The sequence below is a fragment of the Amblyomma maculatum genome, chromosome 6 (genome assembly GCF_055883805.1).
Source record: "Amblyomma maculatum isolate TAMU_Amacu chromosome 6, ASM5588380v1, whole genome shotgun sequence".
NCBI classification, from domain to species: domain Eukaryota; kingdom Metazoa; phylum Arthropoda; class Arachnida; order Ixodida; family Ixodidae; genus Amblyomma; species Amblyomma maculatum.
The window spans coordinates 116,718,590-116,790,678 of record NC_139349.1 but is presented as its reverse complement, the minus strand read 5'-3'; the positions used below and the strand labels follow the sequence as shown (position 1 = coordinate 116,790,678).

At 45.1% G+C, this 72,089-nt stretch overlaps 1 protein-coding gene and 1 long non-coding RNA gene across 2 annotated transcripts; both read right to left on the bottom strand.

The window, feature by feature from the left end:
- Positions 1 to 33,327: 33,327 nt before the first annotated feature.
- LOC146186641 (uncharacterized) lies at positions 33,328 to 49,446 on the bottom strand. The gene is made up of 5 exons (XM_084605716.1): positions 49,428 to 49,446; positions 42,146 to 42,517; positions 38,169 to 38,513; positions 35,566 to 35,586; positions 33,328 to 33,416 (listed from the first exon to the last, which is right to left on the bottom strand). Exons 1-5 carry the CDS (start codon positions 49,444 to 49,446, stop codon positions 33,328 to 33,330), a joined length of 846 nt encoding a protein of 281 aa, XP_084461842.1.
- A 13,168-nt stretch (positions 49,447 to 62,614) lies between these two features.
- Positions 62,615 to 67,916, bottom strand: LOC146186640 (uncharacterized). The gene is made up of 4 exons (XR_014707867.1): positions 67,512 to 67,916; positions 66,765 to 66,849; positions 65,545 to 65,653; positions 62,615 to 62,726 (listed from the first exon to the last, which is right to left on the bottom strand). It is a non-coding gene; the product is annotated as an uncharacterized LOC146186640 (long non-coding RNA).
- Between the last annotated feature and the right edge of the window lie 4,173 nt (positions 67,917 to 72,089).

Here is a 72,089-nt window from a genome sequence, read left to right as displayed (position 1 = left end):
ACAGCTCAATGTGTGTTTGTCTTCCTATCTGTCCGTATTTTCTGCGCTGTTGTAACATAAAGCGATTAGGTACTCTCGCAAACGTCCAAGCCTGCACTGACGATGAAATCAGTTATTTAAATATACTCTCATTCGAAAGGATGGGGTCCTTAATTTCATATATGAATTAACCATGCCAATTATTGATTTCGAATAGTTAGGTGTTTAACGGCCAAGGCGATGAGCGCGTTTAATATTCACCGGGCCTATTGGTAAGCGTATGTTGGCGAGGCAATGCCTGGTTACTATTTCTTTGATGTTATTTCGACGAAAGCGATTTTGAGAGTCGTCGATCCGTCCCTCTGGAAGGCCGATCTGGATGGTCATTGCAGCTTTTAGAGATTTTCTAGTTTTCAGTAAACTCTGATGCCTTCACAAAGCATGTATATGACCCTTCATATCGGCTATGTGCTTAGGCCATCTATGGAATTGTCTATTGAACTTACCTGGTTCTTTAGGTTCTGTATTTCTGAAATTAGCTTAGCCGGACCGGGCCACGTTGAAACGTGAAGGCTAACAAACAGGGTTCCACTGCAGCAGAGGACACCACAGAGGGCTATGGAATGAAAAATGGTAGGGGTAACGTTAAGAGAAAGGAAGTGTGACGAGTGGTTCAGAGAAATAACTCAAGTTACTTATATTCTAGCGGAAATCAAGAATAAGAAATGGGCATGGGCAAGACATGTAGTGCGAAGAGAGGATAATCGATGGTCGCTTAGTGTAACGAAATGGTTTTCAAGAGAAGGAAAGCGTAGCAAGGGGCGGCCGAAAGTTAGGTGGGCGGATGAGGGTAAGAAGTTCGCACGGATCAAGTGGATGCAGCTAGCACAGGACCGGTTAATTGTATAGGTTTTTCTATTTCACCCAGCGCAGGTTCGGAGGTATTTGAACCTGGATTAGATTCAATGTTGCCTGCTAAATGGAGGAAGGTGAGCCAAACATTACTGAACTAAAGAACGAAGGAACGTCACACAGTGGAGTCGGCCACTTCATAAGCAAGTCACCAGATATTATTGTCAACAGAGAATGCTGTATGTATGTATGTATGTATGTATGTATGTATGTATGTATGTATGTATGTATGTATGTATGTATGTATGTATGTATGTATGTATGTATGTATGTATGTATGTATGTATGTATGTATGTATGTATGTATGCATGTATGTATGTATGTATGTATGTATGTATGTATGTATGTATGTATGTATGTATGCATGTATGCATGTATGTATGTATGTGTGTATGTATGTATGTATGTATGTATGTATGTATGTATGTATGTATGTATGTATGTATGTATGTATGTATGTATGTATGTATGTATGTATGTATGTATGTATGTATGTATGTATGTATGTATGTATGTATGTATGTATGTATGTATGTATGTATGTATGTATGTATGTATGGACGGACGGACGGACGGACGGACGGACGGACGAACGTGGACGTAGATGTGGATGGATGCGGATGGATGAAATAGAAGAGCGCCTTTTTTGAAATGGGGTGATCAGTCGGCACCATGGTCGACATTTTCTTCTTTCCCTTTAACTCTTGAACGAAATAATCAATCCGTCAACTACTCCTTCATTCCAGATAAAATTGTTAATTTAAACCTTTCTAACCTCAAGCCATACTTTTGCATTTCACCAACAATTTTGCAATTGCTTTTTAAGGCAAAAGCCTTTCTTGGGACAGGAAGGGCACCCCCAAGAGTCGTCCGTTCGCTCAGACAGATCCAAAGCCAATGCAACACCAGTCACATAACAAGCCAGACAAGAAACCAGTCTATAACGAAAACGTCCGCAATCGAATTCGTTAACTCACAACCCACTTCAGAAAAGAATATATTGCCAATCTAGTAGTCCACAGCCCAATGCAAAGCAAATCCAGTACATACATTAACCTATAATCGAAACTTTAGGAAAATATTGACGTTGACTGGGAATCGAACCCTTACATCTCCGATCACCCGCCGAGCGCCATTACCAAATACCGCACGCCCGGTATGTGAAAAGCACATCTTAATTCTCCTTCTGTAGCGTTCCTGCGGTCTCCACGGCAATGTAGTCAGCGCGCCGACAATGGCGTTACCCCGTTTCCAGGAGGGAGTATAGCCGGTAGCGTTAACAACACCACAGACCTGTTCGTAGCTTTGTAGAATAAGCGGTGCAACGAGAACGCGGCATCGCCTCCGAGTGAAAGAATACTGACCTCGAATCCGGCACTGAAAAGGGCGCTCTCCTTCTCTGTGTCATCGGTGAAGTTGTTTGAAACAAATACTATAGTAGAATTAGCCAAAAGGCTCTCGCCTTATTGCAATTAAGGGATCCTAAGTGCCTCCTAGAAGTTTTGCCAACTTACAATTCAGATTCATTCACCCGAACACTACTCACTATAAAGTCTAGGACCTCAGGAAAGGCGACTGTCTCTGCATTAACATTCGCATGGAGACCATAAAATTCGAGTATAAATTACAGCTCTGTACACATGTGTCATTTTCTCGGTAAATTTTTAGTGGCCTGTTATAATGCGTCGAGATCTAGCTACAAATAGGGGACTGCCTATTGATTTGTGAAATAAATATTCCTTCCTATCCTACCTTTGCAGTTTGTATTTAAATCTACACTCTGCATTTTTTTCACCGCACTTATCTATGTTTTGCCTTCTGTGCTTTGCGCCAGTTGTTTAATACTTGTTTTTTTTCTTCGTACTTGTGTACATACGTACTTATTTGTGTTACCTAGTTCTTTACCTCCATTTTGAGATACAGCTTTTCTGTTATAAGCATATGCATACTTTACCTTCCCACCTGTTGCTGTCCGTTTTGCACTGGCATTTTTCATATTTCCAATCTCATATTTGCAGCGCTTCGAACGCTGCCCAGGCCATATCACCCTGTACCGCTTTGTTCGCGGTTTTTCCGTGGGCGCCTAGTGCTAATCGTCCAAGAGATCTCCCATTTCTTCTTAATCTCCACTCTCTGCCCGAAAAAAAAAAAACCCTGGGCCCCCACTTGCATAATCAATGCTTATGCGTCAGTGACCACCGAGTCCACAGAACCCCGCAGAAGATTGATCTACTTTTGTACCTGCTAATTATGTTTGTCATGATAAGCTTTCTAGTTTTCGCCCGGGAAAAGATATTCTGGCAAGGCTGGTGTAGGACATGACATAGCGTCGGTTCCATGTAGATAACAGGATAAGGCGGCGACGGCAGCTCAAGGACAGTTACCGCACCTTTCCCTTCCTATAAATCAATCAATCCCTTCTGTCCGCACGGTGCAGCGAAGGTGGATCAGCTACAGAGCCAGTAGCAGGCACGTGCATTTTCGTTTCCTTCTTCCTACAGCCACAACAGCAACCCCCGCCGCAAGTGGCGTCGACCTACCGTCCCAGCCAAGTAAGGCCAGGAGCAGCCACCCTTCATCCCCTCCGCTCTCCCTCTTTTATTGCGAAAGCAATGCTACGCCAGGTTTCGAGTCTTCAGCGTAGCGTAGTCAGGTAGTTACGCCTTACACCACGTGACTACTGACGTCATACCAGCGCGAGAGCTGGGCTACCAAGTCGGCTCTTCAGCGTATCGTGGCTCGTAGCCACGCCGGGCGTTTCACGCTTCTCCCACCAGGTGCGCTGTAGTCTAACAGGTGTTGTGACGTCATAAGCGAGGCAAAGATGGGCTACCAAGTCGGCCCTTCAGCGTAGCGTGGTGATGGGCTGGTACAGGTGAGACTGGCCTGGCATTGAATTTTTGTCTTTTGTAGCCCGTCATTGCACCCGCCACCGCTGGTGGTGGACGACGGCTATTGTTGTGGCGCGCGTCTTTCTTTCCCGCTTCCTTTTCTTTCTCCTCTATTTTCTCTTCTGTCTGCACGAAGCAGCGGAGGTGGCTCCGCTACAGAGCCAGTAGCAGGCCCGTGCATTTTCTTTTCCTCCTTCCTACAGCCACAGCAACAACAACAGCGTAGCGTGGCTCGTAGCCACGCCAGGTGTTTCGCGCTTCTCCCACGAGGTGCGCTATGGTCTAACAGGTGGTAGAGTGCCTCAATGTGCGCGCCCCCTCTGCCTCTCCGGAGGGTGGGGACATTCTTTGAAAGGGTCAGTGCCGCCTCTACGCCTCCATATTTGAGCCCACGCAAGTGTGTCCCACTTTTGCGGCGGCTGTCGCGTGGTGTTCCTTGGCGCGAATTGCAGGTGGCAATAACGCTAAAGATGAGACTTCTGCAGGAAAAGCGCAGTATCCCAAACTTTCTCCGAGAAGTGTGCGTTTGGATGGTACGCCATCGCTCCTGTCGCGTGGCGTTCCTTGGCGCGTATTCGAGATTGGGATTGCAGATAACAGGAAAGCGCCTGAAGCGCTATGTTAAGAGTGAGCCAAAATATGGCGGAGTTGTCACCATTCAAGGGTGCGAGGGCGCGTGCATCGAGGCACCCTAACAGGTGTTGTCGTCTTCCATTGGAGACATCGCCTCTCTGGCTTTCACAATCTCCTAGGCTTAACTACGGCTAAGCCACTGTGAATTTTTTTTATCGACACATTGAAACAAGATGTGCTTCTAATGTACAGGCCTGGCCACTGCACGACTCTGCTCGACACACTGGGCAATCACGTGATGTATCAATATTCTCTTGGGAATTTATGTACCGATCAAGGGCTCAGATGCTGCGCCTTTCGTTTCATGCAATTAATTTGAAACCCCGCTGATGCCTGCTGCACTGAGTCTACTTCTATATGCTGCGTGGTGCGGCGTTCGAGGAAGCGCCAAATGAAAGACGCCGCACAGACGCCGCCAGAATCAAATGCAAGGCGGAGTCAGCTTTCTATAGACAGTTTTATCATGGGCGCTGCCATTTTGTGTATGTGGCGCCCTCTAGCGGGCGAGTTGTGAACAACTGCCATGCTGGTATGTGGGGTCGCATCCGCAGAACAGGCGACAAGTAGCGCGAATCGGCATTTTGGAGCTTTCGCGTGCAATGTTTTGCGTTCTGAAAGTACCTAGCTGAAAGAAAAAAAAAAACTTTCAGTAGCAGCGAAGCTATTCGGTAAGGAATGGCAAAAAATTATGCTCCTGATCAAGTTGGCTGAAGGCTACAAGCCTAATTCAATTAGTGTCTACCTTTGATGTGGCACAGAGAGGCGGCGGCGCACCACTGGCCGCGATGGCAGCTTTCGATCTACTTTTTATTCTTAAATGATTTCTAGAAACAGCTTACCGTAACAATTTGAGGAAAAATGCAAGATGTAGCCGTTTCATGTCACGTTTAGGAGCAATGCTAATCGCGCTACATTTGTTGGGCCAACCGATCATTCATATACTCTTTACTGCTGGAGCGGCCACTGCGGAAGTTTCCATACCTCCACTGGGGTTCTATTCTTAAGTATCCATTGTCAATTTCGGATCCATTTAATCTACCCTGGCTACTTTTGTTGGGTGACAATCAGGCAGGGTGTTCAAGCCTCCACTACCAGGCAATCGGATTTCAGCATTGCCTACATGACTCAACCACCTGTTGGCCGGTATGTGCGGGGAGTGACGATGACTTGTCAATGGTGGGAGCTGCTATCCTGAAATTTCTCTGACTGGGTGTTAGTTGCATTTGTCTGACGCTGCCGTCATGCTGACATCCAAATACAAGATAAAATGGACAATTGATACCTATGAAATAGTGACCTTAAATTATGTCTCATAAGGACCTCATCAAAAGTTGATTTTGTCAACAATTATATAGTCCATTTTTCTTCGCAAGGTTTGCTTACTGCAAGCAATCGCTGCTATTCCTATGATCATATTCCCCTTTATTATCGGCAGCAAAATCTTACGAGATGCGTGTTTAAAAAAAAAAAAAGATATGGTAGCGCTGTTTCACTAAATAAGTTGACAATCAATTTATTAGTATATCTTTGTCTTCAAGTGGGACAGGTTCTTTCATACTTGCATTAACCTCAGGTGACTGAATCGAAATAGTTCTTCTTTACCTGGCAGCATCTCATAAATATTTGCCGCAAGGAATATTATCCGCTTGTTGCCCAAAGACTGCTGTTGTTGCACGGGTATTCAGTTTTTCCTCTCCCTACTCGACAAACACAGTGTTCGGAACTCGCACGAAAGGCTGCCAAAGCTAAACATTTTCGGTTGGGGCTTGAAATTCAGAAGCTGCTCCTCTTAGCCCAATTGAGTTAGTTGCAAGTGGAACAGTGTAAAGCCACACACGCGCATATCACCGCTGTTAATCCTTTATCTTCTGTTAATCATCTCCTTTTCGTTGTTATTTTTTGTTAATGCAAGCAACTGAGTAAAAAAAGATTGTGCTAACCGCTGCAGCCCTTAGCAGCTAAACTGCGGCCGGCGGAAATGAAACGATCAGAAAAATGAAGGAAAGAAAGGGGCGAAAGAAGAACGAACTTAGGGAAAGAAAGCACATCGCTCACATCAGCTGATCGGCTTAGATACTTTGCGGCTATTCAAAACACTCTGCGTGCAAAAGACTGCAACGTGTGCCCTTTCTCCGTAGAATGCCCTGCCGCCCCCGCTGCTATCCCCGCGTCCCCACATACCAGACAGGAGGAGCCGCGCAGCGCGTTCCGGTTTGAGGCTATTTTCCTCCTCGCCGCGAAAACGGTCTGTATGCGTGAATCGGCTGGTGACTTCCCGACCGGACGTGATATTACGATGACGTCCCATATTCTTCGCACAACTGGAAAACTTCATTCTTAACAATACATTGCATATCTCCACGAACATGCAACATTGTCTGACACTATACGCCACACAGCCTTCCAGTTTTCCTACCTTTTCCCTCCACCACAACAGCTGCCCATCTGGCCCACGCGTGATGGGCAGCGGTGCTTGGTCTTCTTATGCTTGCTCTGATCTTTTGTTTCGTAGGCAACAATTTTGAATATTCATCATTTTCGATTCTTTTTAAGGCTTGAAATGTCTGTAAGCTATCTGTAACTTCGTTATCAACGACGATTCGGGGGCAGTGAAAATCTGTTGCTCTCTTTTTCGTATAAAACTCCGCAAATACACGGGACGAAGCAGAAGGAAAAGACACACACGGCTCTGAACCATTTATTGTATCCCTTAGTAATGTCACTGTCACCAAAAAAACCTACGCACTCAGAAACACATTTTGACCGTCAACACCTGGACCTGTCAAAACAAGCTGTTTTGTCTCCGCTCATCGCCGTGTGCGTTTGTCGGGCTGGCTGGGCCTCTTACTACCTCCGTAATGAAACATGCCCCACGGATCTACAAGCCTTCTGTGGAATGCTGCGACCGTCAGCGGGACATATGAGGAGAGTGTGCAAGGTTCTTCGGAGTGAATATTGGCGACAGGCGAGATTATTCAAGGACATGCTTAGGACAAGCTGCTGCAGCAGAAACCAACGCCGGAACCAACGCGTCTTTTGCGAGAGCACAAAACTACATACTGAAAAACGAAAAGTTCTACGGGGTACAGTGTCATCACATCACATAGACTCTCATACAGTGCACATCATTATCATAAAATATCTTTCATAATTTATGTCAATGTAAAAAAACTATGAGATGTCACGCAATTAAATGCTCATTGTATGTGATTTCTTACGTAAATTGTGTGAGTGTGTGAGAAAATGGTAGGTTATTGCCTCATACAATTTTGTCAGTACCTCACGGCATTCCTGTAGAATATTGTGTGCTTTTTACTTGCAAATGCAGCCAAGAGACAGCAACCTAAGGGAGACTTTTAGTGCTTGGAGACGTCACGGTGGAACCTCGTCATGAGAAAACCCTGCGCCTAGGACCAACGTTTTGCCCAGAAACCGGTATGAAGACTGTTGAAAAACTTGGTTATGCGCGCATTGTATCTTCTAAGGCAGCAGTATAGATGACCGGTCAAAATGTGTTTTTGAGTGCGTAGATGCTGTAGGTCACAGTGACATCACTAAGGGACAAAGTAAACGGTTCATAGGAGTGTGTGTCCTTTCCTTCTTCTTCGTTTTATATGAAAATGCATAACCAACATCACCCAAACTGCCGTTCCACTATTGTTCCACTCGTCAAGCGCTCACTTTTGTTCTTCCTTCCTCAACTCCCGTGTAGACTAGCCGATTAAACATAGGCTAGCTGCCAGCCTCCCCCCCCCCTCCCACCCCCGCCTTTCCGTCTTATTATTGTTTCTCTCTCTCTCTCTGTCTAGACAGGAAACACAGATTGCCACCTGCTGCTGGCCTTCGCCCGATTAACAACTGTTTGCTGCCGCATGCCCGGGAATGTTCATGTATGCACTGTTTTTTGAAAGAAAAATTAATGTTAATATTATCATTGCATAAGTAACCTCCCACTGACGAGCTCCAAAATTAAAAAGACAGCACTAAAGCATTACTGAAGCTTTCCTTTATTCTGTACTGCCTGCCTTATTTATCTCTCCTTGAATCTACCGTTTTGCCAAAAGTAACCAGGCTGCAGGGTTTGCTTCTAAAGCACGTTTAGAGTCCTTGATTTATCTCGAAAAGCAAAAAATGGGATTCACAGATAAATTGAGCGGTTCTGTTTACGTGCATATGATCAATAATTTTAAATGTTCCATAAACGCTGCTCTGCAAGGCTATGAAGCAAACCGTGCTGCCTGGTTACCTTTGCCAAAGACGGTACAGACACCCTCGCGCGGAATGACGGGCCTATTTTATTTCTTTTCCACTTAATGACAAACCGCTTAGGGTTACAGTTACTTTTGTACCTCACTTTCCGTTTTGCTTTCACACGTCACGTTTCCCTAACCATCCCTACTGTTTACCTTTATAGACGGGGTGCCCTGGAAATTGTATAATTTTGCGCCGGCCTTCAAAATGCATCAGAATCAGTTTTACACATTATTAATTTACTCCAAAACAATTGCAATCCCCGAACACTTGCTGTTAATTTAGAAATAAATCTGTGTTACTAAAGAAGTATGGTCATAGAAAAAATTCCAGACTATAGACTGCATCGTGTAAATTTTCAGTATTCTTATCGAAGCAAAATTCACTCCTCACTCCGGCACTTCGTGCTTTCTTTTGCAACAGTTTTACCTCTTGAGGATAACAGCGCGGAACACAGGACGGGAGCACAAGATTAGAGGACGACACAACGAGCGCTGACTTTCAACAACGTTTATTTTGGAACACCCTCAACTTCTTATACCCTAACGCCGCAGACGCGTACAAATGACTTGCACATATTAGCAAAGTTAAAAAAACCAAACAAAAACATAATATTAGGTAAATTTATCTAATTTATCTATCTATATTAATTTATCTATTAATTTATCTATATTTATCTAATATTATGTTTTTGTTTGGTTTTTTTAACTTTGCTAATATGTGCAAGTCATTTGTACGCGTCTGCGGCGTTAGGGTATAAGAAGTTGAGGGTGTTCCATAATAAACGTTGTTGAAAGTCTGCGCTCGTTGTGTCGTCCTCTAATCTTGTGCTCCCGTCCTGTGTTCCGCGCTGTTATCCTCAAGATGCATAACCAACATGCCCAAGCTGCTATTCTAGTTTTACCTCTGTATCGTTTTATTTTATCAGTTTACAATATGACGTTGTATTTTATTGTTTAGATCTCTATTGCACCAGTTTATACCAAGTCGCCGTACTTTGTCGATCGTGGCTTAAGCCTGCCACTCTACCGCAGTAATTTACAATATCTATCCTCGTTAAAAAGCTGTAGACGCCCCTTGGTGATGCCGATTGAAGGAAGTTTTGATTACCATCAAGCTAACCTTACTACATTGTGTCAACTGGGTACAGCATACCGTTGGATAAATTGCAGCTTACAACAAGACCACTTACAGCTCGGAATTTCCTGTTTCCTTGTAGAGAAACTCACCTTTGCAATTTTCTCCGCTTCAATTATGCAACCTTGTTCTGCTATCGATTGAATGAATTTTAGTACAGTTTCTTGGACAGTTCGTCCTTATGTACTGCGTGACTTTCAGACGCATATTTTGAATTAAAGAATTTCAAAGCATCCTGTCGATTAAAAATGTTAAGAAGAGGACATACATTTGCTCTTAACGGGCCTGTCACTTTATAATATTTCCACTTGAAGTAAGCAACAAGAATATCAAATAATTTTGGCGAGGATTGGTGATATGCTAGGATTTACAGCAAGCGTAATTACTACTTTGTTATACTGTCCACTTGTAGAGACAGGAACCAATTATCGCACAATGTTTTCTTTTTTCTGAAATCTGTAACGTGTAGAAAAATAATAACCTAAAATGGTCACACAAATCAGAACCTCTTCCAATCTGTAACTGAGTTTTCAACCAAACCCTGATAAAGGTGAGGAATCATTTTCAAAAGTAAGAGTTTTTTAAAATCAATCTTCATTCAACAGGCTCAGAAACAGACTGGCGGTAGCTTGGTATAAAATATGTACCCAGCAGACGACCAAAGATAGCTGCTCTAAAATTTTGACCTATGACGAATTAGTTTTTTGAAGGCCTTTTACTATTCGATCAACATTTATGGACTGGGTATATGTTTGAGGTCTGAAGTCGTAATTTATACGCATGAAGTATGATATAATAAATGCGTAGAAGAAAGAGAACGTCAAAGAAGGAGAACGTGCAAAACTCTTTTTCACAGCTTCAAAAGTCTCCAACAGTTCACTACAGTGGACAACAGGCGAGCGACATTGTGATGATGTATTGGGCTCCATGGAAACAGGTGGCACTGCGGTCGAAATTCTCCGTACGGTCACCAGTGGCTGGTCTTTCGGCCATGATGAGAGCACGGCGGTCACTCCTGCGTACACATCACACAAAAGAAAAAAAAGCGCGGCTCGTGATGCGCACAATACAGTCAGAGCACTAATAGATGGTGTGTGACTGCAAGGCTACGAATGAAATGTACGGGGTTTAATTTCGCCTGCATTTCAGTCTAATCTATTTTCAGGCGAGGAATGGACACTTTGGAGAGAGGGTCATTCAGAATAACCTCACATCGCAATCATTTGTTGAGTGCCATCGACAATCGGCCAAGAAATGTCAGGTAAGAGGAATTCTCAATAGCATCATCTTAAATCTTTACAAGGCCTCAAACATACAGCGGCTGCTGTCAGACTACAATAAACATGCTTCTCAGCTACTGAAACTGCTTTACAATCGGAGCAGGCACGGCAGAAGCAGATGGTTTGTTCGATGTTAACGCATACCCACCGGCGCCAGAAGTATCTGCAGCAGGATGACCAGGTAGAGTGCCCCGAGTCACCTGCAGTGCACTTATGAAGCTCATCCTTGAAGGAATAGCAGACCGCACTTCGGATGAGGGCACGATAACACTCGGAGCTCACTGATTCTGATTGTTGCACCTGTGGGTGGATCTCTAACATACCTTTTCGATGCAGTAGCCGCGTGGGTTTGAAATGGCCAACTGCTACACTTTAGTTTAGCCTATGTGCAGGCTACCAACACTTCACACGTTTCGCCGAAAGCTGCAGACAAGGTGCAGAAAAGTCATTTGCCACAGACAGCGTTCTTCAGAGCCTTATGGCTTGTCTTCGTCGCGGAGAGGGCACGAGAAGCTTGCGCTTAGGTGCCACATGTGATCAGTATCAGTGACACCTGGAGCACGACCACAGCACGACCTCCAGCTCTGCACAAAAGGCCATTTCACGTCATTCACAGATTCGTTAGGATAAAATGCCCACAAAAACAGTTGCAAAGATGAAACTTTGCTGATTTTACGAAAACAAAATACGGCTGTCATCTGGTACTCCTGCCAAAAAACTCCAAGATCGTCACGAATACCTCTCTATGGGGCACATTAGTGTATTAGTCACAAATAAGAGATATCGGCGGCACACTGAAGTAACCCTCCGGAAGTGTTTCGTCAACAGCTTTCGCGAAGTTTCCGGTTAAGGGAAAAAGGCTACAATAACGTAAGGAGCCGGTGTAGTTTCATTATTTACTTAAAATAGAATCCGTTAAACACGCTTTACAGCGCGAGAGCATGGGCGTGCCATATTTGGTCACGTGACCCTTCAGCCATTGCTGTCCTTCGAGCCTTCTGATTTCAAAGGCTGCCATCGCGCTGGCGGCCAAGGTTCTGCAAGGCAAGGTGCTACATACATGTTATCACTGTGGACAGCGAGCTGTAGACAACACAGAAACTTGACATGAATGCGCATAGTATGTGCAGGTGCAAAAAGACGTGTGATAAATTCACCTAACTCATTTACTGCGTCATCTAAATGCCTGCATTTGCTAGAGTGTGTCGAGAAACCAGTCCGCCCTGTCGAAGGTTTTTTTAATCAATTCTCTCCTTAGTGCATTTTGTTGATAACATGGTTTACCGTCATACTAAACAGAGTACAAGCCGACTATCACATGCAACCTTTATTTTCAATATTTTTGCACACACAGTGAAAACATCTCTGTACCGGGCTGGTTGAGACGTATTAATAATTTTCACCGTTCAGCATTGTGCACAATACTTACTATTGTATATGCAAGCGAATGTAATCGCCCGACAATTAGCCAGGTACTTTTTAACCTACCGTAAACGTCTCGGGTTCGAACGACTATTTCGCTGGTCAAAGACCCTGTCAGGCTCTGAATGACGTTCGCCTGCGCTCGGGTGAAAGTAAGACTGGAAACTGCACCTGTGTTCAGCACCCGCAGATGTAGCGAGCCCGAATAAGCGGCGATATAAAAATCTCATGATTCTAAAATTCACCATTGATCTGTGGTTTATTTATATAAAAACATCAATTAGATTACACGTATGATGCAAGTTCACAGGCATGCACACGGTGACCCTCCGTCTATGCACAATGAATTAATGTGAACGCGCACACATAATTAGCCACACCAACAAACATTTTATTATCCTATAAAAATGACGCGGCAGCAGCACCACGATGCAATTATGACTCCTGTGAAACCATCATGGTCATTCTCGCATTTTCACGGCTAGTGCCGGCGCTCAAACAGACTGGCGTGCGAGGTTTACGATAGTCATTTCCCTACAACTCACAGGCACTTTCGTCTCCTAGAAAAAAAAATCAACTCGCGATCACCACCAAAAAAAGAAAAAAAAAACGTCGGCTTAATTTATTTGCACCTTATGTAGAAAGTATCGTCTATTTTCCCGCTAATAAACCACATGGTCATTAGGCCTACTTCCCTGCAAATTGCGTCGACAAGGTAGAGGATACCCGCAACAAGTAAAGTGGCGGATAGAGGCGCTGTTTGAAAGCCAGTCGGCTTCCGTACACTTGCAAGCTACACAGCACCTCTCCGCACTGCCAACCGATGCCTTCCGAAGGCCAGAAATGACGGTGTTCCTAGTGGCGCCATCTGTTGCAGCCAGCTCTACTTTAAAGGGTATCTATAGACCGTGTAATAGACCAGATTCTGTAGCCGTTCTCAGCGCGGCCATTTTCTGCCGACAGGCGTGCCGCCACGCGGGGCGTTACCTTGGGACTGCGGGGCTGGCGATCTCCGCGGCCGCGCCTGCACGGTAGCCGCGATTAGGTAGCTTTCGGGCGCTAGATAATATTGTCACAGATATTTTCACTCCCTTTTTGTGCAGGAGCGAGCTTATTTGCGTTGTCGTGGGATTTTGTTTTATATTCATGTTTATTGTGTTGGTACTCGGTGCGCCGCCACACTAATGCAGCTGTTTCGGTACCCTACAGCCGAACGAAAAAAAAAAAAAAGAACCTTTTTTAAACAACTGCAAGCATTACTCGTATGTGCACGGCTCATATATAATTCTGGTAAGTTCCAAAGCGCTCTTCGTGCTTCTTGCCAGCCATAGTAAACCGCACCAATTAGGCTGTATTGTCGCCTTCGGGTGGTGCGCGAGTCACATAGAAAATTATCGCTTTGTGCTGATCTTTAGTGGCAAGCTAACATCGGGAAAGTTTTACTGCTCCTTATTTATAAGCACCACCTCATTGGGGTCGTTTTTTATGAGAGGAATATCTATATCGGGCCTATTAAACTGTTGCGTCTGCATGTCACGCATGATACGCCTTTTTAAAATCTGCACGTACATAGTAGTATAGATGCCAAAGAAGGAAGGAGCAAAAGAATTCTAGCTGGAACATAGGTCAGCTTGCATATGCTATGTAACTTTTAGCATCCAAAATGGCATCGTCGGTGGTGCACACCGTCCAGGAGTGCTCAAGAAATTTCGGCCAGCTGGGCTCTTTAACGCGCGCTGACATTTATTACACTTTACACGGGCTTCTTTCGGTTCACGTCTATCGAAGCACGGCGGTCGCTGCCGTGGTCGCACCTACGTCTTCGGGCTAAGTGATCAAGAGTCCTAACCACTGAGCCACCGCTGTGGGGCACAACACGTTTCCCTATTCGTAAATCTTAAATAAATACTAATATAGTAGAAAGATCTCGCGACCTCTCCAGCCAGAAGACGAGTAAATTTTATTTCGAAGCTATGGGCATGTGTGAAAGCAGCCGTTAATGTCAGCGTCACAGCTTGTAATGAAATCGTATCGATTTGTTGCGTTTCGGGTAGATACTAACGCCGCTCAACAGTTTTCCACGCCCCAAAACTCTCTGAAATCCGGAAATAACAATTTGTATTGCTGGTGATCGTGCTTCTATTCCCGTAAAGAAACGGTAAAGGGAGACCAAGGACGAACCACTAATGACCAAAAACGTACGCAACATTCAAATGGAAGTTCACCGATCTAGTTACAATTAAAAAGTGATAAAAAATACATTTATCACCATCCACAAAATCTAAAGGTGCAAAAAAAAAAAAACCTTTTGAATTTATCACGTGTGAAGGGCAGCCACAAAAAATAAAAAAAAGAAACGCCAGCGCACTACTGCTATAGACTGTTATTTCCAGTTCGTAACCTGCACTGTAGACTACCCTCGGATATTGCGTAAACGAAGGAACAGTCCGCTTCAAATTGCTGCAGTACTCCCTAGAAAAGGGAAAACGATGTGCAGCACGCTGATATGTACATGTATAGATGGTAGAGCGCGCTAACGACCTATTTGAAAAACGCTTGCTCACGAACACGTATTATACGGCAGGCGCCAGCGCGGCCTCCCGTCCCCGGACCGTCCACATCCGTCAGACGGACCTCGTGGAGAGAGTAGGAGCGTGCTATCAGCCTACGTGCGAGGGTAAAAGAATCTGGTCTATACTCTCTACGTCCGGGATGTAAACCATACAGCAGTAACAAGCTTCCCAGATTATAGCGATTAAATGCTGCTAGAAAAAAAGCCATTAATTTGGCAATTGTTTTCATGAATAGGTTACTCCGAGTAAACTGTTATTCGCAAGTTAATCATCATCTATACATGTTTAAAATTTGTTGCACCCATGTGCGATAGTAAAGCGCGTTACTTGTTCAATATTAGTTGAAATATTGACACAATGTTTTTTTTGTACACGCGGTATTTGACTAAACATTTCCTGCCGCATTCGCATGTCGCCACTCACGCACACTATGTATTATATACAGATATATATACATATACATTTAGAAAAACACCTGCTATTTGGACACTGACAACATTTTTGCCGGTATAGCGACAGCTATTGAATCGAACCTCTGGCTGAAATTTCGCAGTACATGCTTTACTGGCTATCTGGAACATATATATATATATATATATATATATATATATATATATATATATATATATATATATATATATATATATCCATATACCATATACCATCCATATATCCATATACCATATATCATACCATATACCATATACCATATACATATACCATATACCATATATATCCATATACCATCCATATATATATATTGATATATATATATATATATATATATATATATATATATATATATATATATATATATATATATATATATATATATATATATATATATATATATATATATATATATATATATATATATATATACCGGTACACGCTTTCCTCGCGGTCTGGAATATATTTTAGCCAGGGTTTTAAGTAAATAGCTGACACTATGGTGATAAAAATACTGTATGTCCGAATATGTTTTTCTAAATGTCCATGATTTTAACACAAAGGATACGGGTATTACGTTTTTATTAACCTTGGGGGCTATTCTGGGGGCCATGACGGACACCAGAAACGAGGCTGCTAGACTGCTTCATTTAGTTACTAATTAACTAATTACGTTAATTTTTATTTATTTTCATCACAAAGTTATGTTGTATTTGCATAATTGAACCTCGCCCTGCACATAGTGCACACGAAAACGAATTTTCGAAACGAAACAAAAAACGTTGTAGCGCGTGTTATGAAGCCCACAAATGGCATCACTCTGATAGGCAGTTGCACAGCGTCTTTTACGTAGACGGCCCCACCCGCAGATATTTCCTCACTATGTGACATCAGCAAGACAGGCCTGTGGCAGTTCGTTACCCATTTCGTTTCGACCGCGGCCTCGCTGACAGCCGCCTCGTCGATGCCCAATGCGCGCAGTCATTTCCCTTGCAAACGGCCTGAAAACGCTCACTGACATAGCGACCTACATCTGATCCGCCGCTGGCGCTACGTTACTACGAGAAGCCGGCTATCAGAGCGATATTTTCGTGCCCGTTACAATATATTTAAAGAAGCTCTTTTTCGCGGCTGCCGTACTGCAACCACAAGCCCCAATTCTGGAAATAAAAACACCTCCTAAAAGGACAATTTAAAACGTTAATGTACGCGTTTACTTAATTAGAGAACTTCCTGAAGCCTTCTGCTTCTCTTCTGGTGTTCGCTAAAGGGATAAAAGTCATCTAAAGTTGTCTTTTACTTTGAAACTGTGAACATATTAAAAAGAAAAAACAGTATATATGCCCATTAAGGCACAACTCTTTATTTTACCACATTTAATGATCACTCAACTAGCATACCTCTCCTGTTCTTAATTTTTTGTAAAATGTTCTTTCTAGTTCGAGACCCGATAAGAATGTTCTCGAAGGTCTCCTATCCTCCGCAGTTGCCACTGCTCACTATTGAGCCGCACGCCCCTCCTACACCTACCATTCTCGCCCTCCGGCTGTGTATTATTTCCCTCTCGCTATTGGCTTCTACTTCAGCGGTACCTGCCCTTCGGCTTCTGCAACAACAGAACCATCATTTCGGGCATTCTTAGACACTCACCGTAGCGTTCTTCCTCTATGGTAACAATCCTGTCGACGAAAATAGCCACGTTCCCCTTGGACGTGTATATGACTTTGTCAAGCATCTGAGACTGCTAAACCATCCTTTCCCAATGACTGCACCTGCTTCCTGCTCCATCCCTAAACGTAAGGAGAGATTTTCATCACTGCACTCTGTTGCGTGCGACCTCTGGCTGCTGACGTTGTATTGTGCGTGCAAGTGCTGGCACGGGCTGATTACTTCGGTAAATACTGCGCCCACTGATGAACCCATGACGAGGAGGGTCACGAAAGGGGGCTTACAAGCTGCACTCTCAAAAAGTATTTGCAACGACTGGTCATGCACCCCTTTGAATCTTTACACACTTCAAGAGACGGTCTTTTTCAAGTATTTTATTAAAGTGTATTCAGGCTGTCAGCTTCAAAATATGGAGGAATTCTTCTAATATAAATAAATTTATAATAGTGCAAACAAGAGCAAGAATGCCTCAAAACTGCTTTCTTACGACGCTGCTGAGGGACAAAATTTTATCTTTCTTTCTGCCCTAAATTAAGGGCCTACGAAATCATGGAGAGATTTCATTTTACATAAAAATCTCTCAAATAACACTAGGTATGCCTTGTTAGTAAGATTCACTTTGAACGTTATTCAGCCTATGAGTTCGTTTTACATATCTGCAATGCGTGATTCTCTTTTGATGAAGTGGTGCTTTCAGTGCATTGATATATACAGCGTAATCTTATAAATTTACATCACCAAATTTATTTCTGGACCAAGATTCAAAATATCCTTGAGGTAACTGCAAAAAAACTTTAGCGTAATTCGCTTACGCTGAAAGGAGCCACCGCAGTCCTGGCTCACCCAGAGGCAAAAAGTAAAAAACAACGCTAGCTGATGGCTTTGCTTCCCACACTGAACAACAAGTATCGGTGCAAATGGATTCGCAAGTCCTGATAAATTACATTAAACAAAATGTGGAGCTTATATTTTAAAGGGACCTAAATGACATGATTACCGAACGAAGGTCACCCATATCCCTTCCAGCCAAACCCATTCTGTGTATTTCACCACCTCGAATTGAAAACAAGCACCTTCTGCATCAAAATAGCGAGCACCGAAGAGGGTTTTCAGCTAACGGACTCGGGTCTAAAACGCCGCTCTCTGGCCCTTCGTGAAGAAGCCCTTCGTAAAAAAAATAGTCCCACCGGCTTCCCTCCGAGTGAGAATATTTCCGGCACGAAGCGGGGCAAATGGCGGAATAAAATAAAAGTAAGTGAATATAAAAGAAAACAGAGAACGCTATAAATGGCGCTGTTACGACCGTGCATCCGCATTTGCGCGCTCTATTGTTCGCCTGTGGGCATGGAAAAGTATTGTGAATATGTGGTGATGGTCCAATGGCTCTAAGTGAGCCTGTTTCCAGGAATCCTGTTTTGTAAGCCTGTTTTGCTTTGTGGACTCCCTGCAAATGCCAAATTGACCCTGTCAAGAGAACGTCTGGAAAAACACAAAGAAACGTCCCCCTGCGGGAAATAGCAGGAAGTGCTTTCTTTCTTTTGTTCACCCTTCCAGTCGAGAAGTGCTATCCTCCAGTGATGAATGCCTCCTATCCTAAGGAGACGACAGAGTGACATGTCCGCTGACGTGCAGGACAAGAAAGGAGCATGACTCATACGGCCATTAAGTGATTTCCCGGGAATGCAGGAAAGATTTGCAATTGTCGAAAAGGGACAATGCTGGGAGCCCTATGCGGCGCGCACGTGTACTTGGGTTTCTGAGAAGTAAATCCACTTGCCGGAACCAGCTGCCTATCGATTCTTGGCTGAAGAATAGAAATGTACCTCCTCGCCGTTCCCAAGCTTTTCCCGCCAACAAGTGACCAGGCTCAACGAAACAATGCCGGGCCAGTCAGTGCTTCAGACCATCAGTGCAGTGATGTGTTCGATTGGATGCCGATATCTGAGGGGTGTCGTGACGCTGGGGCTACGACGACCCGGCCTTCACTTGGTAGCGTGCAGAGACTCGGGGTTGAAGTAGGATTGAATCTTCGAAGTTGGTGAAATATGTACAAGCAGGTTTAATGGCACTTTGAGAAACTTATTTACAAGATTATTTACACGAAAAAGAAGGGTACATCAGCAAAATGGCAAGCGTTAAGAGTTCATAGCGAGAAGCGACTGGATGAGCCGTTTACCCAGGGCCCAGAGCGACATTTCGTGCTCTGCAGCGTCCTTAAAACCCCCTATGTCCAGCCCCTCTCTGAAGATGCTGACCAACCAAATCCAGGGCACGCCCCTCAGATATCGGCATCCAATCGAACACATCACTGCACTGATGGTCTGAAGCACTGACCGGTCCGGCATTAATTCGTTGGGCGTGATCACTTGTTGGCGGGAAAAGCTTGGGAACGGCGAGGAGGTACATTTCTATTCTTCAGCCAAGAATCGATAGGCAGCTGGTTCCGGCAAGTGGATTTACTTCTCAGAAACCCAAGTACACGTGCGCGCCGCATAGGGCTCCCAGCATTGTCCCTTTTCGACAATTGCAAATCTTTCCTGCATTCCTGGGAAATTACTTAATGACCGTATGCGTCATGCTCCTTTCTTGTCCTGCACGTCAGCGGACATGTCCTTCTGTCGTCTCCTTTGGATAGGAGGCATTCATCACTGGAGGATAGCACTTCTCGACTGGAAGGGTGAACAAAAGAAAGAAAGCACTTCCTGCTATTTCCCGCAGGGGGACGTTTCTTTGTGTTTTTCCAGACGTTCTCTTGACAGGGTCAATTTGGCATTTGCAGGTTGTCCACAAAGCAAAACAGGCTTACAAAACAGGATTCCTGGAAACAGGCTCACTTAGAGCCATTGGACCATCACCACATTTCCACAGCACTTATTCATGCCCACAGGCGAACAATAGAGCGCGCAAATGCGGGTGCACGGTCGTAACAGCCTCCTCCCCCGCCAGAAGAGTCTCGGAGGGCAGCAGTCGCAGCTGCTGCATGAAGAGACGACTTAATGGCCTGCACGTGAACGCTTGAAGCTCGCTGTTGCTTGTCGCGTTGTCTTGATTGTTGTAGACCAAATTGCTCGAGCTGTCTGAAACTCAACCACATGTCTAAACAAGCACTCGGCTCCCGTCTGAAGAGACCAGGTCAAAAGAAAACTGCCATTGTTGTTCGAGAAAAGCCCACTCTCAAGACGTTCAGGACCCACGTATTCCTAGAAAACCAAACGTGCTGCTTTACATAGTCACACATATACAAGCGCACGAGAAAAAAAAATAAAAACCTGATTATCAATTTGGATACATGGTGAGGAACACCTCGGACTGCTTAGAAACAGCGGCTAAGCGCTTCCGCATTCCCATTTAACTTCCCCTTTTTGTATCTTATTTCAAAATTGTACTGCTGTAAAATCAAGCTCCACCTAAGAAGGCGACTGTTCTTCGATGTCGCAGTTTGCAGCCAAGCCAGGGGACAATGGTCCGTCTCTACGGTGAATTTGGCCCCTCCAAGATAGCACTGCAATTTTTGAATGGCCCATACAATGCAAGCGCATTCTTTCTCTGACGCGCAATAAGCCCTCTCTCTAGTACTCAGTTTTCTGCTCAAGTAGAGCACGGGGTGCTCATTACCGTCGTCATCTCTCTGGCAGAGAACAGCACCTAACCCTCGATCACTGGCATCACACTGGACCGTGAATTCTCGGCCATAGTCTGGAGCTCGCAATACCGGACGGCTAATCAGCACAGCCTTCAGGTTTACGAAGGAGGCTTCCTTTTGTTCGTCCCAGACTACATTTCTCGGTTCTGTCTTGCGGAGAGCGTCGGTCAGAGGGCTAGCCAAAGCTGAATAGTTAGGGATGTAGTGATTGTAGTACCCAGTCAGACCTAGGAATGCTCGAATTTCCGTCTTCGTGCTCGGCCGCGGATAGTCTGCTACCGCAGAAATCTTAATCTCGCTGGGTTTCCTGAAACCCTGACCTACATTGTGACCCAAGTAGTCCACGGTCGCCCTTGCCAGGCAACATTTCTCGGCCTTTACGGTTAGTCCAGCTTGACGCAAAAGGCTCAGTACAGCTCTTAGATGTACCATATGGTCCGCCCATGAGTCGGAAAAAACCGCAATGTCGTCTAAATAAGGCACCGCGAATGTTTCACACCCCTTTAAAACCCTATCCATGAGTCGGGAAAAACAAATTGGAGCATTTTTGAGCCCGAAACTCATCATTGTTGGCTGGTAGCTGCCCGTCGGAGTGACGAAAGCCGCGTATCTGCTGGCGCGTTCAGTGAGCGGTACTTGCCAGTATCCTCGAGTAAGGTCCAGCGTAGTCACATATGCCGCTCTACTGACCTGTTCTACTCTCTCCTCAATATTCGGAATAGGATACACTTGATCCCTGGTGAGAGAATTTAGCTTTCGGTAGTCTACCACAGGCCTAGGGTCTTTACCTGGAGCTTCTACTAAGATCATAGGCGAAGCGTAATCGCTTTCCGAGGGTTTTATTACTCCCAATTCCAGCATGCGAGTTACTTCCCTATCCAGAATTTCTCTTTGCCTTGGAGAAAATCGGTAGCACCTTGATCGCACTGGCACGTCTGAAGTCAGCTCAATATCGTGCTCAGTCAAATCAGTCCTGCCTGGCCTGTCCACGAAGCAGGCCTCAAACTCTGTTATTATTTCGCCCAGATCGGACAGCTGGGATTTCGTTAGTTCTCCTCTCTGCTCCGTCTTTTTGAGAAGCTCCTGAGCGTTGCTTCCTTTTCCGCTGAGGCAAATCAAGTTATCCCCAATCTCCTCAGGAAGGTTTAACGTTAGATTTACCATGGTTTCCCTCTGCTCATAAGGCTTCATAAGATTGCAATGATAAATGCGCACTGCTTTACGCCTATCGGGGATTTTCACTGCGTAGTTAGTGTCAGAAAGCTTTGCAACGACTTCATCAGGTCCTTCCCACTGTACTTCGAGCTTATTCCTGAGATCATTGGCTTGCTCCATAGCTAAGTCCTCTCGGGTTCCACTTAGAAGTCTCGTGAGATTACTAGACACCGGCGGCAAGAGGTTACTCTCAAGAACGTCCTCATTCCGCGTCTCATCAAGCTCACTTTCAAGTTGACTTATCTGAGATGCCTCGCTCTCAAACTTTTCTGACCCGCTATTTTCCGCATCGACCACTGTTTTAACTGCCGTTTCCTCCGCTGTGGAATTTTCTGGTATGAGCAGTGTAGCTAGTTCTCGCGCCTTTGAACGTGTTAAGGCTTGCACAACTCTGTCTCCGAACAGGATGCCCCTCTTTCGCAGTAGCATGTCCGATTTGTTGGAAAACAAATACGGATAGCTTTTAGGAAGCTTTCCTGAAACGGCAGCCTCGGTTGTTAACTCGCCGAAAGGGCCCTCGATGACCACGTTCGCGATTGGCAAGCATACACTCTGTTCCTCCACTACCTGGCGGATCCATGCACACTGTCCTGTATAGTCGGAAGGCGACACATAAGCCGGATGGACAACATCCATCGTTGCGGCCGAATCGCGCAGTACCTTGCAAGGCTTCCCGTTGACTACTAGGTCATGCATGTAAGGTTCCAAAAGCTGCATATTTTCATCGCAGTCACTGACATACGAGAAAACGATCTTTTCTTTCCGGCAGTTGACGGCAATGTGACCCTGCTCATTACACCTAAAGCATGTGAGCGGCTTCCTAGCCCCAAGCTTGTTCTTTGTGTTCTGCGCGTTGGTCACTTTCCCACTTTTCTCACTGCCGTCCTTTCTAGGGCGTTTGCCTGAAGAGGCCTTCCTTTCTTTGTTTGCAAATCTAGCAAAGTGCCTTTTCTGACGGTTAATCACACTGAACTTAGGATTGCGGGGCCTATCCACTGCTGGGTTGCTGAATTGTCGGCGCGAAGCATACTCCTCAATGAGTTCGGCAGCTTCAGTTGCCGACTTAATGTCGCCTCGGTCCTGTAACCAATTTCTTTCTGTTTCTGGGAGGCAGTCATAAAACTGCTCCAAAAGAATTCGCTCGACTACAGCGTCCCTATCACTGTAGGAATCAGTGCTCTTTAGCCACTCGCCCAAATTAACTCTTAAATTGTACAGGAATTCAGGGTAACTCTCGTCCCTGGACTTAGTAGCGTTCCGAAAACGTTGTCTGAACGCCTCGGCGCTAAGCCTATACTTTCTCAGAAGGCAAGCTTTGACCTTCTCGTAGTTGTCCGCGTCCTCCTTGCTTAGCCGCGCGACAACCTCCGCTGCCTCGCAGGGCAGAACCGTCAATAATCTCTGAGACCAAGTGTCTCGCTGGAAGGACAGTTTTTCGCAGGTTCGCTCAAAGTTAGCAAGATACAGACCGATATCCCCTGATATCACATATGGCTGCATGTACTTTGACATCTTGAAATCTGCCTCCTTGTTGAGAAGAGGTACCGCTAGCTGGGGACAATTGCCCGACCTCTTGCTCAACTCTAGTTCTAATTTCCGGAGCTCAATTTCTTGGTCCAGCTTTTTTGCTTCTCTTTCACGCTTCTTTTCCTCTTTTTCCCACTCACGTTCGCGCTCCCTTTCCTCTTTTTCCCTCTCAAGTTCACGCTCACGCCTCTTTTCCTCTTTTTCCCGCTCTTTCTGCTGTCTGAGCTGCTCCTTTTTTTGACCGATGAGGTTCCATGCTTCACTGAGCTCCTCATCATCGGTTCCCAGATCAGTGATTGCCTTTATAATCAAGGGTTTTCGTGCCAAACCACTTGTGTCAATTCCCAATTCCTCACACAATTGCAACAGTTCCGGTTTCTGCAGCTTTTGTAGGTCCATGATCGCTCCGAGTGTCGGCTACTTCCAAAACAACAGTGCAAACTACCAAACCTAAAGGCGTTTCAACACTTTTTACCAGTTCTAAAATCTAACCCTGTTCTAGAACCTGGTCCACATCAGAAGAAAAGCCAAGCACTCACCCACACATGCGATCGATGTTCCGAGCTGCTTTCTTGTTGGCCGATTGTTGCTCCTGCTTGTTGCTTGAGATGCCACCTCCGATCACTAGATGTTGTGGCTTGTAGATTCAGATCCACCTCCAATCACCAGATGTTGTGGCTTGTAGATTCAGATCCCACCTCCAGTCATCAGATGTTGTGGCTTGTAGATTCAGATCCCAACGCTGGTCACCAGTCGTTGTGCTTGTAGATTCAGATCCCACCGCTGCCACCAGTTGTCGTGACGCTGGGGCTACGACGACCCGGCCTTCACTTGGTAGCGTGCAGAGACTCGGGGTTGAAGTAGGATTGAATCTTCGAAGTTGGTGAAATATGTACAAGCAGGTTTAATGGCACTTTGAGAAACTTATTTACAAGATTATTTACACGAAAAAGAAGGGTACATCAGCAAAATGGCAAGCGTTAAGAGTTCATAGCGAGAAGCGACTGGATGAGCCGTTTACCCAGGGCCCAGAGCGACATTTCGTGCTCTGCAGCGTCCTTAAAACCCCCTATGTCCAGCCCCTCTCTGAAGATGCTGACCAACCAAATCCAGGGCACGCCCCTCAGATATCGGCATCCAATCGAACACATCACTGCACTGATGGTCTGAAGCACTGACTGGTCCGGCATTAATTCGTTGGGCGTGATCACTTGTTGGCGGGAAAAGCTTGGGAACGGCGAGGAGGTACATTTCTATTCTTCAGCCAAGAATCGATAGGCAGCTGGTTCCGGCAAGTGGATTTACTTCTCAGAAACCCAAGTACACGTGCGCGCCGCATAGGGCTCCCAGCATTGTCCCTTTTCGACAATTGCAAATCTTTCCTGCATTCCTGGGAAATTACTTAATGACCGTATGCGTCATGCTCCTTTCTTGTCCTGCACGTCAGCGGACATGTCCCTCTGTCGTCTCCTTTGGATAGGAGGCATTCATCACTGGAGGATAGCACTTCTCGACTGGAAGGGTGAACAAAAGAAAGAAAGCACTTCCTGCTATTTCCCGCAGGGGGACGTTTCTTTGTGTTTTTCCAGACGTTCTCTTGACAGGGTCAATTTGGCATTTGCAGGTTGTCCACAAAGCAAAACAGGCTTACAAAACAGGATTCCTGGAAACAGGCTCACTTAGAGCCATTGGACCATCACCACATTTCCACAGCACTTATTCATGCCCACAGGCGAACAATAGAGCGCGCAAATGCGGGTGCACGGTCGTAACAGGGGCGTGCCCTGGATTTGGTTGGTCAGCATCTTCAGAGAGGGGCTGGACATAGGGGGTTTTAAGGACGCTGCAGAGCACGAAATGTCGCTCTGGGCCCTGGGTAAACGGCTCATCCAGTCGCTTCTCGCTATGAACTCTTAACGCTTGCCATTTTGCTGATGTACCCTTCTTTTTCGTGTAAATAATCTTGTAAATAATTTTCTCAAAGTGCCATTAAACCTGCTTGTACATATTTCACCAACTTCGAAGATTCAATCCTACTTCAACCCCGAGTCTCTGCACGCTACCAAGTGAAGGCCGGGTCGACGTAGCCCCAGCGTCACGACAACTGGTGACTAGCGGTGGGATCTGAATCTACAAGCCCCAACACTGGTGACCAGCGTTGGGATCTGAATCTACAAGCTACAACATCTGGTGATTCGAGGTGGATCAGAATCTACAAGCCACAACATCTGGTTATCGGAGGTGGCATCTCAAGCAACAAGCAGGAGCAACAATCGGCCAACAAGAGAGCAGCTCGGAACATCGATCGCATGTGTGGGTGAGTGCTTGGCTTTTCTTCTGATGTGGACCAGGTTCTAGAACAGGGTTAGATTTTAGAACTGGTAAAAAGTGTTGAAACGCCTTTAGGTTTGGTAGTTTGCACTGTTGTTTTGGAAGTAGCCGACACTCGGAGCGATCATGGACCTACAAAAGCTGCAGAAACCGGAACTGTTGCAATTGTGTGAGGAATTGGGAATTGATACAAGTGGTTTGGCACGAAAACCTTTGATTATAAAGGCAATCACAGATTTGGGAGCCGATGATGAGGAGCTCAGTGAAGCATGGAACCTCATCGCCCAAAAAAAGGAGGAGCAGCTCAGACAGCAGAAAGAGCGGGAAAAAGAGGAAAAGAGGCGTGAGCGTGAACTTGAGAGGGAAAAAGAGGAAAGGGAGCGCGAACGTCAGAGGGAAAAAGAGGAAAGGGAGCACGAACGTGAGAAGCTTGAAAGAGAAGCAAAAAAGCTGGACCAAGAAATTGAGCTCCGGAAATTAGAACTAGAGTTGAGCAAGAGGTCGGGCGATTGTCCCCAGCTAGCGGTACCTCGTCTCAACAAGGAGGCAGATTTCAAGATGTCAAAGTACATGCAGCCATATGTGATATCAGGGGATATCGGTCTGTATCTGGCTAACTTTGAGCGAACCTGCGAAAAACTGTCCTTCCAGCGAGACACTTGGTCTCAGAGATTATTGACGGTTCTGCCCAGCGAGGCAGCGGAGGTTGTCGCGCGGCTAAGCAAGGAGGACGCGGACAACTACGAGAAGGTCAAAGCTTGCCTTCTGAGAAAGTATAGGCTTAGCGCCGAGGCGTTCAGACAACGTTTTCGGAACGCTACTAAGTCCAAGGACGAGAGTTACCCTGAATTCCTGTACAATTTAAGAGTAAATTTGGGCGAGTGGCTAAAGAGCACAGATTCCTACAGTGATAGGGACGCTGTAGTCGAGCGAATTCTTTTGGAGCAGTTTTATAACTGCCTCCCAGAAAAAGAAAGAAATTGGTTACAGGACCGAGGCGAAATTAAGTCGGCAACTGAAGCTGCCGAACTTATTGAGGAGTATGCTTCGCGCCGACAATTCAGCAACCCAGCAGTGCATAGGCCCCGCAATCCCAAGTTCAGTGTGAAAAACCGTCAGGAAAGGCACTTTGCTAGAGTTGGAAACGAAGAAATGAAGGTTTCTTCAGGCAAATTCCCTAGAAAGGACGGCAGTGAGAAAAGTGGGGAAGTGACCAACGTGCAGAACACAAAGAATAAGCTTGAGGCTAGGAAGCCGCTCACATGCTTTAGGTGTAATGAGCAGGGTCACATTGCCGTCAACTGCCGGAAAGAAAAGATTGCTTTCTCGTATGTCAGGGACTGCGATGAAAATATGCAGCTTTTAGAACCCTACCTGCATGACCTAGTAGTCAACGGGAAGCCTTGCAAGGTACTGCGCGATTCGGCCGCAACGATGGATGTTGTCCATCCGGCGTATGTATCGCCTTCCCACTATACAGGACAGTGTGCATGGATCCGACAGGTAGTTGAGGAACAGAGTGTGTGCTTGCCGATCGCGAACGTGGTCATCGAGGGCCCTTTCGGCGAATTAACAACCGAGGCTGCCGTTTCAGGAAAGCTTCCTAAGTGCTATCCGTATTTGTTCTCCAACAAATCGGACATGCTGCTGCGAAAGAGGGGCATCCTTTTCGGAGACAGAGTTGTGCAAGCCTTAACACGTTCAAAGGCGCGAGAACTAGCTACACTGCTCATTCCAGAAAAATCCACAGCGGAGGAAACGGCAGTTAAAACAGTGGTAAATGCGGAAGATAGCAGGTCAGAAAACTTTGAGAGCGAGGCATCTCAGATATGTCAACTTGAAAGGGAGCTTGATGAGAGGCGGAATGAGGACGTTCTTGAGAGTAACCTCTTGCCGCCAGTGTCTGGTAATCTCACGAGACTTTTAAGTGGAACCCGAGAGGACTTAGCTATAGAGCAAGCCAATGATCCCAAGATACAGGAGATAAGGGAGCGCCACCGCGCCACTAAGACAGCAAACAATATTTCTTTCGAGATGAGAAAGGGAGTGCTGTATCGCTTATTCAAGGATAAGCGCGGAGTAGAGCGGGACCAATTAGTCGTTCCCCAAAAGTACCGCGGAGACTTACTGCGACTTTCCCATGGCAGCTCGTGGTCATGTCACCTTGGAATAAAGAAAACAAAGCAGAGGCTGTTGCAAGAATACTATTGGCCTGGATGTTTTAAGGACACGGAAAATTTTGTACGGTCATGCGACACGTGCCAGCGGGTTGGAAAGGCGCAAGATAAGTGGAAAGCTCCGATGGTGTTAGTACCAATCATTACCGAGCCGTTTCACCGGTTAGTAATAGATGTAGTTGGGCCACTTCCTGTGACAGAGTCAGGGTACCGTTATATCCTCACTATGTTATGCCCAGCCACAAAGTTTCCAGAGGCTGTTCCGCTGCGCGAGGTGACGTCCGAGAGTGTAGTGGATTCGCTGCTGTCAGTGTTTGCACGAGTTGGATTCCCTTCCGAGGTCCAAAGTGATCAGGGTAGCGTTTTCACGAGTGTCCTCACCACCTCATTTCTCGAGCGATGCGGCATTAAGGTAGTGCATAGCTCGATCCATCATCCGCAGAGCAACAGCGTAGAAAGATGGCACTCTGTTCTCAAACGAGTCCTGAGGGGACTGTGCTATGAAAACAAGCGCGAATGGGATACCTGCCTGCCTGCAGCGCTTTTCGCTTTGCGGTCAGTGCCGCACGAATCCACTGGATTTAGCCCAGCCGAGTTGGTGTACGGAAGGTCACTGCGCTCACCTTTGCGAATGGTGCGCGAAGCCTGGGAGGGGCGCGGAGAAGGCCCAACAGTAGTAGAATTCATTCTGAACCTCTTGAATCGCTTACATAACACTAAGGAACTCGTTGAGGCCAGCATGAAGTCAGCCCAGGCTCGTTCCAAGGTGTACTATGATAAGACAGCCCGTGAAAGGACGTTTTGTATCGGGGACCAGGTGATGTTGCTGAGAAGTTCAAGGCAGAATAAGCTCGAAGTACAGTGGGAAGGACCGGCTGAAGTCGTTGCAAAGCTTTCTAACACTAACTACGCAGTGAAAATTCCCGGTAGGCGTAAAGAAGTGCGCATTTATCATTGCAATCTTATGAAGCCTTATGTGCAGAGGGAAGCCGTGGTAAATCTAACGTTAAACCTTCCCGAGGAGATGGGGGACAACTTGATTTGCCTCAGCGGAAAAGGAAGCAACGCTCAGGAGCTTCTCAAAAAGACGGAGCAGAGAGGAGAACTAAAGAAATCCCAGCTGTCCGATCTGGGCGAGATAATAACAGAGTTTGAGGCCTGCTTCGTGGACAGGCCAGGCAGAACTGATTTGACTGAGCACGATATTGAGCTGACTTCAGACGTGCCAGTGCGATCAAGGTGCTACCGATTTTCTCCAAGGCAAAGAGAAATTCTGGATAGGGAAGTAACTCGCATGCTGGAATTGGGAGTAATAAAACCCTCGGAAAGCGATTATGCTTCGCCTATGATCTTAGTAGAAGCTCCAGGTAAAGACCCTAGGCCTGTGGTAGACTACCGAAAGCTAAATTCTCTCACCAGGGATCAAGTGTATCCTATTCCGAATATTGAGGAGAGAGTAGAACAGGTCAGTAGAGCGGCATATGTGACTACGCTGGACCTTACTCGAGGATACTGGCAAGTACCGCTCACTGAACGCGCCAGCAGATACGCGGCTTTCGTCACTCCGACGGGCAGCTACCAGCCAACAATGATGAGTTTCGGGCTCAAAAATGCTCCATTTTGTTTTTCACGACTCATGGATAGGGTTTTAAAGGGGTGTGAAACATTCGCGGTGCCTTATTTAGACGACATTGCGGTTTTTTCCGACTCATGGGCGGACCATATGGTACATCTAAGAGCTGTACTGAGCCTTTTGCGTCAAGCTGGACTAACCGTAAAGGCCGAGAAATGTTGCCTGGCAAGGGCGACCGTGGACTACTTGGGTCACAATGTAGGTCAAGGTTTCAGGAAACCCAGCGAGATTAAGATTTCTGCGGTAGCAGACTACCCGCGGCCGAGCACGAAGACGGAAATTCGAGCATTCCTGGGTCTGACTGGGTACTACAATCACTACATCCCTAACTATTCAGCTTTGGCTAGCCCTCTGACCGACGCTCTCCGCAAGACAGAACCGACAAATGTAGTCTGGGACGAACAAAAGGAAGCCTCCTTCGTAAACCTGAAGGCTGTGCTGATTAGCCGTCCGGTATTGCGAGCTCCAGACTATGACCGAGAATTCACGGTCCAGTGTGATGCCAGTGATCGAGGGCTAGGTGCTGTTCTCTGCCAGAGAGATGACGACGGTAATGAGCACCCCGTGCTCTACTTGAGCAGAAAACTGAGTTCTAGAGAGAGGGCTTATTGCGCGTCAGAGAAAGAGTGCGCTTGCATTGTATGGGCCATTCAAAAATTGCAGTGCTATCTTGGAGGGGCCAAATTCACCGTAGAGACGGACCATTGTCCCCTGGCTTGGCTGCAAACTGCGACATCGAAAAACAGTCGCCTTCTTAGGTGGAGCTTGATTTTACAGCAGTACAATTTTGAAATAAGATACAAAAAGGGGAAGTTAAATGGGAATGCGGACGCGCTTAGCCGCTCTTTCTAAGCGGTCCGAGATGTTCCTCACCATGTATCCAAATTGATAATCAGGTTTTTTTTTTTTCGTGCGCTTGTATATGTGTGACTATGTAAAGCAGCACGTTTGGTTTTCTAGGAATACGTGGGTCCTGAACGTCTTGAGAGTGGGCTTTTCTCGAACAACAATGGCAGTTTTCTTTTGACCTGGTCTCTTCAGACGGGAGCCGAGTGCTTGTTTAGACATGTGGTTGAGTTTCAGACAGCTCGAGCAATTTGGCCTACAACAATCAAGACAACGCGACAAGCAACAGCGAGCTTCAAGCATTCACGTGCAGGCCATTAAGTCGTCTCTTCATGCAGCAGCTGCGACTGCTGCCCTCCGAGACTCTTCTGGCGGGGGAGGAGGCTGTTACGACCGTGCATCCGCATTTGCGCGCTCTATTGTTCGCCTGTGGGCATGGAAAAGTATTGTGAATATGTGGTGATGGTCCAATGGCTCTAAGTGAGCCTGTTTCCAGGAATCCTGTTTTGTAAGCCTGTTTTGCTTTGTGGACTCCCTGCAAATGCCAAATTGACCCTGTCAAGAGAACGTCTGGAAAAACACAAAGAAACGTCCCCCTGCGGGAAATAGCAGGAAGTGCTTTCTTTCTTTTGTTCACCCTTCCAGTCGAGAAGTGCTATCCTCCAGTGATGAATGCCTCCTATCCTAAGGAGACGACAGAGTGACATGTCCGCTGACGTGCAGGACAAGAAAGGAGCATGACTCATACGGCTATTAAGTGATTTCCCGGGAATGCAGGAAAGATTTGCAATTGTCGAAAAGGGACAATGCTGGGAGCCCTATGCGGCGCGCACGTGTACTTGGGTTTCTGAGAAGTAAATCCACTTGCCGGAACCAGCTGCCTATCGATTCTTGGCTGAAGAATAGAAATGTACCTCCTCGCCGTTCCCAAGCTTTTCCCGCCAACAAGTGACCAGGCTCAACGAAACAATGCCGGGCCAGTCAGTGCTTCAGACCATCAGTGCAGTGATGTGTTCGATTGGATGCCGATATCTGAGGGGCGTGCCCTGGATTTGGTTGGTCAGCATCTTCAGAGAGGGGCTGGACATAGGGGGTTTTAAGGACGCTGCAGAGCACGAAATGTCGCTCTGGGCCCTGGGTAAACGGCTCATCCAGTCGCTTCTCGCTATGAACTCTTAACGCTTGCCATTTTGCTGATGTACCCTTCTTTTTCGTGTAAATAATCTTGTAAATAAGTTTCTCAAAGTGCCATTAAACCTGCTTGTACATATTTCACCAACTTCGAAGATTCAATCCTACTTCAACCCCGAGTCTCTGCACGCTACCAAGTGAAGGCCGGGTCGACGTAGCCCCAGCGTCACGACAGCGCCCTCATGGAGAGATAACGAAAACGGTCTCGCAGTCCAAAAGGCGAGGTGGGGGGCGGATTCGAGTGCTGAAGGAAAAGGCGCTATACGGGTTCAGTGAAAAATGGTCAAAGTCACACTTGAAAACGTTCCGTTTTGCTTCATCACAAAATAAAAGAACCTATGTTATGTGGAAACAGACTGCGTAATCGTCAGTTGGTACGTAATAGCCAACGGCGTCAGAGGCTGGAGCGCTGTGAGCTCTCGACACACGAGCCAACTAACCTTATTCTCGATTTCTTCGTTGAACCTAAATTTGAGTTACACCTCTTAAACCTCGAGGAAAACGGGCGTGATGATATTTTTTTTTCTGCATTCAACGTAGAAACGTTCGGCAATTTGTAATGGCCATAAAAAAATACTTGCGCAGTCCTGCAATGCCTTCCCATCAAATTCGCAACCGCAGGTGACACATGGTGTTGGCCTTTTCTATTATCATTTCGTTGCGGACTTGATCAGAAAACAAGCTCGATGCCAAGAGAAATAACGTCAAGCAGCTGGTATTAGTCAAAATCAAAAGAAAAGGGAAGCATGTTTGCCCAGCAAAACGAAATAAAAACACTTATACGTAGCGCATGACCACTACCACTTCCTAGAGTTGCAATGGCCAGTTTAAACATTGCAACGCTACACCTAAATATGCTAACGTACAGAAATCTGAAAGCATTTCCCTTAATGCGGTAAATTATGTTGCAGCAGTGTTCATTTCTGTATGGCGTTGCCGTTTCTAACTCATTTTGCGCCTCTCGTGCTGCTCGCTGGCGTTAGCTGCACGAGGCTGCTCCGCTGTTTGACGTTTTTTAATGATGTCGGCATATGTTTGTGCAAAGGGAGATTTATTGTCTTCGACTTGTTTTGCGTTTTGTATGCGCAGATCCTGAAACTGATGCGTTGGTCTTCAAAACCAATACTCGGCAGTAACCGTTTAAATTTTTGTTCAGTTTAATCGTGTTTTTTCTTACTGCCGCTGTGGTTGGTTCCTTAAGCGCACTGCGGCGTCTAAATGCTATACAGCGATAAACACGAAAATGTCATCACAGGCCTGGGGCAGAGCATGTGAAAAGAAAAAAGGCTCGCGTAGGGTAGTCGTTAGAACTCTCTGTTGGTGGTTGGAGGGGTGGTTCGACTTCTGGCGATGACACGATGTTTTTTTCTCTCAGTGTGAGTGCGAAGGGCATTGCATGCTTAGTCTTTCAAGTCACACTTATAGTTCATGCGAAACACGAGGCAAGAGGACCTTTCGCATCAGAAACAATTATGCTTATTGTTTGCTCCTTCGCAAGTGGTAATCTACAGCGTTATGTAGCGACACCGCATGTATGGATCGAAGCTGAGGTGCCTTCACTCACCTTTTAGTTTGCAGCGTATAAAATATAGATGCTTAAGCTCAGGGCGAGGTAAGAAGACGCGACGATGGGCAGCAGTGATCCAGCTGACGACCCTGCAGGAAATGTGAAGCCAGTAAACATTGCACCCACGATAGAAAAGGCGATCGAATTCAACTTTAGAATATTATTTCTCCCAATAGGTACACCTGAGCAGAGCATGGTTTTGGTATTCTAAAAATTGGCAGGGCAGCGTACCTAAATAACTTTTCAGTTCGCAGGGAAATATACTTGCGCTAGGAGCTCCAGTTTTGTGTACTACGAAGCCTGTGGCTCATTTTAATTGATGAGGTCCAAAGCACGTCCTGCGCAGCCATGATTAACACATTCTTAAAATTGCGCTCTCTGAATTATTATGTGCAAACGAATCACAAAGACCTTTCCCATACTCCTTTAATTAACCCGGCCATGTGCTTGATGCATCCAAATGACCACTGCAAACTTCTTTGCCTCATCGTTCCACCCAATTTTCTCCCACCGCTACTACCAGAAAAATCCGGTACATTGGGTTCCCCTTCAATTTCTTCTGCACACACACCCTCAAGGTGCTCGTCGAGTTGGCGGGTGGCGTGTAGCTCACATACAAAGCAAGACGATGGACGACTTGAAGCAACAAGGCGAAACTTAACTTTACATAACAAAAGCTTAGTTACAAAAGACAAGGAGGCTACTAGACTTTCACAAAAGTCATACTCATAGTACACACTGCTCCACGAGCAAGTTCGTTACCTGACACTTGAGCCCATAGCTCTGTTTACGACATCTTCTAGCCGAGGATTGCTGCTTCCCCACCGTAGCTTCGCCCCGAACCGGCGGCCGGCCGCCGCACGGGGCGCTCCCAAATAACCGGCGCTGAAAGCACTGAAAGTTCGAGACGAGGGGAAGGAGGGCAAACAGAGCAGCGCTTTAAAAGCTATCCTCCTCTCCTCCTTCACGCTAGAGAAGCCTAGACCTTTCTGGAAGCCACAGGCTTCATACACAGCCTTCTCAAGGACACGAAGTGAAGAGGACCGGATCCACACGGCGGGATGCATGCGTGGGCCAGCATGCCCTCTCGCCCATGTCGTCGGGGGAGAGGAGGAGCAGTGCGGTGGTCGGGATTGCGCAATTGGCTGTGCTTGCTTCTCAATGGATGGGTGAAATCAACTTTATTAGATTAAAAAAAAGGTCTTCCAGGGTGGTCCCCTATTAGTGAAGGTAATTTCCATCAGCGCGGCTTTCTTCGGCGAGCGCGTCGAAACCTTTCAAAGTGGACCACCACGGCCTTACACTTCCCTTTCCTTGGAATGCAATTTGTTATTCGTAGCGACTATCGACTTTCTTGTCTTCTCGTACATCTCTACCCGCGCCCATTTCTTTTCTTGACTTTTAAAAAACGCCATTACCTCGAGTTTTTTCTCCAACCCACCCTTCCCGCTTCCTACCTCTTAAAGTTACACCTACCATTTTTGGTCGCACAGATCCCTGCATTTTCTTCAACTTCAGTATAACACTCCTCGTTAGCCTTCCCGATCGAATTCCACAGGTGATTACCAGTAAAGTGAAACAGTTTTATATATCCCCCATAAGCTCTGTCACCCTCATGCTACATTTGCTCCTAAGCTGATACTTAAAAAAGTCGAAAAAGGGCAGGAAGTATTTGCTAGAGAGACGTACTGTCTTCACCAAGGGGCAGCAGATGCAAACCCAATAAATCTTCATTACAACAACGCCACTTCCTACTTGTTTCAAGGTGCGCGAACCCTGTGCAGAAATGCAGCATGGCAAAGAGGAGAACAGATCCCAGGAGATACCATCTCGCATAGGATAAACGGCGACGTGTATTGCAGCCATTGGAATATTTGGGTGCTTCAGAGAACTGACTCCATTAGAACTCGACATAAGGGAACGCAGCCATAATCCCGATTTGAATATATATATTTCCTACTACCTACACTTTTACCCCGCTAGTGCCAAAATATATATCGCTTTGCAACCGCGAATTAATATTTCTTTGACGTATTGCTGGTTGTAGAGAAAGACGATGGCAATAAATTTCTAAGCACTGATTGCAATAATTTTACTGGGCACTACAAAATGAATTTTGTAACTGTGGATAGGCCAATGTGAGGGAACTCTACGTTAACAAGGACACACTGATTCAAACGTTTAATGAGCGCTGAGCGATTGTTATAGCCATTGAAGAAAACATGAACTGCCACTCACCGTAAGCTCCCCATGTGAGCCCTGCAAAGAAAGTACGGAAACATACACTATATTCATAAGATTTGTTAGTGCAATGTACTGAATTTAACACATCGAGATTGCCCCGTCTCAGCAGGTAGTGATTTCAGCCGGCAACGATGGCATTAAAGCTTAGGTTCCACAAGGTATTTGGCTTTCAGCCAGTAGTAATTACCCAAATTAGGAAGCAAGGTAAATATGCAAAACATACTTTTCGCTGCACACCCCTGAGCACGAATGGTAATGAACTGACTTTAAGAGATAGCTATCTTTCTCACATCGACCTTGCACACGAGATCGAAATCGAGGTAAGTTAGTTTAAATCATAGATATTGGGAGTTGTAGCAAAACTACTCAGGCTATAAAAGACGCCAGAGTGAAGTGCGTCGGAAATTTCGGCCACCTGAGGGTCTGCAACGTGCATTGACATAGCATGGCACATGGACACCTTGCTTTTCGCCTCCATCGAAAAGCGGCTGCTGCGGCCGGGATTCGACCCTGCACCCTTTGGGACAGAACTAGAACGCCCTATTCACTGCAGCACCGCGGCACGGCTTTCATCACGGAAATGCACTTATGGTAATGCACATATTATACAAAACATTCCGCAGCCTAATTATCATAACTTGCATGCACTCAAAAGCACATACCGGTGCAAGCAAGCCGCAGGAAATTTTATTTTATATAGAGTGCACAACTGGATAACACGTGCGAATGCATCGGCACAGGCTACATGCATCATTACCAGACCATAGCCTAGCGAGATATGAACTTCCAACCCACAACAAACTTATCCCTAAAGTTCAAACAAACTACGGCAAACAAACACTAACCTACCAAGTTCCCACTGTTCTTAACAGGTCCAATCTTAATGTTGACTTCTCTGTTAGAAACAACACATTCAACAGTAACATTAAAGAATACCTAATTGCAAACAATATTGAATTTTCTCCAATCTAACATTTACAGATTTCTGTATGTTGACCCTAACACTTTGGTTAAATTTTCTTGGTTGGATCAAATGAATCAATCGCCTATGTTAGCAGCTTATGGCTGGATGGCAAATTATGATTCTATTGTATATGCCTGTAATACGATTTATTTTGTCTTTGGCGTGTACTTCTTTTGCTGCTGTGGTTTCACGTATGTAACAATCTTTTTGCGGCATATGGGTTTATTATTTCTGTTAGGTTGTATATGCCTAGATTGATAATGTATTATTTCACTGGTCTGTAAAACTTTGCTTGGGTGCCGAGGCCTCGTCAGGTTTTGCCACCTTTTGCCTCGGCTGCCCCTTTCTGTACAAAGAAAAGAAACAGAAAAAATATAAATAATTGCCACAGATATTCTTTATATAATGTGTGCACATGAAAACAGTGCCTTCAAGTCAAAGCGCGTGCGTAAAATTAGAGACAAACAAACACGAGCACTATGCGTTTAAAGAATGGAGTTTTTACGCAGTTCGGACAATTCTCGACAAATGAAACACGCAGTAAGCTACGGCGAAGTAATACAACTATCTACAGCCTTTGTCAAAACTGTAGAGCCCAGAGCCGCCCAGAGGGGCCCAGGGCTTCTGAGCCGCTTACGGCTTGTAATGCATTTCCAGTGCTCCGAATCTTTTGATGATGAGAAGATTTTCGGTTCTACCCTGCCCAATGCGAAGTATCCCCACTGATGCTAAATTAGCGCCGCTGCAGGGCTCAGAAGCAGACCCGTAGGCTCTGCACTTTTGACAAAGGCTGTGTCTGCAGCTATTACGAGAGCTAATATGGCCGGCATGAGTAAGAAAGAAAAGTTAAGAATAAATATAAAAATGACAAATTCGGGTAATGCCATGCACATTTAATACATAGAAGTGCGCGTGGCTTTCCGCACGCGCTAGATAACGGTGACGTTCCCAGAAATCGTGATTTAAATTATTGCATTACAAGTTTATACGGAGTACGTCACTGATTCTTTTACTTCATAACTCTGTGTGAGAGAAAGAGAGGAACTCTTTAATAACAGAGAAGTTTTGCAGGCGTTACAAGTTGGTAATTTTATTCAACGATGCACCCAAGTACGTATTTAAACCCCGCGTTTTATCAGCTCCTATTATACGCTTTAATCTTCCGCAGCTCTCTCTTTCGGTCTTCCGCTCCCTGATACCCTTTCCTAATCAGAATAACATGTCTTTATTACTGTTTACGAAGCTTTCTTAGTTATTGTTTACGTAGTGAGCAGTCTTTCAAGTCACAATATAAGGGCTTCTGAGTGTTTCGCTGCACATTTTTTTTTTGTTTCATGAAACAAAGCACGCACAATTTGTTTAGCAGAAGTCGGCCCTCAAGTATCCTTAGGCATACTTCAAAATTCTGTGCAAATGATTCAATAGTGGAATACATCTAATACAGGACATAGAAAAACAAGAAGGGAAATACGAGAAAACAGTCTTAGAGCATGCACCTCTTTTCGTTTCTTTTTTAATTGCCGATGTGAGCATAAAAGCGAAATGTTATTTTGTTAAGATTCGTCTAAAGGAAACAGTGGTTCAGGCGCAATCCGTCGACGTAAAGAAAGTGGACCAAAACTTTCCCGCTCACCATGTGCAAGGCTCATTCGGCGCGTGAGCGCGTAATTGCTGTGCGGGATCTCGAGCATGCACTCGAAGATGTCTGCAAGGGAGGACAGTCGGCTCTCAACCATGTCGGCGTGAAGGGCCACGTCAAAAAGTCCATCTGGCATGGCTTTCGTAAACGTTCGAACACCACCATCACCCGCAGGCTTCCGCCTGCCTCCTTTGACCAGGAAGAGCTTCAGCTCTGGCGCAGGGTAAACGCCCCGGGCCGTGCAAAGTAGGCTCACTATCTGGTCCGTGTGAGTCCTTGACCTCTGGTCTAAGGACTGCATGGAACTGCTGTAGTTGAAAGAGAAGGTGTTGGCCGGAACTGCATGAAAGGGGATAAAGCACGTAACGATTCATTCGCGCTTTAGTATTTTGCCCAAGGCAGGGGCATCGAGACCAAAGAAATGCGGATCACTCATTGTAATGGAAGTTCTCTTTTAGGTACGAACTGTGTCCTCGAAAGGCAGTCTGTCCAGTATTCGAGTTTTCCGTTCTTGGAGCGAACACGGATATTAAGACTATGTAGTAATTTAAATTAGGCGTTTTGTACAATAAAAACCTTATGTACATGTTATAAGCGTTGCTGCTAAAGATAGTGCGCAGCACGTCTCCCTGTCTCCAAACAGCATACTATGTGTCAGTGTGTGTGTACACACAGAAAATACGTACGTCGCATATTCATTTACTATTACATTACCTTCTTGTTTATTATTTCAAAATTTTGCACATGCTTCCAAATTAGCGCCTTAATTTTGTATTAAAGGCATATCACATAAACAAAGGACCCACCAAATTACGACGCATTACTGAAAGCATCAAGCTACGCAAGCACCGTTAGGGTCATACCTGATCCTAGAGTGGCTGGTACTATGGCTCTGCGCTGCAAACAAAGATAGCGACTAGAGCTCGTCCGGCCCTAGGAGAACTCAAAGCAAGTAAGAGCACAAAAAAAACAAACTGCTTTTTGTAATAAAGCCAGTTCCGTGAACTACGGCTATCCTTTTATTATCTCGGATGATCCCCATAGTCTTTGTAGTTGCTGTCTTCAACCCATATCCATAACAAGGTGTTCTATCTCGGTTTCAGTCAGATTGTATTTTTAGGACAGCTATTTAAAAGGACGTTATATCAAAACCACTCTCGTCATGTGAAATGTTCTTCATTTGGATCCAGGGTAGAACGAGAGAAAGAAGTTGACCACACGGTATGAAACATGGGCTCTCAAAAGTGGTGGGGTATGGAAAGCACCGAGGAGTGGACTTGTAGTCCACTCGTCGAAACGTTGGCTCGACTTGTGAACTGAGGCTCCCACCTTCTACCATGGTTCAGTGCTCCTTCATTTGTGGAAGATGATTGTTCTGCTTTTCTAAAGGGCATTTATAGTTTCTAAAAGATAAGAAAGTACTGGACTAATTTTTTGCGGCGTTTAATTGAGAAAAAATAGGCCCTTAATAGCTAATAACTTTTGCGAAAGTCTCACGCAGTGATCTGCAGCATATGCCAAGAAAACATTTATTATTTTGATATCTGTCGAGAGATTTGTAAGCATGCTGATGAATTAGAGGAGTCGCTTTTTATTAAGTACAACAGATGAAGGAGAAACAAAATCTGATTGAAACATTGAGTACACGCAAACTTTCTTTTTAAAATAAAGCTAACTACTCAATTTGTCCAACATATCATTGAGAAAAATATATTAGAGTCAGTGAGTCTGTGTTAAGAGGAACCCACCTCTTTGCTCTGACTTTCTCAGCCTGTCCTTTATATCACGGGTCCTTTAAACTCCAACCTAGGTTTGCTGAGACTTTTCATGCTGTGCTCGCAATACTTTCATGCCTTCATTACAGTCCCTCTGACTTCCCGAGTTTGTGCGTTTCACTGTATTCTTACATTGCTAGTCTTGTTTTCTCAATCAGCCGCGTTGTGGCCGATCAAAAATCTTGTCTCCATAGTTTCTCGCGAGAGCGCAGACATGCTGGTCAGGCGCCGGAGCTCTTGATGAAGCAGAAGCCCTTTTCTCGGATTTCATTATCTGCAAACATTGATCTCTTGTCAGCGTCGCAGCGCTAGACCTAAGGGGCGTTGTGAAGCCGGCGGTGCACGCCCCTATGTTTGCGGTCCAGTGACGCCCGCGGGTCCCTTATTCGATCAATCTCGTGGACAGCTAATCAATGCACCCACAGTGCGGCACGACGAGGCGACGTGCTCTGCATTTATCGATCACTCCAAGCTTTAACCGCGGCCGTTTTTGGCGTTTGCTTGCGTGTACCATTTCGGGCACTCCTTATGGGTGGCCCTGAGCTTGCAGTTATGCTTATCTCGGTGAACTAGTTTATATCTGCACGGAAGTAACGAATTCACTGAGACAATGCTACACCAATTTCACTGTTCGAAAGTTCTGGACTGTGTTACAACAGAAGCTACACCACGCACGTTTATTAATTTAAGCGCCTCCCTGTTGGCGCAGTATCTTGTCGCCAAGTGCTATCGAGTATCACTGCTGGCGGAGCGAGCATGACAATAGTGGAACAAAGGGGTGAGCGTAGAATAATATTCGTGTCAAAAACAAAACGGTTTGCTGTCCAGCCGGCTGAAAATCTCGCTAAGCTTTCGTAGGCTTAAAATAACGCCCGTAAATCACAGCGGGGGTTGACAATGCAGGCTACAGTTATGAGACATATGTGCTCAGTTTGTCTCAGAAGCACAAAAGACGGGACGAAACACAAAAGTGTGTGTTTTTGAGAACTTGCCGCGCCTTGCTTTATAGATGCGTAAAGTTTGTAAATTTATTGTCAATGACAAGAGAAAAAAGCATGCAAACAATAAAAATATGCTCCATACTCTAGAACGTCCAGTCATGAAGCTGTACTCCATGAAAGCTATATGAGCGGATTTTGATCATTTTATGCGACAGTATTACAAGCGTGGCAATTTCTTACATGGAGCGCGTGTCTTCCCTTTTCCTATGGCGAACATTTTTTTAAATTGTTTCAGAAATATTAGTGGACCAGCTGTGGAAGGAACTCAGCTGAATAAAGGGCTCAAAAAGAAAAAAAAAGATTATGTATGCCATTTTTATTTACCTCTGGTATCTACTGCCCTGATGCGCTTGGCGAAGATACCGAAAGCAATGAAATTCCTATATGCGTTCGCTCCTTCCATAGTTCTGTGCACTATTAAAAACTTATAAAAGAAATTTTGGAGTCAGGCCGCCGGTGCTTAGACGTTTTATTGCCTTCCTTAAAAGCACAGGTTTTAAAAGGAATAATCTGATCATTTTTGTAATTACTTTTTAATCGAAGAGAATTTGATTGCTTCGACCCGCGGGAACACAGTGTCTTTATTTACAAAATTAATCTTACTTACAGTACAGCTCACGGTAATTCGTGTGGCCTCGCACGATGCGTTTAATGGAAGAGTGACTGTTTTTAAATCACCTAGCTCTTATCCCCACGGAACCGAGCAATCGTGAAAAACCGCAAATGAAATTTTGTCCTGTTATGCATAAGTAAGCTTTCCCATATTACAGAAGAGAGTTTTTACGTGACAGTATGTTGCCCGTTAACGTCCACAGGTTAAATACCTCGACTAGAGAAACAGGGCAGTCTGCATAAAGTGCGTCCTGCCAAAAACAAATCTCAGAAGAATAATTGGACTGACACAAGTTGCCAAGCACACATATGTTTTGCGTGCCTAGGTTTAATTGAATGACATGCAGCTATGCGGCATTCTTCCGTAAATAGGCAGAGAAGCGTGCTTTAGGGTTGTCAATCGCGAGTGATTATAGAACGCCATTATACAGATTAAAGTGCAGGTGCTAGTGCAGGTTTGCATACGCTTTATATTCCTTATATATTCATAGGAGTGAAATCCTCCTCCAGTCTGCACGCTCCCAGTATAGTGAAAGAAAACATATCTGTACACAAGCCAAAGCTAGAGAATGATGTTCTTTACCAAAGACGGTCATGTCCTGGTGCCGGGCGTCCTGTCCGGCTAGTGAGGCTACGACGCACGTGTACTTGCCGCTGAGCTCCCAAGTGGGCTTCAGGATGCGGATGGCACGGTACTGTGAGTACATGTCACGAGAGTTCACAGAGAAGGTGTCGTCCAGGCGTCCCTGGAGCACTCCGAAGGCTTCGCGTACCCTCATCTCGGGTATCCACTGGTACACGGGCTCGGGCCCGTCGTTGAAGAACCACTTGACCACCAGTTTGAGGTCGTTCTCATTGTACACGTACTCGCAGTCTAGCACAACGGGCGTTTCCGTGCCGTTCTGCACCCATCGAGGCACACGAAGGCGTCGGATGACCACCGCAAGACAGAAGCCTGCATAAAACCAGTTGGAATGAATGATAAAAGAAGTTTTTGAAAGACGGTTGCCGCAATGAAAAGGGACCACCCAGTAATAGAAAAGTAAAATTAAATGCAGCTAAGCTGAACAAAGAGAAAGGCGGTTAACAAATGCTTGCTCTTCTTTTTCAATCGCTGAATTTATTTTTCGAGATAAAATTCTCCTATCGTAATAAAAATAGGTGCACTGTACTATGGTCTCCATAAAATAAGCCTATAGAGACCTATAGAGAAATCTATAGAAATCTGCGAGAGAATGCAGTTCGAGTCATTTTTCAACTTTAAACAAGTGCTTCTTGTAGACGCTAGCGGAATTGCCCGAGAAGTCTTCGATTGGCGCCTTTGGTAAAAGTATTTGACGGTGGACGAGACATTGCATATTCCTGTGATCGGACGAGCTCCGGAGATCGCCGCGGAAAAGCGACCTATTGGGATCGGACGAGCTGCGTAGACCGCCGCGGAAAGGCGACCAAGATCTAGACTAGAAGCAGGTGCCACGGACGCCCACAAGCCAGAGCTGGGGGGATTGTCTGGGTATGAAATCGGAGATACTGAGTCGCAATTGTACATAGCGACTACCGGACAAAGGAGAGGAAACAACCAATTTCCAGTCCTCTTCAAGTGTAGAGCATTCCAGGGGTACCGCGAACAAGTCGACTACCGAACGAAACAGAGGAAACAACCCACTCCCGGTCTCTTCAAGTATGGAGCATTCCAGGGGTCCCGCCAACAAGTCGAATACCGGACAAAGCAGAAGAAACGACCAATTTCCGCTCCTTTCAAGTGCGAGCACACCAGTGGCGACAATCTGCTGACGCCATCTACACTGCCTAGACGACCACATCCTCACCCTCAAGCCAGGACCAGTCACAGGGGCGTGTCAACAAGTGCGAACAGTGTCGATGCGTGTGTGTGAGAGTGCGGGAGAGTGAGGTGACAAAGACGCTCCCTCATAATCTGGCCGGCCTCTCATCTGGGGAAGAGGGAAACAGCCCTATAAAAACTGGCGACAAGTGTGTGTCGTGGTCGTAAAACGGAGACTGTTCCTCTAGTCAGTCTCCCATTAACCAATGCTACCATGCAAATACTGTATATAAACGTTTCCCATCTCACTTCGAAGTCCGTTTCCAGCCGCCTCGTCCTTGTTCCTGCTCCGTCAACCAACTGGGCCTACAACACGCAACCTGGCTCAAAAAAATATTAAGCGTTTGCGTGAAAGTGCGTAACGAAACTTTCTCAGTGCCGACAGCTGGAGAGGAGTTTTTAGTGGTGAAGTTAATCCTTGGACTGAAAGGGAAGACGCGTGCTATTTCAGAGTTTGGAGGCAACGTTGGTGCTCCGTTAGGCAAAACACAAAAGTGAGGGATTAGAAACTTTTTTTCTCGAGACAGTGAAGCAATAGGATAGTTCTACTAGCTGTATCTGTAGAATGCAGAGAAACGGCACCATGTTTTGTGGTGCGGCTAAATCAGTGCATATGGCCTGAAGACGAATGCATTTTGGTCACGATATGCTTACCTGCACCATACCGGATGAATGCGGTTTAAATTTTTAGTTAGGTTTGATCTGTAGGGGTAAACCCTTAGCGATAATTCTTTTTCATTAGTTTCAGGGGGTAAACTCGATTTGATATTACTTTTCAAGATATTAACAAGCTGCATTTGAGAAGTTTTAGGGATCCCTATCTATATGAATAAACAAGGTACTCATCGTCCCAGTAGCAAAAAGCGCAACACTAGTACCAAAAGCAGCTAGTAAGAAGCGTATGGGCCTCCCGAGTAACTCCATAGTTATGATTTTCACCGCAGCTTTTTTTTTTTCAATTTTTAACAAAAATGTGAGTTTAGCTCAAACTCACGTGAAGTTAAGAAGACCGCAGTTCGTAATTACAAGAAAAAATAAGTAGGTACGCTTTTTTGTTGCCTCCTCTGCACCAACCGGTCGGTTTCGTCAATTTTTCTAGACAAGTGAGAAAGCGCGAATTACGTAAAAAATAATACAGGTGTGCTTCACGGTGCAAGCATCTTCTGACTGGAAAGTGCCTGCCTAAACTCATTAAAAAGTTAACATTTTGCCTCACTGGCGTCGCCATTATAGTGTAAGTCTTAGCTCTCAACGGTACCTTTAACTTGAGGCAGAAAAAAGCTTCAAAAACAGCTTCTGATATATGAATCGGCACACTCGAAAACATTAAAACCAGCCATAGCCACATCAGTATTAGAAACCCGTAGCAATATATTAAGAAGTCATGTGAACATTGCATGCAATGTCAAATCAAGTCCAATCAATTTTGATTTCTCTCAAAAATGAAGAAAGGGGGCGACGGAAAAGCTTCCAAAACCAGATTGCACGGTTAAAAAAGGCTGGCTTTCCTTAGACTCTTCTACTAGCAGCAACTGGGGCCTTCCTTCAAAAAACAAAAGGTACGAAGACTAGCAAAGCTCAGGAGGAACCAAGGAGGGTAAAACCTGTAGTCGTTCCATACTGCCACCGTGTTGCGCTTAACCTGAAGAAAGTCGCAAACAAGTATAAGGTTCCAGCGGTTTTTCCGCCCATTGTGGACTAGCTTCCTTGTGCCCTCTAATTAATAATAATAAAAAAACAAGAAAGATGATTGCGGAACTAATCATACCTAGAAGTTTGTTAGGTTCAAGAAGGGAGTGGTGTACCAGATTCCGCTCAAATGCGTATACCAATATCGGGCAAACGGGAAGGTGTTTGAACGAGCGTCTAAGGGAGCATGAGCGATCATTTGGTCTGGTAGTGTGTTTAACCTCCTGCTTCACTGTAAAACTTGTAAATGCATGCCTCGGCTAGATGAAAATATTATCCTGTACATAAGTCAAAATAGCGTGGCCCGCGAATTGAAAGAAGCCTTGTTGATCAAAAGAAATGGTACAGAAGGCGTCAATGACCTTTCGAAAGTGTTATATGACATTGAAATGTCTTTTTTAGGAAGCCATTGGTGAGACAGTATAGAAAGACGATGCTGACGGCATATTTGCTGTTTCTTGTGGCCCCCCACACCTTGCCATCATTCACTTTTTTATATTTTTGTTTAGTTTTTCCCCTTTCTTATGTTTTTTATCGACTTTATCGCAGTTATTACAAGTATTTTATCGCATTTATGGCCATCTACACCATGTGAGGTTTTCTCTGCCTCTGCTGAGCAATGCCACGTCGTGCATATACTGGGTGTCCCAGTTAAATTGAACCAAAGGCTACAAAATATTATATTTGAGGTAGGTCAGTGAAACCAGTTCCATACAACTGCTAGCCTCCTTGCGCACTACAGGCAATTTTTTGTTTTGAAATTACTTAGCTGTATAATTATGTTAATTTTTCCAATTTATTAAATATCTACTTTAGACCAAAAATGTGAAAGGGAATATGGAGAGCGCTTCGGAAACCTCCATTCCAGTAATTGCGATAACGAAAGCATCGCGTATATCTTTTTTTCCGGGCTCAGAAGAAAGCCCACGAAATATAAATAAAACCACGTGACTAGTCCATTCAAGCGCCACGATTGTTGTGCTCTGATTCGTGGTTTGAGTGAACAAATCAGCTGCAGCCGTGTCTCCTCGGCCCCGTTAAAGCGGCAGGCCGATATGCTTGCGATGACTTCTTCCCCCGCGTCAGACAGCCGGCCCACGTGACGGTGCAAGCAGCAGCGAGCGCGGCGACCCGACACCACCGAGATTCTAACAAAGCATTTGCACCACCTTCTCACCCATCAGCGAACGTCACGACAAGCGCATGAGCGATAAGTTATTAGCCACTGAATCTTAGCGTACAGGCTTGGGCAAAGGGACGAGATCACATGCGACTCGACTCAGATTCGCGCTCGCACCTTTGTCATTCTTTTTAATGTCCGATGTAAAATTTCATGTCTTCGACTGTTTATCAACTAACTATATAATGCCTGTTCTGCTAATCCTGCTGCTATCTTCTTTTTGCGTGCTACTACCACGTAGCACGCTCTTGGGCCTTAGTCAAGCTTCTTGAGTAGCTCTTAGCCCAGGAGACCATCCAGCTTGTTTAATACAAAAATAAAATTCTCTGGTTGATTAATTTGCTGGTACTTTATCGCCATCCGCCTGTCGTGACGTAGGCTGTTGGGGTGCGCAGGCCTTGGCAGGATCTCGGTGGTGAATGGCGAGCTCGAGCTCGCTCCAACCATCGCCAACGTTTCAGCCCGCCGCTGCAACGGGACCATCGGGTCACGGCCGCAGCTGATTTCGTTCGCTCAAACCACGACTGAGCGCACCACAATCGTGGCACTAAAATGCGCTGGTCAAGTGGTATTAGTTGTATTTCGCCGGCTTTCTTTTGAGCCTGAAAAAAAAAGATGCACGTGAGACTTTTCTTATCGCATTTAATGGAATGTAGGTTTGTGAAGGTGGTCTACAACTTTCCAATTCACACATTTGGTTTAAAGTGAATATTTAGCAGGTTAGAAAAATCAACGTAATTAGGTAATTAAGTAATTGCAAAACAAAAACTTGCCAGTGGTGTACAAGGAGGCTGGCAGTTGTATGTAACTAGTTTCACTGACCTAGCGCAAATATATTATTTTATAACCCTTGGTTCAGGTTAGCTGGGACACCCGGTATATTTTACGTGTATCATCCAACAAAAAATCAGTGGTCAGTAAGCGCTTGTCCGTGTCACTTCCTTGTATTCATTCATTGTTGGCGCTTCGTCATTTCGTAACACGCATCAACTAGCCCAGCAAAACATTCTGCTGGAGAAGTGAGCGCGAAATTCTGAGCCTGAAAGCTGCTCCACACTAATGGCCAGTCGTAGGCAAGCCTGCCATGTTTTAAACAAGCTGCTAGCGTTTCCGTAATTTTATATTTTGTGCAAATTTATTCGAGATTGTTTGTTGAAACAGAGGCTAACACACAAAAGCTTCAGTCACGCCTTTTGACTTTATTTCGCAGAGCTTTAAGGCTGGTCCTAGAGGCAGGCAGCTGAGCGTCCGTTGTTTCGATATAAACAAACCATTTGGGAAGCTTCGTAATCCAAACTAGGTATGCTATAAAAAGCGCAACGTTGTTTCGTCTTTTTTTGTGAATAGGTCTGCAACCGGAAAAGAAAGCACCAAAGCGCTTAAGATTTGTTCCAGCGCGGAAGAGGGCTTTAAATCTCTGAGGAAACTTCGGCGATGCAGGAAAAAAGACGCGTGGTATCGATTCCTAAGAAGGCTGTTTGGCGCGCCGCCGACGAAGTTTTAATAGGATCAGGCGTGGATGCTTAACAAGCGTGGCTAATGGGATGCCACGGTAGCGAACTTAAGATCCGCTGAAGGGCTGCGTGGGAAGGGAGATGTGTAGGAGACGTACGTGTGCTAGTACACAGTACGGTCTCCGGCGGGAAAAAAAATTTCTTCCTGGCTTGGTGGCTTTTCATCCCTTTTATGAAAACAACATGGCACAAGACCTAATTGGCTAGACGCGAATCTGTAAAGCCTAATTAACGGGACGGTGCGGGATTGAGGCATATCGCGTAAGCAGATACTTTATGCATAACTTCTGGCTGCCTACTGGACTTTCTCATTAATGTTCACGCCTCAAAGGGCTAATAAGCCGCGCTGAATGCTTTCTTCAAATGCTGGTGCCTTTACAGCATCAATACTTTGAAGCTGCACTTACGGTGTCTCAGTTCAGTTCAGTCGTTCAGTCGAGTCCAATTCTTCGTCACCCTATGGACCATATCACGCCACGCTTTCCGGTCTCTATCTTCTTAACATCACATAACTTCATCTGCAGTGCCTCGAGGATGCCATCTAACCGTCGCCTTCGCTGCCTTCTCCTTCTCCGGTGACCCTCAACCTTTCCCAACATCAAATCTTTCTCCAACGACTCCTCTCTTCTCATCAGATGACCAAAGTAACTGAGCTTTAACTTTATAATTTGACCCTGCAATGAGTAGTCAGGGTTTATGCTCGGCAATATCGACTGATTTGATCTTCTTGCAGTCCAAGGAACTCTCAAGAGTCTCCGCCAGCAGCACAATTCAAACGCGTCAATTCTTCGGCGGTCTGCCTTCTTCACAGTCCAACTCTCGCATCCATATATCGCAACTGGAAAGACCATAGCACGAATTATACGGATCTTGGTTGGCAGTCTAATGGCTCTGCTCTTTACAAGGCGGTCAAGGCTAGCCATGGCTCTCTTTCCCAGAAGAAGGCTTCTCCGAACTTCTTTGCTGCAGTCTCCTTCCGGGGTAATCTTGGAGTCCAAGAAGAGAAAATCTGTAACAGCTTCTACTTCTTGTCCCTTGATGCTCCAGGACTTGATAAGGCAAGACGTCATGATCTTTGGCTTTTTATCTTCAGTTAAAGCCCAAACTTCTCACTCAACTCTTGCACGCGCATCAGAAGCCCCTTGAGTTCAACTTCACTTTCTGCCATTGAAGTGGTATCATGTGCACATCTAAGGTTGTTGATACGTTTTCCAGCATTCGTCACTTCAGCTGAAGACTCGTCCAGACCGGCCTTCCTCATGATGCACTCAGCACATAGGTTAAATAGGCAGGCCGACAGTATGCCGCCTTGTATGACTCCTTTCTCAATCGCAAACCCAATCAGTAAGACCATGCCCAGTTCTTACTGTAACCTCTTGCCCTTCATACAGGTTCCTGAGGAGACAGGTGAGGTGAATTGGAACTCCCATCTCTTGGAGAGCTTTCCACAATCTGCCGTGATCTACGCAGTCAAACGCTTTCACATAATCAATAAAGCAGAAGTAGATTGGTTTCTGGAACTCTCTTGCTTTTTCCATGATCCAGCGAAGGTTGGCAATCTGGTCTCTAGTTCCTCTGCCCTTCCGAAACCCAGCTTGCATGTCCGGAAGCTCCCGATCCACATATTGCTTCAGCCTACCTTGGAGGATTTTCAACATCACCTTGCTAGCATGCGAAATAAGTGCGATCGTGCGATAGTTGGAACAATCTTTGGCACTGCCTTTCTTTGGAAGGGGGAAGTAAACTGACTTCCTCCAATCCTGTGGCAACTGCAGGGTTGTCCAAATTTGCTGACATTATGTATACAGAACATAACAGCGTCACGGTTGAGATTTTGAAGCAACTCAGCTGGAATGCCATCAATTCCGTTAGCTTTGTTCTCAGTAAGGCTGGCTGAGGCCCTTCAACTTCACTCTTCAGGATACCCGGCTCGAGATCAGTAATCACATTCGTCTTATGTTGGGTTTGCATATACAGTAGTTCTGTGTATTGATGCCACCTCTTATTTATCTCTGAGGCTTCAGTGAGGTCCCTGCCTCGTTTTTCCTTTATCCCGCCCAGCTTAGCACAGAAGCTTCCTTTGATATATTTTATTGTCTTATACAGATCTCTCGTGTTCCTCAATTGGCTGTTGTCCTTAACTGCTTATCACTGTATGTTCAGGAAGGCATTCTTATCTCTTCTTGCTATTTTCTGATAATCCGCATTGAGAACCTTGTATCTTTCTTTTTCCCCCATAACCTTTGCCATCCTCCTTTCCTCAGCTGTTTGCAAGGCCTCTTCAGATAACCAGTTTGCTTTCTTGCATTTCTTTTGCTTTGGAACTACCTTAGTAGCAACTTCTTCTATTATATCACGAACATCAGTCCCCATCTCTTCAGGCTCTCTGTCTTCTAGATCTAAATCTTGAAATCGATTCCTCACTTCCACAGCATCTTCTGATGGAATTTGATACAGATCACACCTGAAAGTCATTCTAGTTCTCTGCGTTTTCCTCAATCGAAGCTTAAATTTGGCAACAAGAAGCTGATGATCGGTGTCACAATCCGCCCCAGGCCTAGTTTTTACTGCTTGTATAGCGCTACTCCAACTCTGCCGGCAAAGAATATAATCAATGCGATTTCTGTACAGACCGTCCGGTGAAGTCCATGTGTACAGGCGCCTCTTGTGGTGTTGAAAATGAGTATTCGCTATTGTCAGGTTGTTTTCTTGACAAAACTCTACTAGCCTCTGCCCAGCTTCATTTGGCTCGCCAAGACCGAACTTGCCTGTAATTCCGGATATTTCTTCACTCCCCATCTTAGCATTCCAGTCTCCTATGAGAAAAAGGACGTCTGATGATGAAGTGCGGTCTAAAAGGCATTGCAGGTCAGCCTAAAATCTCTCAACCTCCGCTTCTTCAGCAGTAGTGTATGGTGCATAGACTTGGATAACTGTTATGTTGAAAAGGTGACCTTGGATCCGAAGTGAAATCATTCGGTCGTTTTTGGGTTGTACCCTAGCAATGCTTTGCTCATTCTTCTGTTTACTATGAGAGCGACCCCATTCCTTCTCCTGGATTCGTACCGACAATAAAATACATAATGGTCGCCGGAAGTAAATTCTCATTGCGGTCCACTTGAGCTCGCTGATACCCAAGACATCAATGTTTAATCTGTCCATTTCTCGATTGACGACATCCAGTTTACCTTGCGTCATAGATCTTACATTCCATGTTGCTATGTGATATATCTCCTTGCAACACCGGACTTTCCGGTCGCTTCCCGACACATCCACAACTGAACGTCCTTTTGGCTTTAGCCCAGCCGCTTCATTCGTCCTGGAGCTACTAGGAATCGCCCTTTGTTCATCCCCAGTAACATGTGGGATGCCTTCCAACCTGGGGGGCTCATCTTCCGGCGCCCTATCATTAATGCTATTGTGAGTGGCCATAGGGTTTTCTTAGGAGGAAATACTGGAGTGGGTTGCCATTACCTTCTCCAGTGAATCCCATTTTGTCAGAACTCTCTGCCGTGACCTGTCTATCTTGGGTGGCCCTACACAGCAGAGCTCACGACTCCATCGAGTTTCGCAAGCCCCTACTCCGCCACGACAAGGCAGTGATGCATAGCAAGAACAAAATATTAGCACCTTTTCGATAACAGGCTGCCTTGGGGGTATGTTCCCCTTTACCGTCGTCAGAACTGCACATAGTTACGCATGCGTAAGTGTGAAAGTTAAAGTGGGCAGAGGTTCTGATGTAAGATCAAGGTACTGAGTGAGACTGACACAATGATCGTTGCCGTTCTAAACGGTCTTCGGCATCAAGTCATTGTCACTGCATCTAGCAGTTTTAGGAAGTGAACTATTCAACACAAAGAATTTTATCACGCAAAGCTCTAACTGTGTACGTTATTGAAGTTGCTTGTCTTGCAAATAAGTGGCTTGTGCAGCCACGTTTTCACCGTCTCGCGAGCCCTCCGTTATATTACAAAATAATGTTCTCACTGAGCACAACTGAGGCAGACACCGTTTAAGGGAGCAGATTTTAAGCAACGAACTAATTGAGAAAAATTTTCGGAATTTTAGCAGGGAAGCCAAAACATTAGATGTGTGGAAACATTTAAAAAATAAACGTAGCCTCCTTATTAACAAAAAATTGTGTTATTTGTTGGTTATTACCCAAACAGACTCCACTGAGCACGCTAACGGAAACATTATATAGTGTGTAGTGAAGAGCACGTAAGACTTAACACGAGGATAAGGCTGACCACAGATGGCTCTGAGTGGGGATGATTAAAAGCGGACGTTCTGTCATGGCGGTTGCCAGCGCGCTAAAAATGATTGCCAACAATCCTTTATGATCCTTCATTCACCCACACGTGTCGAGTGGAGCGGCCTGCGTGGAGAAGTCGGATGCACGGCGAAACTGCTAACGATTCGAGATGGGAATACAGAATGTAGATGAGTATGATAGAGTAGACTCCCCGCACCACTAAAGTAACGCGGGTGGGATAGGAATACAGTGTGAATTTTTGTTGTATGTGGTAGGCGCATTTCGATATGAAGAAAAGTTGAAATGATACGTATTGAATGATCCGTTGCCCTCGCTCAAAAATTTTTGAGCTCGCATGAGTAGAACCAGCGCAAGAGCGATTGAATACGACTTCAGAAGTTTTCCCTCTCAACTCGTGCGCCAGAGAACGCAGCAACGAAAACGAGACAAATAAAGATTACAGGCCGGAACCATGCTTCGCCCAGAAATTTTTCACCGGAGAGCTGATTGATTAGTTCCTGTTGGAACACCTGCTGCGACTGCTCCGCTCGCTTCATCTGGTCGTCTACTGCTGCTTCTTTTCGACGTGGACTCGACCTAAAGAAGCGGACGCGCAAAACAAAACGAGTAACTCTGGAGCCATCAATGGAAAGATACAGCAGCAGTAATAAGATAACTGGCTATGAGCTGATTTATCCAGACGTAACCACGCTGACAGCTTACGTTTGTTAAAACAGCCCAATGGCTGGCCCGCGGCCGCCTGCATGCCCGGCGGACTAGGTCACACCGGCGTTTCGCGGGGATTTACGCGCATCCTGCGATGTAAGCATTTGTCGAATTACAGCTCACTGTAGCCAAAACCAACTCTCTTATCTAAGGACGCTGGCCAAGACTATACTTGATGGCCATTTTCATTCAAGAAAGCTTTCGAAGGCTGCCGCAGACGGCGCGCTGATGGTCGGCTGACGTAGTTAATTTCGGTCGCCGTAGCCGAGACCACGGAGCGGCGCAACAGTGAAGCGTTGTTTAGTTTCATACGTAGTACACGGTCGTACCAGAAACGATAAGTGTGATCATAAGGAATGCCTGCTAAGGGCGTGGCAATGAGCAACAAGTTTCCGTGCTGTGACACGTTATTGCCCTGTTAGATAGAACATTGGCGACAGCTGTTGGCAGGCGACAGCAAAATGTTGTTACCGAAAAGTTCCTATTTCCTGAGTGTGACACTGCCTGGACCTGAACCATTTGCGCCGCGAAGGCATTGACTTCCCTCGCACGCGCCTCAGGTGATGACCCAGGGGTGGGAGTAGACGACTTTCGCTGCTACCGGAAGTGTGTCCATGACGTCCCGTCCGCCCCGGGCTGCAGGTGGCTGTAGCGGATGGCAGCCTGACACCGGTAACACTGATAACGTCAGTGGTTTCAGGAATAATTCCGAAGTTCCCCCCCACGCGCCACACAGTCTGCCCACGAATTTCAAAAAACGCTCGTTTTAAAACTTATTAATAAATCAATGACTTTGTTACAAGTTACCATACTTTGTGAAATTGCTCAAAACCACTCGTTTTTCACCTACAATAACCGCCAATCGGAGAGATGATGGAAACTTTTTACCTCGCCTCGTATGGTAATTGTGTAAGCACGCCATCGATATCGCTAGCAAAAAAAATTGATAGGGTATTTTCGGAGATCATAATGTTGGTTTGACTAGTGTTTGGTACTACCGGTTACACTTGAGTTATTTTTTTGCTTCGTTGGTGTGTCGCTGCTTTTAAGCAAACGCGCTTCTTCACAATAAGCCAGCTGTGAGACGGAGCGTGTCCATGTGCCTTGTTGTTCGTTGTGCCTCGTTATGTTTCTGCCCACGTATTTACATCATGAATCGGTTATTTACGCAATTTTATGAGTGGCCAATGTACCTCGGTAGATCGCAATTCTGTAAATGATGCTTTCGCCGCATGCTACATATTTTTTGTTTGTGTCCGATGTTGCATGCGCTATTTATTTCTAGAAGGAAACAACTTCATAAGAAAAAGTGAATTTAGTTTCCTCTTTTCAATAGCAACACAAAGGATGATACACACATTTAGGACTAAGAAACGAAACGGGCAACATTTCAGCTTTAGGCTTTCCAGGTGTATTTCGCCTTTCGGATAGATGTGTGTTCCTGATCGATCCTGTATTCATCGCCAAAATTCATCAAATAGCTCTGGCCTAAGGCTATTCTCAAGAAAGGACATTACGTCGCATGAACAAAATTTTGATTTTTACATCATGCTCAACGTATGCACGGCCCTTAAGTGCTCTCCAACGGTCTTTCCAGACTACTTTTCGTTCCTTTTGGCATGACCCAATATGCGCTCCTCTCCTAGCGGAAGTAAGACTGCAAATGCTGGAAGTCGAACAGGGCTACTGCACCAAACGTGCGCTTCCCAACCCGGCGCCATTCAATATACGCTTTGCGACCACTTCTCCTTTTCTCGCTAAGGCGCCACTGTCCCTGAGCGCCAGTCTGGCTTCTCTACTACTAAGCATCTCCATATTGCGTAGCTATCTGAGATGTCAAAGTGGCGCATAGTGAATATTTGGCTTTTGGGATTTCACCGTCCACTATGCGTTCTACAAGGATAGCATAATATTGGCACTGCTACTTCGCATTGTCATACTAGATGCATTAGTATGTGGAGGCTGGCAGTCAAATTATCTCAAATTCAATCAACAAGCAACACCTGAACTTTACTCGATAATATTGACTTTCTTATTACTGCGTTCATGCTGCCATCAGCATTATAAGCTCCTGATTGCTTTTGCTCGACGATATTGGGAGCAACACGTTCATGTCCACTGAGAGATTCGGACTTTTTATGCAGAAAAGCCGGCTGTGCACACCCTTCCAGGCCAATATTCGAAATTTATTCTTTTCAAGCACAGCTCATAAAGGTGTCTGGAATTTCTTTTCTTTTCGAATCGGTTATGCAGCTTCAGTTGTCCTGATCGGTTATGTTTTTATAGCTCTAGTTATAGCGTTCGAAGAGTGAGTAGAAGCTTCGTCGCTACGAATGTCGACAATATCCTGGTTGACCATGTGGTGGAAAATCAACTAAGAAAGACCTCACAGACAGAGCTAAGGATTTTCTTTCCCGCTTCAAGCCTTTTGAAAAAATAACCAACCCCATTTCGATATATTCAATCGCGTGTGCTTGCCAACTCCAACTCTCTTTTAGATATTTTACACACTACAAAAAAGAGTTGTACATAAATAAGCAACAATGATCCGTTGTTCTTCAAAGTATTCCTTAGTTACAATTTGATGACCTTCTAAGTAATAATCATAACCACTGTTTTTTTCTGACTCCAGTAAATCCACTGCCACGAAATGAAGTCATAAACTTGACCGGAATGAATTTTCACACGAAGCTACTTACTGTAGCTAGAACTCTAAGGCATTGGGAGCTTTGAGCACGTGGGGAAGCTTTGCAAACTGATATACGTCTTACGGATGCTGTGTTGTGGAAGCCTATAAGCAAGATATTTAAATTCAAAAAGTCGCGTCTTGTGCTGCAGAATTCGTAAGGAAATGTGAAGGGGCAACACATCCGCACTGCCATCTCCTGGATGGAAAGGATGACAGTAGAGCCCGTAATGCTGGCCCTCTCTTCTCTACTCTCCTACTGATTTTATTCCTTTTCCGCATGTAACGAACTGGGCGTCCCCAGAATAACCTCCCTGTCATATTTTCTTCTGCGTATATCTCTTTTTGCTTTGCGATTTCATTTTATTTGACGATATGTCGCAGCCGTGTGCAGTATATATCATCACAACTCAATCTCTTTGCCGTCTCATCATTTTTTTTTAACCCACTATGCATTTTTATCGGTTTTACTTTTAGCTAGCTTTCTTAAACACCTTGAGGAGTTCTTCAGCAATTTACGGAGAGCACTTCACTAGAACTCTGTTGAAACTATATTTGTTATCACGTCTCGTTCCAGTCTCTTGCACCCACCTGCAAACTCATACCAACAATGACCATGCTTGATGATCAAATTCACCAGATACCTCGTGCTGCACTTTTCCTTGCTACTGCAGCTGCTTTTTTGTTTCTGTTTCGTTTTTGAGATCAGGAGGGCGCAGGCTCCGCGTTTACGCAAAGCTACCACCAAGCATTCCTTGCCCTGTTAGCAATTTGTCTCCCCTCCCCTGCTTCTCATCTCCTTAAACCAAAAATGGATATCAATCCCGCCAGTAGTGACCAGCCCGTCCATGCGAAGACAAGCACTGGTTTGCAGACCGAAGATTCCCTTGAGCCCTTGTGCGGTTTCCTTTCACTTTGAGCCGTCAACCTATTTACTTTGCTGTATCAAATAGTGTGACAGTTGGTCTGCCCGTCTTCGCTAATAGATACACCCTGCCATTCAGCACGACCATTTTGCCTGACATCTATATCTAATACAAAAAAATGCGGCAGAGCTGTAAAAATTCTAAGCAAGAGACCAAGAGAAAAACTAACAAAAAGATACCTTGTCAAAGCTTCCCTTCGTATGCTGAAACGTTTTACTGCGTTTGGTGGTTCCACGTTCACACAGACTTTCTGCATTCCTTTCTTAGTTCTTTATCTATGAAACACGGATGATTCGATGGCACAACATTAAAGCGTGAGGCGTGGATTTTTCAGGTTTGCTGAACTGTTCTCGGATGAGAAACACAAGCATTAAGGAATGCCATACTCTATCCATGCACTTACAAGCACCGCTGAGCAATGCAAGTAACATAAGGGCAGCATAAGCATAGGGCTAGACGCGCAGTTTGGGGACAATGTAGGAGTTCATTTCTTTCAGACTGAGGCAAACGAGAAGGAACTCTGCGGGCGCTAGACTACGAGGAAATTTTGGGTACACCCACGCGAGCAATCTAACTCAGCAAAGTTCGCCATGTTACTCTGTCAATAATGCAGAGACATGAGCAACTCATTTTTGCTTCTACTGCTTCTCAAACAGAGAATGTCAGTCCAAGCGAAGTAGCCTTCGACATTATCCTTAATAGTGCCATGTCCATGTGCACAGGCTTGTGCATGTTGATAAAGACTACCGATGTAGGCATCGTCAAACACAACACTCTTCGTCAACATATATATAGGCGCATAGGCCAGGAGAAGAAATGGCCGATCGCATCAGCCAACGGCCCACCTTGTCAGACGACACAGAATTCGCATTAGCGATGCTGAACACATCCGGAGAAGAAAACTTTGCATGCATCGCCGGGCCATATATTCATCACGACTGAGCTATGGGAAGGAGTCATTCGGGAAAGAAATGAGATTGCCTGCTCCGTCCACGCGTCAACGTCGGCCCTTCTCTTCGTAAGGCTTGGCGGAGTCGAGACTCATATAACGATTAGTACTTCTCTCCGAAGATCCTAAGTGCCACATGCCAAAATGTTGGAAATGGTAAAGAATGTTGCTAGCGAGCGTTTGACGGAATATGCTGTGCCGACGTTCTAAATGACATTTGGTTTCGGCATGACGCCTAAGTGTAAAGAAGGAACAGCAATTTCCTTGAAACAATCAGCGGCTTAATGTAGTAATTATCTTAGTGACTGCAAATGAAACAGTAAAAAGCGTTTTTATAGAGAAACTCGGTAGGTGTAAAATCATATTCTAGCCGGCAAGCCGGGGCCTTAGAGACGCGGGCCTACAATAAAAAAGTCGAAGTAAGTATATCATGTTATTTCACTTGCTAGAGTTTCTCACGTGCGACTTCAACCTAGGGGCTTCGCAATGTTTCGAAATATACTGAATATTCAAGCAGCCTTACATTAAAGAAAATCGCTTAAAAACAGCAAAACATCGCCAAATATCTCAATTTGACAGCGACGCCGCTATTAATAAGCAAAGGAGAACTTTGTTTTTTTAATTCAGGGCAAGTTCAACTCGAGTAAAATGTTACATATAACATTACATGAACTATAGAATTTATTGTTATTGGGTGCTTTACTTTTGAGTAAGCTGCCAGTCTATAGTCCTATTAAGATTCGTAACCAATGCAGGCCGCTGAGGTAAAGTAGACATTCCACGAAAGTCGAAAAAGCATAACTCTGATAGTCGTTTTTGTAACCTCCCAGGAGCAAGCCAGCACCAGTGTAGAAAATCCACGAACAGGCGAAGATGCTGTCTTGCAATCTTTGGCAGATTAGACGTTGTTAAAGGGAGATGGCATAGCTTTGTGATAACGCTAGTGACTAGAGGCGGCTTTGAGAAGCCCCGCAAAATAATGTTTACAGAATATTTATTGAATATATATAGGGTAAATTCCCGCCCACATAACATACACGTAATCGTCACTAACAAAACGATAGTGTATTTTCATAAAAACCCATCCACGAGTTCAAGAAATTATTCACGTCTTGAACAACAGGAAGACGTTGGAAGGCAAATTTCTAGCGCTTGTGCTTCCGAGCTCTTCTATTAGATTACGCTATTGTGTCTAATGGATAATGTGAAAACCACTTTCGTCTTGTTGCTTCTGCTTTTCGCAGCGGCTACACCACTGAACTGCACTATTAGCAATAAGTCCTGCTTATTTAAATAAAGCATTAGTGCCATTATTTGAACGTTGGACAAAGTAATAGCTACGGCAGTAAATTAAGCCCGCAAACTACCCCACCCCTTCTTCCAGTCCCACGTGAAACGAGAATGGATTTTGCGACAGTAGATGTCCTCATGCAAGTTGCCAGTGTAGAAAGAGAGGGTAAGCGGTAGAGAGTGCAAGTACCCCGTTAACGACCGATCCTACATGGCTAGCATGCTATAAACGAAGGTTGAAATGTGTGTATTGCAGCAAATACACAGGACGGAAATTCAATAGTGACCAATAAGTCGAGCGGACATATGACGGTTGTTAGGAATTTGGCAGTTCCTGAAATTGAAATCTTTACAGACGGACAAATGCAAGCAAACGTAAAGAAAAATTATAAACACAGAATAGTATTAAATAAAACAGCATCAAATGAAAAACAGAACTCTGCATCAGTATTCCCCTCATCCTACCATTTCAGCGCTTGATGAATATTTGTTCGTCATTCATTTCGCTAGGGGCATCACAGTTGGATGGATGGATGGATGGAATATAGGAGCGTCCCCTTTGAAACGGGGTGGTAGCAGTGGCTATCATGCTCATTTTTCGCCCTATATCTTAATTAATATTTTAGATGGGTAACTATACCATCATTCATTTATTAAATTTTTGTTTCTACATTACTAACATTACGTCACTTCTGTGCTTTTAAGCCATCAATCTTCCAGTCGTTTTTTGCTAGCTTCCACCACCAGTTTATTCACCCGGCCACTGGCATCTCTAAACCCCAGAGTTTCAGGAACAGTGACTGCGCCTGCATCAACTTCCGGATGGATACCATTACATTCCAGCATAATATGGTCAATTGTTTCACTGAAGTTACCACATGCAGCACATGCGTCATCTTCATTGTTAGATTTCTTTTTGTAGCTGCGTGTTCTACGGCGCCCTGATCTAGCTTGGTCTAGCTTTGTTGGCAGTTCGACAACGACCTCTATCGGCCACAGAAGTCTGAATGCACGAAATCGCCGATGGCTGTAAAATATAGATTCAAAACAAGCGGCATGGGACATTCGATGGATTTATTTTACGCGTTCATGATTTTGTCATTTCCTGATATCTTGTCTAACAGCACCGATCAAGTGACTGTAAATTTAAGAAAAAGAAACTGGTCGTGAGTATAAGTATACATTTCCCGCAAGGATATAATATTTGAAGCGCTTCGGCCAAGCAATAAATTCAAATTCAGATGAAGTATCTTAAATGAAAATTTCAGTGACTTCAATCACAATATGAACTTTCCACAAATAGAAAAACTGAGAAATTGTTGGTGTTCTGTCTTTGGCAAAATGCACGGTTATCCTACCCAAATAGCACATTATTGACAAAATTTCGACATTACGTGCTGGAGGCAGTATGAATCAATCCTGCTGTGTAAATTTTGTAGTGCTGCCAACCATAAAGTTTTAGAAAACTACAAAAGCGGCGAAGCGTTGAAATACGCGAGAAAAATTGCTGCTATTTGAAGGACAGCTTCGATGACAAAATTATAGAACCATTTTAATAAAGAACGTGTTGGGCAAACGTTGACAAGGATAAAGAAAAACTTCGAGACAGAAAAAGGAGATGGTTGACCCCCATAAAATGGAACGAAAAGATGCTCCGACAAGAAGCAAAAGGAGACTGCTCGCTTTAGCGAGGCCCGGAGGGGGGAAGCGATCGATCGATATATTTTCGCGGCCGCCTCATTTCCGCACGCCACGCGCGATCCGACCCTAGGCGCCACTCGGAGACAAGTTGACGGCGAAGAGGGGGCAGGTGGCGCGCCCCGTTGAACAAAGGAAGCGTTGGACAGACGGCTTATTCCTTTATCAATTTGCTCTCTTCCATTCGCATCCCCCAAGTCGCAGCACGCTTCAGAGTAAAGAACGAAAGGACAATGAAATACTCCCGCCACGTAGCAGTAAGCGGCAAGGTTGAAGTTAGAACCAACTTAGGAGCCACGCGCAGAACATTGTGGCATAACATTTTTTTATTCATTCAACAGGCGAGCCAAATTTTCCACTGTTTCAAATAGGCATATTTACCATCACCTAAACCATCGTTTCAATTTTAAACCCCTTATACCGTTGCGTTTTGCTTTCTACTCATTAATTTTCTGCAACGACCATTTCATGTCCCTTAAAAGCTCGCCAAAGCGACAAACGTCTAGGTACCACTTCGATACTGCCTTCCAGGTACCACTTCTTTGCTGTGCTCTTAGCATACCAAGCAAGACGAATTTTGTAAGATAAGACTTTTAAGGGCACAAAAGCATTCATCGCCACTACAATAAAATAGCCGCTGGATCATGAATAGGCCTAATGCAATTATAACGAATGCTGTCTGGGGTCTCCACATCGCCACGTCTTCTTTTCCGGCATTGGGCGGGTGCTGAGGAGCGGTGGAACTCCTCCCCCCCCCCCCCCCCCCCCTCGGCCTGGCACCCCCGGCTCCGTGATGCTCCGTAAAACACGCAGTGCCCCTCGCGGGCCAAACGTTGTTTCGAATGACCTCAGAGCCTGTAAAGGTGTTCACCCTTCGGCTTCGGCCGAATGCGGTTCGCTTTGCGAGCAAAACACACTCTCGATGCCCTCATACGCCCTTAGCGCAATGGCATCTCCTCAGTGAGGAAAAGCCCCTCTCCGCATCCTGTGCAAGAATCCCCCCAGCGCCCCCAGCGATGACACGACCCCTCTCGTGACATTACGTCCTATGTAGGCGCAATCGAAGCAGAAGCACTAGGTCTGGGCCGACTCTTGATCTCGGCAGGTGACAGGCAGGTGGTGCCTGGCGGCGACCTTTCCCACCCAGTCGACCTGCCATTTTTGGCTAGCCGGGTCCGAGCTGGAGACCGCGATCTCCCATCCCTTGTGGTCCGTTAGGCCCCATTGGGCAAGAGGTTGAAATTCTCTAGAGATAAACATGATGTGCTCGAATGTTGCCCTCGGTGCCCCGCAACGGGAGCATTCAGGTTTGTATTGAGTTGGCTGGAATAGGGCAAGTAGTGCTGGTGAGAGGAATGTGCGAGCCTGGAGTTGTCTCCATGCATGTAACCTGTTCTAAATTAGTGAGTGATGAGGTGGAGGATAGCACATTTTTTGGGCACGGTAGTGGAGCGTAATCTCGTTGTATCTGAGCAGTCTGCCCTTGGCACTGCCTGGGTCCATGGTACCTGCTGCTTGGTTGACGTGTGCTCGAGAAGCAGCGTGGACAGCCTCGTTACCGCACTCTAAAAAAAAAGGTGTGATCTTAGTCTTTTTGGGGGGTAAACTGCTTGTCGCTGAGCTAACACCTTTTTGGAGTAAGGGTACGCTGTGTCTTGGAAGACTAAGTATTTATACCATTGCATGTAGTGTAACATTACGCTTCTGGTAGCATAAACTTGCACCTTCACAAGCAGTGTAACTGTATTCTACCTAGGCATAACGTTGCACCTTTCATAAAGGCCTATGTTTTAGTCTGTCGATGGCATAAGCATACCCTTGCATCAAAGGTGCAAGTTCGCACCTTGACAACGTAAACTTATCCTGTATGTACAGGTGCAAAGTTACCATTTTAGAGTATAAATTTATATTACGACAAAGAGCGCAAAGTTGTGCACCTTTATGGTGCAAGCTTATACCACCAGGAGAAGGATAACGTTACCCTCCAAGCAGTTTAAAGTAATGCCATATTACATAGGGTATCTAAGCATCACCTTGTGGTATATATATGCTATCCACACAAGAGTACTATTACCAATCTGCATCGTAAACTTGGTCACTGGAAGCAGGAATAAAGCTAACCAATACATTTCAAGATTTTTATGGAAGGAAAGATTATGTTGAAACATTGCAATATCTTTGTGTCGTCTGGAGTGTGACAGTGAGCAATGTTTCAGGTGAGGTAGGCTGTGTCATGTTGTGTTCAAGCCGTAAGTTATGTTGCAGAGTGAACAAAAAGAATTTACAGAACAATCGGTTAAGATAACATACCATGGTGTTTATTTCACCTCATTATACACCGAAGTTGCAGCAAGGGACTGGATAATCTTCTCCGCACAGTCAGGGCAGGGATGTACCACGTATTTGACCTGCATAGAAAAGAGAACTTGTAATCGGTTACTCACGAAGAAAGTCTCACAAAACATGCTTATGGAGTAATTAATTCACATATAAAAATAACACTGCACAAAGGGCAAGTAAAAAGGAAGACAGATGGAAATAGTGCACCAGTACAGGCTTCCAAGTGTTTATATAATGAGAATTGTGAACTCACACAATATATAGATCAATGAAAATTCTCCAAATCTGAGCTTTACCCGTGCCACTAGCACACACGTAGACAACTAGCACATTGCAATCTCAGAAAAAATTGACAATATGCTCAATAAGACACAATATACAATGAGACATATTCTTGTTAGGAGCAGGGTCAAGCCATAGGCATCACTGATGTTGGACTACCCAGAGGGTCATTTAAAGAAATATGAATGAAAACATATTGATAAAATAGAAGCTAGCCTAATAAAGGCTAAAGATGTGATTTAAAAAACGCCTCCCTCTACTCGTTCATATGTGCAGTTCTCCTTTTTTTATCATTAGCTTTTTATGTTAAGCTTTGTTTTATCACCTTCACTTTCACCTTTGTTGTTTGCTGGTTTCCACTCCAACACCCAAACATTATAGTTTGCTTTCACACCTGACCATACCAGTGGTCTTGTTTCTAGTCACTATGGTCTCACCCTCCTAGAAAACACTGTCTCTGGTCCTTCATGACATTATCTTATGTTGCCTATAGTGTTAATGTTTTCCTGAGACTACACTGTCTTTAGTCATCTGATCATCCATCACAAGTGACAACTGCAAATCTCTTCTTTTTTTTTTCTTTTTTTTTTTTTTTTGGGGGGGGGGGATGGGAGGAGGTTCTTTTGTTCTTGCATTCGTTGTCATTTCTCATGAATATAACGAATGAAGCTTGTTCCTGCAGAGCTTGCTCCTGCAGGGTATGTCTAAGGCCATTCTATTGTTTCTGCCTTTAGTGCAGTTTACATTCCTGGAAAAAGGCATGAATATACCACAGAGGCTATACCTTATAAAATGCGGGATACCACTTCTGAAAGATGGAACATTTCATGCTAAAAGAGCAATGATAGCAAGACACATCCAAAGCACCTTCTGCACATGTGCATTACTGCAGTGATGTCACAGATGCAGAATTATGTAAAGCATGGCAATAAAATGCAACTTTTACATAAGTTCATTGCTAGTTTCACACCACACATCAGCTTATGCCGATGCCAAAAACTTCTCGAGACTGCCGTTTCACTTCAAAACTACATTATCTTGCTCAGGAGGCAAAAAACAATACACTTCAATACCCCTATAATTCCTTGAACAAACCACAAAGCTTGAGATTCTATGTATTGCTGCTTCATGTAATGCTCGCAGCACATGCAGCAGGAATAAAACTTCTCATAAACTGCAATTTGCGAGAACTGTCAACTGCTTATCTCTTTAGATGCCTAACTAATGAAATTGTAAATGCTGACCAATATTATACAAGAATTATTATTAAAAAGTGTTTACAACAAATTTCTCGAAGATTATGTTCTTTACCTTTACAGATTGCAAATCATAAACTATGAAGAGACACCCGTGCAGTCACTGCCGGTGGGTTGTGCAGCAATGTGGACTTTGGGTACCTGGTACAGCTTCAGTATTAGACTTAATTATCTATTCTTTTTGTTTATAAGAGGCAATATGAAAACTGCAAAATTGAAGGCTATTAATGAGTGAGCCTAGGCCTAAAACCCTCCTAATCATCTATGTGGTCAACATAATGAGCATCAAAAATATTCCTTTAAAAGCTTTGTAAGTTGGTTTTTCCACATTACATAACTAAAAAAGGGTGTTGCTGACATTTCTTATTCAGATAATATAGACATATTTTGTGTTTTTGATGATGCAGAAGAAGCTAACATGATTCTGGCAACAATATCAAGTGCAGCAACATTTTTTACATGCAATGTGGGAAAGCAAGACAATAGTTTTCAAATATGCCTTTCCTTGTTCAATATTCTGAACTACATTGCTCTTTCAGAAAATTTAAGAACTGGGCTCACCTATAATATTGGGGACCCTCATTTCTGGTATATAATACTGTCCCCTAAAATTAAAATGCAAAAGTTAAGTCAATTTTGGTTGATTAGCCATTCAACCATTATCCTCTACCACAGACATGTCCACTGTGCTGCACAATCCAGTTCTAATTGTACTGCAAATTTCATTTCATTCATTCTCCCTTTATAGGCCCATAGACATGACGTAAGGGGTGGGGGCATATATATATATATATATATATATATATATATATATATATATATATATATATATATATATTTGTTAAATGGTAGTGGTGGAACACAAGGAAAATACGCTGAGTACAAATGGCACAAAACAATATAAAGAACACAAAAGAAACAATAAAGCTGAAAGTGCTAAAATACCGTCCATTACATATCACCTGCAGTACTTCATTTTTAGTTTCATTCTATTGTGGACATACCTAGCAACATAAGAGCATGTGAGTTGTTGAAAATTACACCCATCAGAGAACATAACCTTACTGCTGAGAACCAAGTGCAAACAATTTAAATATTAGGTTTTGAAGAAAAAAAGAAAAGAGGCATACATTAACAGCTCACTCAATAAAAAGAAGTCAACATGTTCAGATCGATTACATACTGAAAAAATTCCTCCCTTGCTAACTTGCTCAATAGCACTGAATGGTTCCAAAATCAATGTAATGCCAGGGCTATTGCTCCTCAGCATAGAAAAATATGCTCTTTGATAGACATAAAGCAACAATGAACAGACCACAATGCCACAGCTATGTCGAAAAATACATACCACACAAATCTTGCCGTAAGTAGTCGTCCAGCGCTGAAGAAAGCAGGTTGATCTTTAGAAGCAGGAGTAACAGCACTTCTACACCGTATTCCTCCTACTGGCAGGTACGCTGCAGCAAAGGTATCATTCATAACATTAGCATGATACTCGTAACTAGTACATACATAACCATAGTACAAAAAATAATGGCACCACACATGCCAAAACAATGACTCAAATATTTTGACAATGAGCTTAAAAGCTACAACTCCTGTTCCTAGATATATCTGTAACAATATCTGCCCCCTCTTTACAGTCGAAATAACTGCTTAAGTAAACTAGAATAGCAGATTTATGACAAACTGCTAGCACAATGACAATACACATTAACTTCAATGAGGGAATGTCTCAGTACCAGTGAATTGTAGTAATGAGTATAACACAATGTCTGACAACAGAAACTACAGAAGGAAAAGAATGTGTTGTTATTGGTCAGGCATAGCCTCCTTTCTATGGGTCAGGAGGCTGAAAAGTTCAGAATGGAAATAGCTGAGTAGAAACTATAGCAAATCCCCAAATGAAAAATATTAGTGATATAAAAATTTTCCTTAGCTCGCTAACGAAAATTAGCACATTTAATCAAATTAGCTGTTTGGGCCAGTTGGTTCATACTTACACCCTAAAAGACCAGCGAAAAAGAAGAAAACAGGTACAAAGGAACACAAAACGTATTTCAGTGCCCGTCCTGTCATTTTTTGTTCCTTTGTCCCCGTAATTTTTTTTTTTGCGCTGGTCTTTTTATGTACCGATTACAAAAAGAAAGTCAGTCTTAAAGCAGAGAAGGGGTGACACATGGTTTGCTTCCATGCTGAAGACATCTGATCACCAGCTAACCCAGATTTTTCACTTGTTAAGTGATTTGATCGAGTCCAATATTTATTATCAGTTCTTAACATAAGTGATCAGCAAGTTAAATAACACCATTTGCTCGCACACGCCCTCAAACACAATGAAACTCAATTGATAAGTCACTGTCTCGGCGTGCGCCATATTGCACGGCATGAGCGAAAATGGCAACACGCAAGGAGACACACACATGGCACGCGACATAAATATTTTCCGACGAGAATCCCAAGCAGTATACATTGAGGCAGATGTCAGTGATCAGCAATATGTGCCACAAAAGTGCGCGTGTCAATTTAAACGCCCCTTTCTGTACGGAAACAATGCTTTGGACTTACCAGCACGGATAGCAGAGACCAGTTTCAAATTCTTTGAAGAAACGACAGTCTACGTTCTTGCGCAGACGAGACGAAGGACTTGAGCCTGCAGCGAAAGAAAAAAAAAAGCGCGAGAAATGTCTTTCCTGCACATTGCGTCACTGCGACAGTATACATGTACACGAATCGGCTCGGTCCCACCTCTGGTGTCGACGCCATCAGCTCAAAACTGCGGGGTTAAATCGGCGTTCTGAAAGCGTGACTTTAGGATATCAAGCGCGCTGCCTTCGAACGTACAGGTTGCTGGCAAAAGAACCGTAAACTTAACCCATCACCCTGCATGCTCTCCCGCATTTATGGCAACGTTCCCGTAAAGCAGCAACAACAGACGATCAAAATCGATTGTAGGCAGCGAGCAAAAATAATGCGGCATGCAAACACGTCAATGCGTATCACCGGGACTGCATTAGCGCTCGTCGACGCATACTTTCAACCGCGGGATATGCTTGTGAGCGTCGTAGACGACTAAAAATGCACCATTAACATCCCGCAAAAAGGTCGTGACGATCTGAAAATTTTGGGATGCGCCGCTCCTCCAGTCTGAACTGAGGGAGTGGTATGCTCAGGTTGGGATCCAAGACGTCGTGCTCAGAGGCCGTTTCACAGACAAACAAGCAGCGTCGCGGACGTAAGAAATAACAAAACATGTTCAGGCCAAGTTAAATAGCAGAGAAAAACACGTAAAACGAAATGTAAAACGTCACTTACATGCGCGGCTGAAATTTGGCGCCAAGGATCCGTTGGAACACCACCACCGCGACGACCAGCCATCCGCCGTTTCATTCCGAAGTTCACACTTTCACGAAGTCGTTTCATAGTGAGGCATCGATGAGCGCACTAGATGAAATAATCGCTGAGAGCAACCGAACTTTTCTAAAAACACAGATGAGTACCAACGACAAAGAGCACGAACGCTGACTCGTGCGGCAGTCGCCGTCGTCGTCTTCTCGGACTCGCAGAGTCACAGGGAACGCAGGCAGGCTCAAGCAACTAACTACGAACACGTGACGCTGCGTTGAGAATAAAAGCAACAAAACTAAAAAGCAACTGCTTCGCTTCTCGCCTCACCACCACTCCCCCCTCACCTCCCCTTTCTCCCTGTTTTGCAGCGTACACACTTGTCTGTCCGCCCTTGGGGAGGGGAGGTGAAGGGGGGAGGCACCGCTTTTTGTAAGAAGATAAGATGCTCCCAACTTTCGACGATTCCCCACCTCCTCCGGGGAAAAGCGAGGGGTCCTTTTGTGGTAGCTCTTGAAAGGACATCGGACGGGAAGTCGAAACACAGCCGCACCCAGCTTGAAACCGGTTACCATCATAAAAAAAAAAGAAGAAACAAGCGGCAATTTTTTTTTTGCTTGAGCTGCAGGGGCGAAGTGGTGTAAAGTCATGCGAGAGAGACTAACGTCTTCCGTGCGGGTGATTGCGCAGGGTATATTTAAGCCATGCGGTTTCAGATAGCATAAATCCCGAAGTTACCCTCCTTTTACACTCTTTTTTTTTAGAGTGCGGGGTTACCCGAATGGGCAGAGGCCCACATTAATTGTATGGGTCGGGGCGGTTGTGAGCTAGAGATCAGGATGCGGTGGGCCACTGTGTGTAGCTGTCCCCGGGCAAAATTCTGCAAAGCGGTTTTCGAGTCAGTAAAGATGAGTGTGGCAGTAGAGGCTGCAACTGCAAGTGCCACAACGGCCTCCTCCGCTTCCTCGGAGGTGCGAGCTCTGACTGAGCTAGAGTTGATTTGGTCAAAGCAGCTTGAGAGAACCGAGATGGCATACGCCTGTTCGTTGCGGTAATCAGCCGCATCTACGTTAGCCGCGTCCGTGTCCCCTGCACGCGCTTGTGCAATGCCTTTGCTCTAGCTTCCCTTCCAGCTTGGTGGTGGATAGGGTGCATGTTTTTCGCAAAGGGTGGAAACTGAGATTCTCCATAATCGATGCCGGTATGCGGTCAGTATTCTCGGGAGGAGTTCCAATCGGCCTCATTTGGAGGGAGGAGAGAATGTATCTGCCAGTGGGTGTGATGGAGAGAAATAATAAGTGCTACTCGGTGCGCCTCCACCAGTTCGCTGAGGGTGTTACGCACTACCATGTTTAAGAGACGCAGTGTGGGCGTGCTCAAGGGTAGTCCTAGGACGGTCTTTAAACTTGGCGGATTAGTGAGTCTACTTTCTCTATTTCTCTTTTCGTGAGAAACATGTAGGGTAGAGAGTATACTACTCGGCTAATAATAAACGCCTGTACTAAGCGCCGTACGTCGTGCTCTCGCATACCGCTGTATTTGTTGGCTATGCGTTTTATCAGTCTATTTGTTTGCTGCGTGGCTGTCGTGAGCTTGGATATGGTTTCCGTGTTAAGGCCATTGCCCTGTAAGAACATACCAAGCACACGGAGCCGATGCACTTCGCTTATCGGCTGTCCGTTCAGGGATATGGTCAACCGTGGTTGGTCTTGTCGCTTGGGGCCAGAATGCATGACCAGGAGCTCTGACTTGGCGGGGGAGCATGAAAGGCCCACTGTGGCCGCATACTTCACCACCATGTCAGCCCATGCTTGTAGGGTCTCTTCTATGCCTCCGAGGTTTCCTGTGGTGGTCCACAGGGTGATATCGTCAGCATAGAGAGAGTGGGACATATGCGGTATTTGTGAAAGTTGTTTAGCAGTAGGAATGAGATTGATGTTGAACAAAAGCGGGGATAGCACGGAACCCTGCGGTGTACCCCTATTGCCTAGAGAGAAAGTTGGGGACTGCAGCATTCAGAACCTGAGCTCGGCCGTGCGGTCTTGTAAGAAGGCCGTTACGTAGGAGTGCGTCCGGGCGCCTACTTCCAGGTTCGTGACTGACTCCAATATGGCGGAGTGTAGGATATTGTAATAATTCTATATTGTAATTGTAATAATAAGAGCTCTTCTGGCTCTTGACCTTTTGCAAGTCAAGAGAAGAGCTCTGGCTCTTTTTCAATTTCTAGGGTGCAGTATGTCTTCCGAGATTTGGAGCATTACATCCTGGGTGGAAAGGTGGCTGCGGAAAGCCTAACATAGTGTGGGGAAATTACTCGCGGGCGCTCATGTGCTCGAGCAGGCGATTGAGTACGACGTGCACGAATAATTTACCCAAGCACGACGTGAGTGAAATCGAGCGGAGGTTGCAGAGCGCCAAGGATTTTCCAGGTTTGGGAATGAAAGTATCCTGAGCGTGCGTCCACTCCGGGGGCAGCGTTTCTTCTCTCCAGTGTTCGTTAAACAGATCGGTGATGGCTTGGGTGAAAGTTTCGTCTAAGTTTCTGAGAGTTTTGTTCGTTACTTTGTCCGCACCCGGCGCGGAGGTTGTGCGGAGTTGCAGCATGACGGTCCTTACTTCCCATTGCTCGATCTTAGCGTCTAGATCCGGGTTGGGGGTACCTAAATACAGTTGGAGGGGCGTTTTTGGCGCCGTGTTAAGGTAGGTGTCCTTACGAATGGTGATTACTTCGTCGTTATCCATATCAAGGCCATGAATAAGGCGGGCGGCATTTTTTGTTGTATATTCTTCGTCTGCTCTGGCTCTAGCAGACATCGTAGGAAACGCCATGTATCCTTTAGGCCAAGGTTTCCCGCGAGGCGATCGCACACCTGGTTCCATTGTTGTTGCGTGAGCTGCCTTGCATAACTCTCCATCTCCCGTAAAAGGGCAGAGATTCGAAGCCTTAAAGACCGGTTTCGTTTGCTCTTCAGCCATCTTTTCTGCAGGTTAGAATGTGCTTCCCACATGTGGAGAAGCCGGTTATCGGTAACCTCAGCATTTTGGACGTTAGGCATCTCTTTTGTGGCCGAGTGAACGTCACCTTGGATGCCAGCCAGCCAGTCTTGTAGGCTATCATCTATGCGGTCTGGGGCCGCATCACGAATAGCACGAAAGCGGTCCCAGTTGTGATTTTGAGTTGTCATTTAACTCGGGCGGTGATAGACAAGAAGACGGAGGTCTGAATTATGTAATGGTCGCTCCCTAGGGAGTTATAAGTGTTTAGCCACAAGCACTCTGTGATGTTCCGCGTGAGGGTGAGATCTGGGGAGGTGTTCTTCTGAACATTATTCCCTATATGGGTGGGATGTTGTGTATCGTTGACCAATGTGAGACCTTCTCTTTGAAAGAATGTCCATAGACGTGAGCCTTTCGAGCAATCCTTTGTGTACTCCCAGTTACAGTGGCTTGCGTTCAAGTCCCCTGCTATCATTAATGGGTGGTTAGCTCCGATTCTGACAGCATGTTGTAGGGCCTCTATTAAGGGGGCTGGCTTCGCTTTGGGAGGACTGTAAATATTTAGAACGAAAAGGCTGGGGCTTTTTCGTTCCTTAGGGAGCAGCTCGACCAGTAGACAATCAACACCCTGTACTTTGAGGGTGTGATCCGCGGCTGTGTATTTACGATGCACAAGCGTCGCGACATTGTGTTGCTGAGATTTCGACACTATGTGCGGTGTGTAGTTTAGCAATTTGACTGGGGCGTTTGTTTCTTGTAGTGCGATGATAGTAGGGGTTTTTTCTGTCGGGAGAGCCTGTAAGTGAAGCTGCAAATTGCTACGCTTTGGGCGGAAGCCTCTGAGGTTCCACTGCCACGCGCGAATACTACGGTGTTCCGCCATTCTGGGGATCGGGATAAGGTGGGAAAGCGGGGTGGGGCTTCGTATTACCTCACTCTTAGCTTTATTTCGTGTCTGGGTTGGGTGCAATGGCGCTTTGAAAGGGGTGATCTTGTTATACCTAGAAGCGGATGACCCTGTACGTTATTTTTTGTTTTGAAACAATTTAACACTAGCTTAGAAAACGGAATGAATGAGACATTTATCGATAATTACGTATTACTCTTACGTGCTTTATTTACATAACTAGGTTTTCGCACCACTTAGTAGTCATAGTTTCATTACATCGCACTGATTTTAAATACGGCAACAGTAGAAAGTTAAAAAATAAAATTGCGTATGTTTTAGTACTCAGATCTATATTACTGTTCATGCTTTTAGATGCTGAACCTGTCATTACTGAACTGCCACTTTTATTCAAAAATCTGTGGCTGTCACCCTGAATTGATGGCAGTAAATGTAAGCCTGTTTGGAGAAAATACGTAGTCAACGTAACTCTAAATAGCCTACACATTTTAGATGCTTTACGTGTTACCAGCTTTAAGAAGCGGCATACGGTTGTATATCAAGATTGTGACTGTGCTGTGATAAAAAGAAAAAACGTAGGTCCTGGTCTGCCCTTTTTTATTTCGGTTCAATTAGGATAATATGTTTTCCTTAGGGAGACATAG

Coding starts and splice junctions, on each gene's coding strand:
- LOC146186641 (XM_084605716.1), bottom strand. Junction 35,587..38,168: donor CCGAATGAGCCTTGCACATG/GTGAGCGGGAAA, acceptor CTTTCTTTGCAG/GGCTCACATGGGGAGCTTAC. Junction 33,417..35,565: donor GCTCACATGGGGAGCTTACG/GTGAGTGGCAGT, acceptor CATTTCCTGCAG/GGTCGTCAGCTGGATCACTG.